This window comes from Aegilops tauschii, chromosome 4, assembly GCF_002575655.3.
Source record: "Aegilops tauschii subsp. strangulata cultivar AL8/78 chromosome 4, Aet v6.0, whole genome shotgun sequence".
Taxonomy (NCBI): Eukaryota; Viridiplantae; Streptophyta; class Magnoliopsida; order Poales; family Poaceae; genus Aegilops; species Aegilops tauschii.
Genome location: NC_053038.3, coordinates 469948294 through 470020382, shown reverse-complemented (window position 1 = coordinate 470020382; position 72089 = coordinate 469948294). Strand labels below are relative to the sequence as shown.

The window sequence follows — 72089 nt, the reverse complement described above, 5'->3', positions numbered from 1 at the left end:
ATCACGACCCGGTAGTATAGCATGGCAGACGGACAAGAATGTAGGGCCACTGATGGAATACTAGCATCCTATACTAAGCATTTAGGATTGCAGGTATGGGTAACAACTGTAGCAACAATGACAGGCTATGCAGCAGAATAGGATTAACCGAAAGCAGTAACATGCTACACCACTCTAATGCAAGCAGTAGAGAGAAGGAATAGGCGATATCTGGTGATCAAGGGGGGGGCTTGCCTGGTTGCTCTGGCAAGAAGGAGGGGTCGTCGACACCGTAGTCGACCGGGCAACAGCGACGTCAGTCTCGTAGTCTATCAGAGAAGAAGAGGGGGAAGAAAACAGTAAATACAGAGCAAACACAGTATCACAAAACATAACAAGGCAATATGCGTTGCTAGGGGTGACCTAACGCAGTACTAGGTGCTACCGGTGAAGGGGGGAAACATCCGGGAAAGTGTTCCCGATGTTTGGCATTTTCGGACAGATGAAATGGAGGGGGAAGGTTGCATGTTCGCTATGCTAGGGACGTGTGGCGGACGAACGGGCTACTTATCCGGATTTGTCTCGTCGTTCTAAGCAACTTTCATGTACAAAGTTTTTTCATCCGAGTTACGGTTTATTTTATATTAATTTTAAAAGATTTAATCAATTTTCTAGATTTATCCATCTAATTAATTCTAACATTATCTAGAATAGTGTCTGCTGATGTCAACATGATGCAATGCTGAGGTCATCAGTCAACAGTGCGGTTGACTTGGTCAACAAACATGTGGGTCCCGGTTGTCATAGACTGTTAGCTAATTAACCTAGTTAATTAGTTTAATATAAATAGATTAATTAGGTTAATTAAACATAATAATTAAGTTAATTAATTTAGTTAATTAATTATTTACTTATTTAATATTTTTATTTATTATTATTATTATTTTAAAACTCTTTTTTTAAACGTTCTGGGGCTGGGCCCCATGTGTCATAAGCAGGGGGCTCAACGGGCACTGGGTTTCGGGCGTAGGGGCACGGCCACGAGCGCCCGGTGGAACGAGCATGGCCGCTGGCCTCGGGCGAGACCAGCGGCGCGACGGGGGCCGGTCCGGCCGGCGGCGGCGAGGCAGGCTGGGCGAGGCGGGGCGCCGGACCGGGCGGTGGCGGTGAGGCAGGTGAGGGGCGGAGCCCCAAGGCGGCAAGCAGCGGGGGGGAGGGGGCGGCGAGGCGGAACGCGGCGGCTTGGCGATGGAGGCGGGTGGAGGCGGGAGCGAGGTAGGGACGAGCGGACGGGCGTAGGAGAGGAGCAGCGGCGCCGGGGGGAATGGGGCGCGAGCGGGCGGCAGTGAGGCCACGCACGGGCGCGCGTGCATAGGCTGCAGCGGCGAGCGGTGTCGGCAGAAGCAGAGGCAGCAGCGGAGCAAAGGCAACGAGTAGGGGCAGTGCGGGGGGGGGGGAGGGGGCGGTGAGAGCGGCGCCTGGCGACAGGAACAGGCGCGTGTGTGTGCGCGACGCGAGGGAGGAGCGGGGCCGCGGTGTGGTCGGCGAGTGCGGGGGGGACGCGGTGATGTGGGGATGTGCGCGCGTGGGCGGAGCAGTGCAGCAGCAGCAGCGGTTTGCGGGAGCGGGGCGAGGCACGGAGGCGGAGGGAGGAGCCGCACGGCAGGGAGCGGGCCAGGCGCGGCCGGTGCGGCGGCATGCTCGTGTGGGACGGCGTGAGGAGCAGAGAGGAAGAGAAGCGGGTCTCACTGGGGCCGTATGGAATGGGCAGCGGGGCTTGGGGAGGACGACGGGGACGACGGCGTCGAAGACGGGGAGGCAGTCCGACGAGGTGGCGTGCTCGAGGCGGCGAGGGGCATCGGGTTTGTTCCCCCTCCCGATCCAGATCGGGATCGAGAGGTGGGGGAAGCAGACGAGGGGGAGAGTGGGAGAACAGAGTGGGGTGGGTGGTTAGGGTTTTCCCCCTGGTGGGGTTATGGAGGTGGGGTTGGGCCGGTTGGTGGCCTGGCTGGCTGGGCCGTCTGGCCCAGTTGGCCAGGGGGGTCCTTTCTTCTTTCTTTTGCTCTTTTGTATTTTCCTTTCCTTTTATTTATTTTCTTTATTCTAGAGCATTTTAGTATTTTCTAAAACAAGTGTTTGCTTCACAATAATTATCTATGTAATATTTGGCACTAACCGAACATTTTTGTTTTAAGTTTGTAAACTTTGGTTGTTTGACAAAAATTCAAATTTGAATTCGAATCGTTTTGAACTAACGTGAGATTAGAGACACTGACAGAGGTGACGTGGCATCTTTAGCAGAGGTTTACTGTAGCTTAATTATCCGGGCGTCACAACATCACAACATGCCCTGCAAAAACAAGTTAGACGTCCTCTACTTTGTTGTTGCAAATTTTACGTGACTGCTACGGGCTGAGCAAGAACCGTTCTCACCTACGCATCAAAACCACAACGATTTTTCGTCAAGTGTGTTGTTTTAACCTTCAACAAGGACTGGGCGTAGTCACACTCGATTCAACTAAAGTTGGAGAAACTGACACCCGCCAGCCACCTGTGTGCAAAGCACGTCGGTAGAACCAGCCTCGCGTAAGTGTACGCGTAATGTTGGTCGGGGCCGCTTCATCCAACAATACCGCCGAATCAAACTATGACATGTTGGTAAGCAGTATGACTATTATCGCCCACAACTCTTTGTGTTCTACTCGTGCATATAACATCTACGCATAGACCTGGCTCGGATGCCACTATTTGGGAACGCAGTAATTTCAACAAAAATTCCTACGCACACGCAAGATCCATCTAGGTGATGCATAGCAACGAGAGGGGAGAGTGTCGTCCACGTACCCTCATAGACCGAAAGCGGAAGTGTTATGACAACGCGGTTGATGTAGTCGTACGTCTTCACGATCCGACCGATCCAACTACCGGAAGTACGGCACCTCCGCGATCTGCACACGTTCAGCTCGGTGACGTCCCACGAACTCTAGATCCAGCTGTGTGTCGAGGGAGAGTTTCGTCAGCACGACGGCGTGATGATGGTGATGATGAAGTTACCGATGTAGGGCTTCGCCTAAGCACTACAAAGATATGACCGAGGTGGAAATCTGTGGAGGGGGCACCGCACACGGCTAAACAATCAACTTGTGTGTCTATGGGGTGCCCCCTCCCCCGTATATAAAGGAGTGGAGGAGGGGAGGGCTGGCCCTCTCTATGGCGCGCCCAAGGGGGAGTCCTACTCCCACCGGGAGTAGGATTCCCCCCTTCCCTAGTTGGAGTAGGAGAGGAAGGAAGGAGAAGAGAGGGAGAAGGAAAGGGGGGCGCCACCCCCCTTCCCTAGTCCAATTCGGACCCAAGGGGGAGGGGGCGCGCGGCCTGCCCTGGCCGTCCCTCTCTCTCTCTCCACTAAGGCCCATATGGCCCATTAGACTCCCCGGGGGGTTCCGGTAACCCCCCGGTACTCCGGTAAATGCCCGAACTTACCCGAAACCATTCCGAAGTCCAAACATAGTCGCCCAATATATCAATCTTTATGTCTCGACCATTTCGAGACTCCTCGTCATGTCTGTGATCACATCCGGGACTCCGAACAACCTTCGGTACATCAAAACACATAAACTCATAATACCGATCGTCACCGAACGTTAAGCGTGCGGACCCTACGGGTTCGAGAACTATGTAGACATGACCGAGACTCGTCTCCGGTCAATAACCAAAAGCGGAACCTGGATGCCCAATCTAATCAATTCATGTACAAAACCTCCATCCAAAAGCGAGAAATTCCCAAGAGCATGCAAGCCGCCCGGCAATGCAAGCGAGCCGCCGCCACCGGGATGCGCGAGGAGCCCGTTGTTGAGGAACCCAAAGCAACGCATGAGGGAGGGAGAACAGGGCACGCAGAGGAGAAGACGCGCCCAAGGTGGCTCCCGGCAACACGCACGCGGGCCGACCTTGTCCGGCGCCAGCGGAGCATGTCCCCAAGGATCGAGGGGCGAACGCTCCCATGAATTTAGGTTGACTGACCGTGATTTACCGCAGAGGAAAATAACAAACTGTACGCCAATGTCCTCAACCCCTACAATCACGTTGCGGTGATGGATTTCTCCATCAGGGCCGACGGGGGCGGGGATGGAGCGTTGGAGATGTACCTCAGCGCACACCGACGGTTGCTCTTGGCCCACAACGGCGTGGCCCGTGCCGAGCGGCGGGCGGCGACGATGGCAGGCGACAGCGGCGAGCTCCGGGCGGCAAGATGTGGGGGCCGGGGCCTAGGCGTGCCTCGCGCGACGCGGCTGGCAGCGGGCGGGACGAGGCCGTGGCTCTATGCATCACCCGCGCAGGTGCATGGCGGCTGTGCCCGACCAGAGATCAGCGCCGGCGTACGCGTTGGGTGGGGTTTGCACAGCAGGGCCAACGCGAGCTAGCGCATCGCGGCGACAGGCTCGGCCCGCATGGCTGGTGTACGGGGCACGAGGCACCCTGGTGAGCGGCGGCCTAACTCGACCAAGCTGGTGACTTTGCTAATGACGCCGACGATCACGCGAGGATATCTCTCAGCTTGGCTTCTTGCCCGAGTGGTGCCACAGGCTCTCGCTGACCCACCATGTTTTTGCCACTCTCAGCTGCTCCTCTCCATCTGGTACCGACAGCGGTGCATCCGTGGAGCGGCGGCTCCGTGCACATGCTCTGAATGATGCCTCTGGGCCGCATGTGTGTCTTGTGTGGTGTTGTTGCTCCGCGTGTACACACGCATGTTACGTGTGCTCTGTTTGTGTGATGGGTGAGGGGCGGCATGTGCTTTCTTGTGCCTGGCGAGTGCCGACTGCACCTGCTGCTACTGATCAGTGCGGTGAAGCAGTTCACTAAAAAGTACAGTATTACGAATTTTATGGCCACTGCTAACGATACTATGATTCTTTTAGTACCAGTTTTTACCTGATACAACTAAAGTCTAATTGTTGCAGGAAATTATATTTGTAGATGCTCCCAAAAATTTGAACATCTGGGTGTTCAGGTGTTGGGGAACGCAGTAATTTAAAAAAAAAATCCTACGCACACGCAAGATCCATCTAGGTGATGCATAGCAACGAGAGGGGAGAGTGTCGTCCACGTACCCTCGTAGACCGAAAGCGGAAGTGTTATGACAACGCGGTTGATGTAGTCGTACGTCTTCACGATCCGATCGATCCTAGTACTGGAAGTACGGCACCTCCGCGATCTGCACACGTTCAGCTCGGTGACGTCCCACGAACTCTAGATCCAGCTGAGTGTCGAGGGAGAGTTTCGTCAGCACGACGGCGTGATGATGGTGATGATGAAGTTACCGATGCAGGGCTTCGCCTAAGCACTACAAAGCTATGACCGAGGTGGAAATCTATGGAGGGGGCACCGCACACGGCTAAACAATCAACTTATGTGTCTATGGGGTGCCCCCCTCCCCCGTATATAAAGGAGTGGAGGAGGGGAGGGTCGGCCCTCTCTATGGCGCGCCCAAGGGGAAGTCCTACTCTCACCGGGAGTAGGATCCCCCCCTTCCCTAGTTGGAGTAGGAGAGGAAGGAAGGAGAAGAGAGGGAGAAGGAGAGGGGGGCGCCCCCCCTTCCCTAGTCCTATTCGGACCCAAGGGGGAGGGGCGCGTGGCCTGCCCTGGCTGCCCCTCTCTCTCTCTCTCCACTAAGGCCCATATGGCCCATTAGAATCCCCGGGGGGTTCCGGTAACCCCCCGGTACTCCGGTAAATGCCCGAACTTACCCGAAACCATTCCGAAGTCCAAACATAGTCGTCCAATATATCAATCTTTATGTCTCGACCATTTTGAGACTCCTCGTCATGTCCGTGATCACATCCGGGACTCCGAACAACCTTCGGTACATCAAAACACATAAACTCATAATACTGATCGTCACCGAACGTTAAGCGTGCGGACCCTACGGGTTCGAGAACTATGTAGACATGACCGAGACTCATCTCCGGTCAATAACCAATAGCGGAACCTGGATGCTCATATTGGTTCCTATACATATTCTACGAAGATCTTTATTGGTCAAACCGCATGACAACATATGTTGTTCCCTTTGTCATCGGTATGTTACTTGCCCGAGATTTGATCATCGGTATCTCAATACCTAGTTCAATCTCGTTACCGGCAAGTCCCTTTACTCGTTCTATAATGCATCATCCCGTAACTAACTCATTAGTCACATTACTTGCAAGGCTTATAGTGATGTGCATTACCGAGAGGGCCCAGAGATACCTCTCCGATACTCGGAGTGACAAATCCTAATCTCGATCTATGCCAACTCAACAAACAACATCGAAGACACCTTTAGAGCATCTTTATAATCACCCAGTTACGTTGTGACGTTTGATAGCACACTAAGTGTTCCTCCGGTATTCGGGAGTTGCATAATCTCATAGTCATAGGAACATGTATAAGTCATGAAGAAAGCAATAGCAACAAACTAAACGATCAAGTGCTAAGCTAACGGAATGGGTCAAGTCAATCACATCATTCTCTAATGATGTGATCCCGTTAATCAAATGACAACTCATGTCTATGGCTAGGAAACTTAACCATCTTTGATTCAACGAGCTAGTCAAGTAGAGGCATACTAGTGACACTCTGTTTGTCTATGTATTCACACATGTACTGAGTTTCCGGTTAATACAATTCTAGCATGAATAATAAACATTTATCATGATATAAGGAAATATAAATAACAACTTTATTATGGCCTCTAGGGCATATTTCCTTCAGTCTCCCACTTGCACTAGAGTCAATAATCTAGATTACACAGTAATGATTCTAACACCCATGGAGTCTTGGTGATAATCATTTTGCTCGTGAAAGAGGCTTAGTGAACGGGTCTGCAACATTCAGATATGTATGTATCTTGCAAATCCCTATGTCTCCCTCCTTGACTTGATCGCGGATGGAATTGAAGCGTCTCTTGATGTGCTTGGTTCTCTTGTGAAATCTGGATTCCTTTGCCAAGGCAATTGCACCAGTATTGTCATAAAAGAGTTTCATTGGACCCGATGCACTAGGTATGACACCAAGATCGGATATGAACTCCTCCATCCAGACTCCTTCATTTGCTGCTTCCGAAGCAGCTATGTACTCCGCTTCACACGTAGATCCCGCCATGACGCTTTGCTTAGAACTGCACCAACTTACAGCTCCACCGTTCAATATAAATACGTATCCAGTTTGTGACTTAGAGTCATCCGGATCAGTGTCAAAGCTTGCATCAAGGTAACCATTTACGACGAGCTCTTTGTCACCTCCATAAACGAGAAACATATCCTTAGTCCTATTCAGGTATTTCAGGATGTTCTTGACCGTTGTCCACTGATCCACTCCTGGATTACTTTGGTACCTCCCTGCTAAACTAATAGAAGGCACACATCAGGTCTGGTACACAGCATTGCATACATGATAGAACCTATGGGTGAAGCATAGGGAATGACTTTCATTTTCTCTCTATCTTCTCCAGTGGTCGGGCATTGTGTCTGACTCAACTTCACACCTTGTAACGCAGGCAAGAACCCTTTCTTTGCTTGATCCATTTTGAACTTCTTCAAAACTTTATCAAGGAATGTGCTTTGTGAAAGTCCAATTAAGCGTCTTGATCTATCTCTATAGATCTTGATGTCCAATATATAAGCTGCTTCACCGAGGTCTTTCATTGAAAAATTCTTATTCAAGTATCCTTTTATGCTATCCAGAAATTCTATATCATTTCCAATCAACAATATGTCATCCACATATAATATTAGAAATGCTACAGAGCTCCCACTCACTTTCTTGTAAATACAGGCTTCTCCAAAAGTCTATATAAAACCATATGCTTTGATCACACTATCAAAACATTTATTCCAACTCCGAGATGCTTGCACCAGTCCATAAATGGATCGCTGGAGCTTGCACACTTTGTTAGCATCCTTTGGATTGATAAAACCTTCAGGTTGCATCATATACAACTCTTCTTCTAGAAATCCATTCAAGAATGCAGCCTTTACATCCATTTGCCAAATTTCATAATCATAAAATGCAGCAATAGCTAACATGATTCGGACGGACTTAAGCATCGCCACGGGTGAGAAGGTCTTATCGTAGTCAACTCCTTGAACTTGTCGAAAACCTTTCGCAACAAGTCGAGCTTTGTAGACAGTAACATTACCGTCAGCGTCAGTCTTCTTCTTGAAGATCGACTTATTCTCGATGGCTTGCCGATCATCGGGCAAGTCAACCAAAGTCCACACTTTGTTCCCATACATGGATCCCATCTCAGATTTCATGGCCTCAAGCCATTTTGCGGAATCTGGGCTCATCATCACTTCCTCATAGTTCGTAGGTTCGTCATGGTCAAGTAACATGACCTCCAGAACAGGATTACCGTACCACTCTGGTGCGGATCTTACTATGGTTGACCTATGAGGTTCGGTAGTAACTTGATCAGAAGTTTCATGATCATCATCATTAGCTTCCTCACTAGTTGGTGTAGGAATCACTGGAACTGACTTCTGTGATGTATGATAACCCACAATTATAGGGAATCAATTGTAGCCTCTTTCTATAAGTAAGAGTGTCGAACCCAACGAGGAGCTAAAGGTAGAACAAATATTCCCTCAAGTTCTATCGACCACCGATACAACTTTACGCACGCTTGACGTTCGCTTTACCTAGAACAAGTATGAAACTAGAAGTACTTTGTAGGTGTTTTTGGATAGGTTTGCAAGATAATAATGAGCACATAAATAAAAAGTAGGGGCTGTTTAGATGAAGACACAACTAAATTAGTTTTACTAGAGAGCTTTTTGTCACGAGAAAGTTATTTGTCCCTAGGCAATCGATAACTAGACCGGTAATCATTATTGCAATTTTATTTGAGGGAGAGGCATAAGCTAACAGACTTTCTCTACTTGGATCATATGCACTTATGATTGGAACTCTAGCAAGCATCCGCAACTACTAAAGATCATTAAGGTAAAACCCAACCATAGCATTAAAGCATCAAGTCCTCTTTATCCCATACGCAAACAACCTACTTACTCGGGTCTGTGCTTCTATCACTCACGCCACCCACCATAAGCAAATCATGAACATATTGCAAAGCCTACAGCGGGAATCCCTCACGCTTGCGCGACACGGAGAGCACCATAGGACAGCACCAATAATAAAACGTGCAACTCAAACCAATCTTGATCATCAAATAACCCATAGGACAAAACGGATCTACTCAAACATCATAGGATAGCCATACATCATTGGGAAATAATATATAGCGTTGAGAACCATGTTTAAGTAGAGATTACAGCGGGTAAGAGAGAGGTTACACCGCTGCATAGAGGGGGGAAGAGTTGGTGATGATGGTGGTGAAGTTGTTGGTGAAGATTGCGGTGATGATGATGGCCACGGAAGCGTTCCGACGCCACCGGAAGAGAAGGGGAGAGGGGGCCCCTTCGTCTTCTTCTTCCTTGACCTCCTCCCTAGATGGGAGAAGGGTTTCCCCTCTGGTCCTTGGCCTCCATGGCGTGGGAGGGGCGAGAGCCCCTCCGAGATTAGATCTGTCTCTCTGTTTCTCTCTATTTCTGCGTTCTCATATTCTGCCCTGGCACCGTTTCTTTTATATCCGAAGATCCGTAACTCCGATTGGGTTGAATCTTTCGCCCAGATTTTTCTCATAAAATTAGCTTTCTTGCGGCAAAAGAAGAGCGTCAACCGCCTTACGGGGTGCCCAGAGGGTCCAGGGCGCGCCTGCCCCCCTGGGGTGCGCCCCCTGCCTCGTGGCCCCCTCAGGCACCGTCTCGCGTTGATTTTACTTCCCAAAAATCATAAATATTCCAAAATAATTCTCCGTCCGTTTTTATCCCGTTTGGACTCCGTTTGATATTGGGTTTCTGCGAAACATAAAACATGCAACAAACAGGAACTGGCACTGGGCACTGGATCAATATGTTAGTCCCAAAAATAATATAAAAAGTTGCCAAAAGTATATGAAAGTTGAATAATATTGGCATGGAACAATCAAAAATTATAGATACGACGGAGACGTATCAGCATCCCCAAGCTTAATTCCTGCTCGTCCTCGAGTAGGTAAATGATAAAAAGATAATTTTTGATGTGGAATGCTACCTAGCATAATCTTGATCATGTATCTAATCATGGCATGAATATTAAGATACGAGTGATTCAAAGCAATAGTCTATCATTGGACATAAAAACAATAATACTTCAAGCCTACTAATAAAGCAATCATGTCTTTTCAAAATAACATGGCCAAAGAAAGTTATCCCTACAAAATCATATAGTCTGGCTATGCTCCATCTTCACCACACAAAATATTCAAATCATGCACAACCCCGATGACAAGCCAAGCAATTGTTTCATACTTTTGATGTTCTCAAACCTTTTGAACTTTCACGCAATACATGAGCGTGAGCCATGGACATAGCACTATAGGTGGAATAGAATATGATGGTGGGGGTTATGTGGAGAAGACAAAAAAGGAGAAAGTCTCACATCAACTAGGCGTATCAATGGGCTATGGAGATGCCCATTAATAGATATCAATGTGAGTGAGTAGGGATTGCCATGCAACGGATGCACTAAGAGCTATAAGTGTATGAAAGCTCAAACTGGAAACTAAGTGGGTGTGCATCCAACTTGCTTGCTCATGAAGACCTCGGGCATTTGAGGAAGCCCATCATCGGAATATACAAGCCAAGTTCTATAATGAAAATTCCCACTAGTATATGGAAGTGAAAGCATAGGATACTCTCTCTATGAAGAACATGGTGCTACTCTGAAGCACAAGTGTGGTAAAAGGATAGTAACATTGCCCCTTCTCTCTTTTTCTCTCATTTTTTTATTTTTATTTTTTTTATTTTTTTGGTGGGCTTCTTTGGCCTCTTTTTTTATTTGGGCTTCTTTGGCCTCTTTTATTTTTTTGTAAAGTCCGGAGTCTCATCCCGACTTGTGGGGGAATCATAGTCTCCATCATCCTTTCCTTACTGGGGCAATGCTCTAATAATGATGATCATCACACTTTTATTTACTTACAACTCAATATTACAACTTGATATCTGGAACAAAGATATGACTCTATATGAATGCCTCCGGTGGTGTGCCGGGATGTGCAATGATCTAGCGTAGCAAAGATATAAAAAACAAACAAGCCATGAAAATATCATGCTAGCTATCTTACGATCATGCAAAGCAATATGACAATGAATGCTCGAGTCATGTATATGATGATGATGGAAGTTGCATGACAATATATCTCGGAATGGCTATGGAAATGCCATGATAGGTAGGTATGGTGGCTGTTTTGAGGAAGATACAATGAGGCTTATGTGTGATAGAGCGTATCGTATCACGGGGTTTGGATGCACCAGCGAAGTTTGCACCAACTCTCGAGGTGAGAAAGGGCAATGCACGGTACCGAAGAGGCTAGCAATGATGGAAGGGTGAGAGTGCGTATAATCCATGGACTCAACATTAGTCATAAAGAACTCACATACTTATTGCAAAAATCTATTAGTCATCGAAACAAAGCACTACGCGCATGCTCCTAGGGGGATAGATTGGTAGGAAAAGATCATCGCTCGTCCCCGACCGCCACTCATAAGGAAGACAATCAATAAATAAATCATGCTCCGACTTCATCACATAACGGTTCACCATACGTGCATGCTACGGGAATCACAAACTTCAACACAAGTATTTCTACAATCCACAACTACCCACTAGCATGACTCTAATATCACCATCTTTATATCGCAAAACTATTGCAAGGAATCAAACATATCATATTCAGTGATCTACAAGTTTTATGTAGGATTTTATGACTAACCATGTGAATGACCAATTCCTGTCAACTCTCTAAATAGATATAAGTGAAGCAAGAGAGTTTCATTCTTTCTACAAAAGATATGCCCACGCTCTAACAAATATAAGTGAAGCAAAAGAGCATTTTACAAATGACGGTTTTCTATGTGAAGAGAAACAGGCAATCCAAACTTCAAATGATATAAGTGAAGCACATGAAGCATTCTATAAAGCCATACTCAAAAGATATAAGTGAAGTGCATAGAGCATTCTATAAATAAACCAAGGACTATCTCATACCAGCATGGTGCATAAAAGAAAAGTGAAAACTAAATGCAAAAGACGCTCCAAGATTTGCACATATCGCATGAACGAAACGAATCCGAAAACATACCGATACTTGTTGAAGAAAGAGGGGATGCCTTCCGGGGCATCCCCAAGCTTAGACGCTTGAGTCTCCTTGAATATTTACTTGGGGTGCCTTGGGCATCCCCAAGCTTGAGCTCTTGCCTCTCTTCCTTCTTCTCACATCGAGACCTTCTCGATCATCGAACACTTCATCCACACAAAACTTCAACAAAAAACTCGGTAAGATCCGTTAGTATAATAAAGCAAATCACTACTCTAAGTACTGTTGCAAACCAATTCATATTTTGTTTTTGCATTATAGATTCTGTAATATAACTTTTCCATGGCTTAATCCACTGATAGAAATTGATAGTTTCATCAAAACAAGCAAACTATGCATCAAAAACAGAATCTGTCTAAAACAGAACAGTCTGTAATAATCTGAACATTCACCATACTTCTAGTACTTGAAAAATTATGCCAAAATTAGGAAAAATAAACAATTTGTATTTAAAGACAGTGCAAAAAGTTTCAGAACCATTCGACGTTCCAGTAAAGAATGAAATATCGCGCACTACAGCCAAAGTTTCTGTCCTGCACCGTACAAACCAACAAGCATTGTAAACATCCTAAAGACAAACCTTAGCACATTATTTTTATAATACAATGGAATTGTACAAGGGGATAATTATTTATGTTGAAAATTTTCTGTAATCAAGATTCACAAAGTTTCCGTGAGCATGAACAAAGTTCAAGGCTAGCTCCCACTTCAACAATGCTCGTCTTTCTTACTTTCGCTTTTCTTTTTGAAAAATTTTTGGGTTCCCCTCTTTATTTTTTTTGTTTTTAAACTATATGAAAGCACTCAACAGAAATAAATGACTCTCTAAAACTTCTGGGTTGTCTCCCTGGCAGCGCTTTCTTTAAAGCCATTAAGCTAGGCATATAGTGCCCAAGTAGTGAATCCACCCGGATCCCAAGGTATATCGAAGCCAATTTTAATTAGCAATGATTTGTAATTTAGTAGTGAGCACAAAGCAACATATATCATGTAATGAAGAAGTCTAACTCTCTTCCTATGCATCGGCATGTCATAAAAGAACAATTCATGCACACATAGTAAAGGCCAATGCATAGTATAAACAGTTTCTTGCAATTTTATCGTGTGGGAAACATAGAGAGGTGGAGATATAGTTCCTCTCTCGTAATAATTGCAAGTAGGAGCAGCAAGCACATGCATATTATACTCATCAAAATCATCATGTGTAGTAGTAGAAGGCAACCCATCAATATAATCCTTAACAAGCACAAACTTCTCCGATATAGTGTAGTTTGGAGAATTCAAAAATATAATAGGACTATCATGTGTGGGTCTTCAGGGGCATATCTCGCGTTCAGTTGGTGGATGGTGCGACCACTTTGTTTTGGAAAGATCTGTGGGCGCGTGATGTGCTTCATGACTCTCACCCACGTGCCTTCTCATTCACTTTGCATGAAGACATCTCAGTTGCTGACTTCTGGGCCTCCAACGATCTGCATGAAACCTTCCACCTCCCCGTGTCACCGCTCGCATTGGAAGAAATACGTGACGTGCAGCTAACCTTGACCAAGATCTGCCCTTCCACATCGATTACTAATGTTTGGCACTACATTTGGGGCGCGGCCACTTTCAGACCTAAGGACTACTATTCCTATTTCTTTAGAGATGCCCAAACCGACCCCATGTTCAAGCACCTGTGGAAATCAAAATGTACAATGAAGTTGAAGGTGTTTGGTTGGCTGCTTTTTCATGACAGACTCAACACACGTAATATGTTGAAGCGAAGGCACTTTAACATCGGAGATGATTTTGACTGTCTCCTCTACGGGCTTCCAATCGAAGAAACAGTGGACCATATGATCTTCACCTGTGATTTTAGCAGGACATGCTGGACCAAACTTGGTATTCAATGGACCCCCTTTGTTAACCGTCTCACTGCCCTCAAGTTGAAGAGAGAATCCTGGCGTGACCCATTTTTCATGGAAAATTTTCTCACTGCCGGATGGAGCCTATGGAAGGAAAGGAATAACAAACACTTTCGTGGAGTTGACCCTACTGTTGGGTCCTGGTTTTCACGCTTCAAAAATGACCTAGGTCAACTCCAGCATAGAGTCAAAGAGGCCCATAGAGGCTCATTTGTTAATCTTTGTACTGCTCTAGGTTGATAGTTTCTATCTCTTTTCTTACCTGACTCCTCCTGTGGAGAGCTGGTATTTCACCCCCTCCCTGGTCTGTGGGGAGGGGGAGTAGATGGTTAGCAGAGTCATGCAACTTATATGTCTATGTAAACACCCCATTTATATAGATATATAAAAACACAGTGGGAGTTCTCTCCTACTGTCAATTCCCTCAAAAAAACAATTTCATGTTTAACATAAGGAACTATAGCAAGTTCATCTCCATGAGCATAATTCATATTGGCATCTTGGCCACAAGCATAGCAAGCATCATCAAAAAGGGATATTTCAAAAGAATCAACGTGATCATAGCAATTATCATAGCATTCATCCTTCGGTAAGCATGAAGGGAAATTAAACAATGTATGAGTTGAAGAGTTACTCTCATTAGAAGGTGGGAACGGGTGATCAATCCGCTCTTCCTCCTTTTGTTCTTCGCTCTCCTCCTCATCTTTTTCATCCAATGAGCTCACAGTTTCAGCAATTTCTTTTTCCATAGATTCCTGCAAAATATTAGTCTCTTCTGGGACAGCGGAGACTTTCTCAATAAACGCATCAATATCGGAATTGTATTAATAATTCTCATAACAATATTTAAGGATAGCTATTTTCAGGTCTGTAAATAGCATCATAAAGATTTTCATATTCTTTGAACATAGATTCAATTTCATAAGCACCCATAAAAGCAACAAATTATTTTATTTGTTCCACATCATAGTAGTCATATATACCTCTAGCATCAGAAGCCAAAGTTTCATTATCATTAAATTTGCATAAAAAGGGAAGGTGTGGAGCCTTCATCCTAGAGCAACAAGTATAATCATATCTCAACCATAGTTGCCTAGCATACCATTTCAACATATAGATTTGATCCCATAATAGTTTCCGTTTTTGAGTCAAGCGATAATCCTTAAAGTATTCACGTTGATCCAACGTGTCTCCCATCACCAAATTGAATGGGGTTTTCTCTGGATTATCAAAGTAGTACATAATATCTGTCACATAACGAGCATCGAGGGTTTTAGGAGGTTCCCCATCCCCATGAGCAGCAAGTACACCTATTTTTTTGGTATTTCGTGTTCCATATCCATAACTAAAGATAGAGAACAACTAAGAACAGTAAATAAAAATTACTTAGTGATAAAGCAAACAAGCACACACGAGAATATTCACCCCACGCTATGACTCCCCGGCAACGGCGCCAGAAAAAGGTCTTGATAACCCACAAGTATAGGGGATCAATTGTAGCCTCTTTCGATAAGTAAGAGTGTCAAACCCAACGAGGAGCTAAAGGTAGAACAAATATTCCCTCAAGTTCTATCGACCACCGATACAACTTTACGCACGCTTGACGTTCGCTTTACCTAGAACAAGTATGAAACTAGAAGTACTTTGTAGGTGTTTTTGGATAGGTTTGCAAGATAATAAAGAGCACGTAAATAAAAAGTAGGGGCTGTTTATATGAAGACACAACTAAATTAGTTTTAGTAGAGAGCTTTTTGTCATGAGAAAGTTATTTGTCCCTAGGCAATCGATAACTAGACCGGTAATCATTATTGCAATTTTATTTGACGGAGAGGCATAAGATAACATACTTTCTCTACTTGGATCATATGCACTTATGATTGGAACTCTAGCAAGCATCCGCAACTACTAAAGATCATTAAGGTAAAACCTAACCATAGCATTAAAGCATCAAGTCCTCTTTATCCCATACGCAAACAACCTACTTACTCGGGTTTGTGCAAATCATGAACATATTGCAAAGCCTACAGCGGGAATCCCTCACGCTTGCGTGACACGGAGAGCACCATAGGACAGCACCAATAATAAAACATGCAACTCAAACCAATCTTGATCATCAAATATCCCATAGGACAAAACGGATCTACTCAAACATCATAGGATAGCCATACATCATTGGGAAATAATATATAGCGTTGAGCACCATGTTCAAGTAGAGAGTACAGCGGGTAAGAGAGAGGTTACACCGCTGCATAGAGGGGGGAAGAGTTGGTGATGATGGTGGTGAAGTTGTTGGTGAAGATTGCGGTGATGATGATGGCCACGGCAGCGTTCTGACGCCACCGGAAGAGAAGGGGAGAGGGGGGCCCTTCGTCTTCTTCTTCCTTGACCTCCTCCCTAGATGGGAGAAGGGTTTCCCCTCTGGTCCTTGGCCCCCATGGCGTGGGAGGGGCGAGAGCCCCTCCGAGATTGGACCTGTCTCTCTGTTTCTCTCTGTTTCTGCGTTCTCATATTCTGCCTTGGCACCGTTTCTTTTATATCCGGAGATCCGTAACTCCGATTGGGTTGAATCTTTCGCCCAGATTTTTCTCATAAAATTAGCTTTCTTGCGGCAAAAGAAGAGCGTCAACCGCCTTACGAGGTGCCCACGAGGGTCCAGGGCGCGCCTGCCCCGTGGGGCGCGCCCCCTGCCTCGTGGCCCCCTCGGGCACCGTCTCGCGTTGATTTTTTACTTCCCAAAAATCATAAATATTCCAAAATAATTCTCCGTCCGTTTTATCCCGTTTGGACTCCGTTTGATATTGGGTTTCTGCGAAACATAAAACATGCAACAAACAGGAACTGGCACTGGGCACTGGATCAATATGTTAGTCCCAAAAATAATATAAAAAGTTGCCAAAAGTATATGAAAGTTGAATAATATTGGCATGGAACAATCAAAAATTATAGATACGACGGAGACGTATCAATGTACTACTTTCCAACTCGGGAGAAGGTACAATTGCCTCATCAAGTTCTACTTTCCTCCCACTCACTTCTTTCGAGAGAAACTCCTTCTCTAGAAAGGATCCATTCTTAGCAACGAATGTCTTGCCTTCGGATCTGTGATAGAAGGTGTACCCAACAGTCTCCTTTGGGTATCCTATGAAGACACATTTCTCCGATTTGGGTTCGAGCTTATCAGGTTGAAGCTTTTTCACATAAGCATCGCAGCCCCAAACTTTAAGAAACGACAACTTGGGTTTCTTGCCAAACCACAGTTCATAAGGTGTCGTCTCAACGGATTTAGATGGTGCCCTATTTAACGTGAATGCAGCTGTCTCTAAAGCATAACCCCAAAACGATAGCGGTAAATCAGTAAGAGACATCATAGATCGCACCATATCTAATAAAGTGCGGTTACGACGTTCGGACACACCATTACACTATGGTGTTCCGGGTGGCGTGAGTTGCGAAACTATTCCGCATTGTTTCAAATGAAGACCAAACTCGTAACTCAAATATTCTCCTCCACGATCAGATCGTAGAAACTTTATTTTCTTGTTACGATAATTTTCCACTTCACTCTGAAATTCTTTGAACCTTTCAAATGTTTCAGACTTATGCTTCATTAAGTAGATATACCCATATCTACTCAAATTATCTGTGAAGTTCAGAAAATAACAATACCCGCCGCAAGCCTCAACATTCATCGGACCACATACATCAGTATGTATGATTTCCAATAAATCTGTTGCTCGCTCCATTGTTCCGGAGAACGGAGTTTTAGTCATCTTGCCCATGAGGCATGGTTCGCAAGTACCAAGTGATTCATAATCAAGTGATTCCAAAAGTCCATCAGAATGGAGTTTCTTCATGTGCTTTACACCAATATGACCCAAATGGCAGTGCCACAAATAAGTTGCACTATCATTATCAACTTTGCATCTTTTGGCTTCAATATTATGAATATGTGTGTCACTACTATCGAGATTCAACAAAAATAGACCACTCTTCAAGGGTGCATGACCATAAAAGATATTACTCATATAAATAGAACAACCATTATTCTTGGATTTAAATGAATAATCGTCTCGCATCAAACAAGATCCAGATATAATGTTCATGCTTAATGCTGGCACCAAATAACAATTATTCATGTCTAAAACTAATCCGAAGGTAGATGTAGAGGTAGCGTGCCGACGGCGATCACATCGACTTTGGAACCATTTCCCACATGCATCGTCACCTCGTCCTTAGCCAATCTTCGCTTAATCCGTAGTCCCTGTTTCGAGTTGCAAATATTAGCAATAGAACCAGTATCAACACTCAGGTACTACTGCTAACATGTATATCACATATACCTTTGTTCACCTTGCCATCCTTCTTATCCGCCAAATACTTGGGGCAGTTCCGCTTCCAGTGACCAGTCCCTTGGCAGAAGAAGTACTCAGTCTCAGGCTTAGGTCCAGACTTGGGCTTCTTCACTTGAGCAGCAACTTGCTTGCTGTTCTTTTTGAAGTTCCCCTTCTTCCCTTTACCCTTTTTCTTGAAACTGGTGGTCTTGTTGACCATCAACACTTGATGCCCCTTCTTGATTTCTACCTCCGTAGCCTTTAGCATTGCGAAGAGCTCGGGAATCGTCTTATCCATCCCTTGCATGTTATAGTGCATCACGAAGCTTTTGTAGCTTGGTGGCAGTGATTGAAGAACTCTGTCAATGACACTATCAACTGGAAGATTAACTCACAGCTGAGTCAAGTGATTATGATACCCAAACATTTTGAGTATATGTTCACTCACAGAACTATTCTCCTCCATTTTGCAGCTATAGAACTTATTGGAGACTTCATATCCTCTCAATCCGGGCATTTGCTTGAAATATTAACTTCAATTCCTGGAACATCTCATATGCTCCATGAAGTTCAAAACATCAAGAAGTCCCGGTTCTAAGCCGTAAAGCATGGCACACTGAACTATCGAGTAGTCATCAGCTTTGCTCTGCCAGGCGTTCACAACGTCTGGTGTTGCTCCTATAGCAGGTCTTGCACCTAGCGGTGCTTCCAGGACGTAATTCCTCTGTGCAGCAATGAGGATAATCCTCAAGTTATGAACCCAGTCCGTGTAGTTGCTGCCATCATCTTTCAACTTAGCTTTCTCTAGGAACGCATTAAAATTCAAAGGAACAGTAGCACGGGGCATTGATCTACAACAACATAGACATGCAAAATACTATCAGGTACTAAGTTCATGACAAATTAAAGTTCAATTAATCATATTACTTAAGAACTCCCACTTAGATAGACATCCCTCTAATCATCTAAGTGATCACGTGATCCAAATCAACTAAACCATGTCCGATCATCACGTGAGATGGAGTAGTTTTCAATGGTGAACATCACTATGTTGATCATATCTACTATATGATTCACGCTCGACCTTTCGGTCTCAGTGTTCCGAGGCCATATCTGCATATGCTAGGCTCGTCAAGTTTAACCCGAGTATTCTGCGTGTGCAAAACTGGCTTGCACCCGTTGTATGTGAACGTAGAGCTTATCACACCCGATCATCACATGGTGTCTCGGCACGATGAACTTTCGCAACGGTGCATACTCAGGGAGAACACTTGTACCTTGAAATTTAGTGAGAGATCATCTTATAATGCTACCGCCAAACTAAGCAAAATAAGATGCATAAAGGATAAACATCACATGCAATCAATATAAGTGAAATGATATGGCCATCATCATCTTGTGGCTTTGATCTCCATCTCCAAAGCACCGTCATGATCACCATCGTCACCAGCGTGACACCTTGATCTCCATCGTAGCATCGTTGTTGTCTCGCCAACTATTGCTTCTACGACTATCACTACCGCTTAGTGATAAAGTAAAAACAATTACATGGCAATTGCATTGCATACAATAAAGCGACAACCATATGGCTCCTGCCAGTTGTTGATAACTCTGTTACAAAACATGATCATCTCATACAATAAAATTTAGCATCATGTCTTGACCATATCACATCTCCGACGCCCCCGATTCAATCATACACTAATCATACACGCAAACGTGTACGATCAAGCCAGGGGCCTCGAGGGCTCGAATACAAGTGCTCGATCATAGACGAGTCAGCGGAAGCAACAATATCTGAGTACAGACATAAGTTAAACAAGGTGCCAAAAGATGGCTAGCACAAACTAGGATACAGATCGAAAGAGGCGTAGGCCTCCTGCCTGGGATCCTCCTAAACTACTCCTAGTCGTCAGCGGCCTGCACGTAGTAGTAGGCACCCTCGGTGTAGTAGGGGTCATCGTCAACGGTGGCGTCTGGCTCCTGGGCTCCAACATCTGGTTGCGACGTCCGAGAAGAAGAGGAAAAGAGGGAGCAAAGCAACCGTGAGTACTCACCCAAAGTACTCGCAAGCAAGGATGTACACTACATATGCATGGGAATCTGTGTAAAGGGGCAATGTTGGTAGACTGAACTGCAGAATGCCAGAATAAGAGGGGGATAGCTAGTCATGTCGAAGACTACGCTTCTGGTAGCCTCCATCTTGCAGCATGTCGAAGAGGGTAGATGATAAGTTCACCAAGTATCATCGCATAGCATAATCCTACCCGGCGATCCTCCCCTCGTCGCCCTGTGTGAGAGCGATCACCGGGTTATATCTGGCACTTGGAAGGGTGTGTTTTATTAAGTATCCGGTTCTAGTTGTCATAAGGTCAAGGTACAACTCCGGGTCGTCCTGTTACCGAGGATCACGGCTATTCGAATAGATAAACTTCCCTGCAGGGGTACACCATATTTCCCAACACGCTCGATCCCCTTTGCCGGACAAACTTTCCTGGGTCATGCCCGGCCTCGGAAGATCAACACGTCGTAGCCCCACCTAGGCACAACAGAGAGGTCAGCACGCCGGTCTAAATCCTATGCACGCAGGGGTCTAGGCCCATCGCCCATTGCACACCGGATCCACCAAGCAAAGGTCGGACTTTGGATACACAACGGATCCACCAAGAACAACTTATAGAATAAGTCTTACAAATTCCTCCTAGAAGAATGGCTAACCTTGCCAAAAAGGAAACGATAACAATAGGTCCTCCAGCCAGGGGTGCTGGGCATGACATCACCTTACCAGGTCATATAAACGCCAACGTTATAACTCTTGGAAAAATGTTCCAACCATCATATCTGACCGAGATTCAGATCTGATTGGTGCCAGGATACATCAAACTCAGGATGCCTAAGAAGAAAAAGGCGCAACACAAATTGATGGGATGACATTGCAATATTCTCGAGAAATGAACTAAGGAAGCGAGTTCTGAAACAAGAATTCATCATTAAACCAAGGAGAGGATGAGGAGGTGGCCGAGGGACTCAGCGACAATTCATCAAGAATTCCAAAAGATGGATTTCCACCATTATGTGAACAAGGAGATAACATTTGTCAGATCAAATGATATAAGAAGCTATGCTCGAGGAAAACATACTCAGTTAAACATTGGTTGAAAGGTGTACCCGAAACATGGGCTTAGGTAGGATGATCAATGTTAGAATGGTGATTCGATAACCAGTGGTCTAAGAATGAAATGTCGACCATTAACTCCAAAGCAATAAGGTTGCTAGAAGATTTGAATTCGCACGTCATAGTCCAATTGTCGGTATCCCGGCTAGAAACAACACAAGAAAGAATGGTAATGGTGAGGAGTATCACTATACCAAGAATTCTTAAGAGGTGGAGCAATTCTCACTACATCCTTGACATAAAAGACGGTAACACTTCCAGGTTGAACATAACATAAGTTGGGTAGCAAGGAACTCGAGGTACAACATAGAACAATATCAAGTTTGTGTAGGCAAGGAATCAAAGAAGTTTTTGATGATAACACAATTCATCGAGGAGAAAGGATGGTATTTCTCATCACGAATTCGATTAATATCCTGGAAGAGCTCAGAATGTTGATGATGATCACAACACATTTGTCAAGAGATTTCATGAAGATGTAATCAATCAGCGATGACATCCAGTCACAGGAATGATGAAGCGAAAGATTATGGGAACCAAGGGTGCGACACAAACTCGAAATCAAGCTTGTTGTTCAAGGCGAAATGATATGACAAGGAAGATCGACGTAAGGTTAGCTCATCATCGAAAGTTGTGCTCCGGGATTAAGGACCAAGTAGCACAGTTAAAATTTAGTAATATAATGATATAGCCGATTAGGCTAGGAATGACTCGAAGGTTTATTAAACTCCTCAACAACAAAGTACTGGGAGTACTGAATCTCAGTGTTGATTTGATTCACAAATCGATGTCCTTGGTTGATGACAACCCAGAACCCGTGGAGTGACTATGATGGGGCAAGGAACTACTTCATCAGAAATTCATAAGATGAAGTGCAATGGGTTGATATCCTCGAGATACCGGGGGTAATACTCGAAGGTAGAACAAAATAGAGGTTGGGCAGGTGTACTGATCTGCAGAAGGCAAGTACTTTAACTTGTCAGACAATTAGAATCAAAGGAGAACAATCATGGTCGGAACCATGGCTGCAAAGGATCAATTCACAGATACCAGATGATATTTATCAAGGAAATAGTTATTATTACAAGAAGCTTCCATAATAGGCTCAACATCGTGTCCATGGGCATGAACACATAGTTCAAGGTCGACTCCCACTTCTCTAATGCATAACCTTTCATTCACTCCTCGCCTTCGACGAAGTTGTAGTGTTGAAATTTTATCTGACATAACAACATTAGAGTATGACCCGTAGTAGTTTTCCGGGTTCACACAGATTAGAAAAGGCGTAGGTTCAACCCATTAGGGCCTCTTAGGAACATATACCACAAACTTAAAGAGTAAATAACACAAGCTCGAAGGTAGAGCATGGTTGACAAAAGGAGAGGATGCAATTTACCAAAGGCATTATGTATCAGGGAAGAACTCACAAGGTGGTTAAATATGAGGGCACTGTCGGATAATAATCCAACCAAGGATCTGGTGGTCCACAAGGGATCTGACGTGAGTATCAATGTTCAACCAGAAGAAGTAATGCAAGGGCATCAGATTGTAGAAATATATGGATAACTTCAATGCTTAGATACAAAGGAAATATTATTTCCAAATCGGGGAATCAGAAGCAGAGGCTCTGATCAAAAGATAAACAAGTTGAATAGTCATAGATCGACATTCAAGCAGTAGGCACAAGATATTCTCGGATCAATAGAGAGAATTTCGGGGTATCTTGTAATAACAAGATCAGCTGGGAATAAAAGTAGGAATGACAAGTGCATGTATTTATCCACAGGGATATTTCGATGGTAGGGAATTGAAAAAGCAACGGGCACAAAGTCTCGAGAGAACATCAGAGGGTATCTTCGGAATCTCCTGGTGCAGCAGGCGATCATCTGTGATAAGGGCTCTCCGGGAGAAAGTATTTACGAGAACCTAGAGTTAGAGTTAGCAAGATCATTTAACCCGAATAGGAGAGAGATCAGAGTCCCAGAGTATAGACGAGGAGTAAAAGATCCTAATACCACCCAATGGCGACGTGGGACCGTAAGGCACACAGCCATGTTAGTAAAAGTTTTGCAATGACTAGACTCAACTTCGGCCAAGGAGTTTGGAAGGGGGATTCCTACAGGAAGTTGGCTCTAATACCAACTTGTGACGCCCCCGATTCAATCATACACTAATCATACGCGCAAACGTGTACGATCAAGATCAGGGACTCACGGGAAGATATCACAACACAAATCTAAAATAAAATAAGTCATACAAGCATCATAATACAAGCCAGGGGCCTCAAGGGCTCGAATACAAGTGCTCGATCATAGACGAGTCAGCGGAAGCAACAATATCTGAGTACAGACATAAGTTAAACAAGGTGCCATAAGATGGCTAGCACAAACGGGGATACAAATCGAAAGAGGCGTAGGCCTCCTGCCTTGGATCCTCCTAAACTACTCCTGGTCGTCGACGGCCTACACGTAGTAGTAGGCACCCTCGGTGTAGTAGGGGTCGTCGTCAACGGTGGCGTCTGGCTCCTGGGCTCCAACATCTGGTTGCGACGTCCGAGAAGAAGAGGAAAAGTGGGAGCAAAGCAACCGTGAGTACTCATCCAAAGTACTCGCAAGCAAGGATCTACACTACATATGCATGGGATCTGTGTAAAGGGGCAATGTCTGTGGACTGAACTGCAGAATGCTAGAATAAGAGGGGGATAGCTAGTCCTGTCGAAGACTATGCTTCTGGCAGCCTCCATCTGCAGCATGTAGAAGAGAGTATATGGTAAGTTCACCAAGTATCATCGCATAGCATAATCCTACCCGGTGATCCCCCCCTCGTCGCCGTGTGTGAGAGTGATCACCGGGTCATATCTGGCACTTGGAAGGGTGTGTTTTATTAAGTATCCGGTTCTAGTTGTCATAAGGTCAAGGTACAACTCCGGGTCGTCCTGTTACCGAGGATCACGGCTATTCGAATAGATAAACTTCCGTGCAGGGGTGCACCACATTTCCCAACACGCTCGATCCCCTTTGGCCGGACAAACTTTCCTGGGTCATGTCTGGCCTCGGAAGATCAACACTTCGCAGCCACACCTAGGCACAACAGAGAGGTCAGCACGCCGGTCTAAATCCTATGCGCGCAAGGGTCTGGGCCCATTGCACACCTGCACGTTGCATGGGCGGCCGGTGAGCAGACCTAGAGAACCCCCATTACAAAGGAAGTTGCGTTATGCGGTCCAACCTGGCGCGCGCCGCTCAGTCACTGACGTCAAGAAGACTTCGGCTGATACCACGACGTCGAGTGCCCATAACTATCCTCGCGTAGTTGGTTATTGCGTATAGTCCAGTGGCCAGACTCAGATCAAGTACCAAGATCTCATTAAGCGTGTTATTTTGAAGCAACCGCGGACGCCGATCAGCGCCAGGCCCACCTCTCACATAGGTGGTCTCAACCTACCTTGTCGCTCCGCCACAAAGTAACAGGCGGGGGCCGTCGGGAACCCAGGCCCACCTCTACCGGGATGGAACCACCTGTCCTTTCAGCCCCCTCATCGGAATCACTTGCGGGTACTCTACGAGCCGACCCGACTTTAGTCACCACATGTATCATATAATATCTATGTAAGTATATACCCGTGATCACCTCCCCTGTGATCACGACCCGGTAGTATAGCATGGCAGACGGACAAGAATGTAGGGCCACTGATGGAATACTAGCATCCTATACTAAGCATTTAGGATTGCAGGTAAGGGTAACAACTGTAGCAACACTGACAGGCTATGCAGCAGAATAGGATTAACCGAAAGCAGTAACATGCTACACTACTCTAATGCAAGCAGTAGAGAGAAGGAATAGGCGATATCTGGTGATCAAGGGGGGGCTTGCCTGGTTGCTCTGGCAAGAAGGAGGGGTCGTCGACACCGTAGTCGACCGGGCAACAGCGACGTCAGTCTCGTAGTCTATCGGAGAAGAAGAGGGGGAAGAAAACAGTAAATACAGAGCAAACACAGCATCACAAAACATAACAAGGCAATATGCGTTGCTAGGGTGACCTAACGCAGTACTAGGTGCTACCGGTGAAGGGGGGAAACATCCGGGAAAGTGTTCCCGATGTTTGGCATTTTCGGACAGATGAAATGGAGGGGGAAGGTTGCATGTTCGCTATGCTAGGGACGTGTGGCGTACGAACGAGCTACGTATCCGGATTTGTCTCGTCGTTCTAAGCAACTTTCATGTACAAAGTTTTTCCATCCGAGTTACGGTTTATTTTATATTAATTTTAAAAGATTTAATCAATTTTCTAGATTTATCCATCTAATTATTTCTAACATTATCTAGAATAGTGTCTGCTGATGTCAACATGATGCAATGCTGAGGTCATCAGTCAACAGTGCGGTTGACTTGGTCAACAAACATGTGGGTCCCGGTTGTCATAGACTGTTAGCTAATTAACCTAGTTAATTAGTTTAATCTAAATAGATTAATTAGGTTAATTAAACATAATAATTAAGTTAATTAATTATTTACTTATTTAATATTTTTATTTATTTTTATTATTATTTTAAAACTCTTTTTTTAAACGTTCTGGGGCTGGGCCCCATGTGTCATAGGCAAGGGGCTCAACGGGCACTGGGTTTCGGGCGCAGGGGCACGGCCACGAGCGCCCGGTGGAACGAGCATGGCCGCTGGCCTCGGGCGAGACCAGCGGCGCGACGGGGGCCGGTCCGGCCGGCGGCGGCGAGGCAGGCTGGGCGGTGGCGGCGAGGCTGGTGAGGGGCGGAGCCCCAAGGCGGCAAGCAGCGGGGGGAGGGGCGGCGAGGCGGAACGCGGCGGCTTGGCGATGGAGGCGGGTGGAGGCGGGAGCGAGGTAGGGACGAGCGGACGGGCGTAGGAGAGGAGCAGCGGCGCCGGGGGGAATGGGGCGCGAGCGGGCGGAACCGGGCGAGCGGGCTGCAGGCGAAGGCGGGCGGCAGTGAGGCCACGCACGGGCGCGCGTGCACAGGCTGCAGCGGCGAGCGGTGTCGGCAAAAGCAGAGGCAGCAGCGGAGCAAAGGCAACGAGTAGGGGCGGTGCGGGGGGAGGGGGCGGTGAGAGCGGCGCCTGGCGACAGGAACAGGCGCGTGTGTGTGCGCGACGCGAGGGAGGAGCGGGGCCGCGGTGTGGTCGGCGAGTGCGGGGGGGGGGGGGGGCGCGGTGATGTGGGGATGTGCGCGCGTGGGCGGAGCAGTGCAGCAGCAGCAGCGGTTTGCGGGAGCGGGGCGAGGCAGGGAGGCGGAGGGAGGAGCCGCACGGCAGGGAGCGGGCCAGGCGCGGCCGGTGCGGCGGCATGCTCGTGTGGGACGGCGTGAGGAGCAGAGAGGAAGAGAAGCGGGTCTCACTGGGGCCGTATGGAATGGGCAGCGGGGCTTGGGGAGGACGACGGGGACGACGGCGTCGAAGACGGGGAGGCAGTCCGACGAGGTGGCGTGCTCAAGGCGGCGAGGGGCGTCGGGTTTGTTCCCCCTCCCGATCCAGATCGGGATCGAGAGGTGGGGGAAGCAGACGAGGGGGAGAGTAGGAGAACAGAGTGGGGTGGGTGGTTAGGGTTTTCCCCCTGGTGGGGTTATGGAGGCGGGGTTGGGCCGGTTGGTGGCCTGGCTGGCTGGGCCGTCTGGCCCAGTTGGCCAGGGGGGTCCTTTCTTCTTTCTTTTGCTCTTTTGTATTTTCCTTTCCTTTTATTTATTTTCTTTATTCTAGAGCATTTTAGTATTTTCTAAAACAAGTGTTTGCTTCACAATAATTATCTATGTAATATTTGGCACTAACCGAACATTTTTGTTTTAAGTTTGTAAACTTTGGTTGTTTGACAAAAATTCAAATTTGAATTCGAATCGTTTTGAACTAACGTGAGATTAGAGACACTGACAGAGGTGACGTGGCATCTTTAGCAGAGGTTTACTGTAGCTTAATTATCCGGGCGTCACAACATCACAACATGCCCTGCAAAAACAAGTTAGACGTCCTCTACTTTGTTGTTGCAAATTTTACGTGACTGCTACGGGCTGAGCAAGAACCGTTCTCACCTACGCATCAAAACCACAACGATTTTTCGTCAAGTGTGTTGTTTTAACCTTCAACAAGGATTGGGCGTAGTCACACTCGATTCAACTAAAGTTGGAGAAACTGACACCCGCCAGCCACCTGTGTGCAAAGCACGTCGGTAGAACCAGCCTCGCGTAAGTGTACGCGTAATGTTGGTCGGGGCCGCTTCATCCAACAATACCGCCGAATCAAAGTATGACATGTTGGTAAGCAGTATGACTATTATCGCCCACAACTCTTTGTGTTCTACTCGTGCATATAACATCTACGCATAGACCTGGCTCGGATGCCACTGTTTGGGAACGCAGTAATTTCAACAAAAATTCCTACGCACACGCAAGATCCATCTAGGTGATGCATAGCAACGAGAGGGGAGAGTGTCGTCCACGTACCCTCGTAGACCGAAAGCGGAAGTGTTATGACAACGCGGTTGATGTAGTCGTACGTCTTCACGATCCGACCGATCCTACTACCGGAAGTACGGCACCTCCGCGATCTGCACACGTTCAGCTCGGTGACGTCCCACGAACTCTAGATCCAGCTGAGTGTCGAGGGAGAGTTTCGTCAGCACGACGGCGTGATGATGATGATGATGAAGTTACCGATGCAGGGCTTCGCCTAAGCACTACAAAGATATGACCGAGGTGGAAATCTGTGGAGGGGGCACCGCACACGGCTAAACAATCAACTTGTGTGTCTATGGGGTGCCCCCTCCCCCGTATATAAAGGAGTGGAGGAGGGGAGGGCTGGCCCTCTCTATGGCGCGCCCAAGGGGGAGTCCTACTCCCACCGGGAGTAGGATTCCCCCCTTCCCTAGTTGGAGTAGGAGAGGAAGGAAGGAGAAGAGAGGGAGAAGGAAAGGGGGGCGCCACCCCCCTTCCCTAGTCCAATTCGGACCCAAGGGGGAGGGGGCGCGCGGCCTGCCCTGGCCGTCCCTCTCTCTCTCTCCACTAAGGCCCATATGGCCCATTAGACTCCCCGGGGGGTTCCGGTAACCCCCCGGTACTCCGGTAAATGCCCGAACTTACCCGAAACCATTCCGAAGTCCAAACATAGTTGCCCAATATATCAATCTTTATGTCTCGACCATTTCGAGACTCCTCGTCATGTCTGTGATCACATCCGGGATTCCGAACAACCTTCGGTACATCAAAACACATAAACTCATAATACCGATCGACACCGAATGTTAAGCGTGCGGACCCTACGGGTTCGAGAACTATGTAGACATGACCGAGACTCGTCTCCGGTCAATAACCAATAGCGGAACCTGGATGCCCAATCTAATCAATTCCCGTACAAAACCTTCATCCAAAAGCGAGAAATTCCCAAGAGCATGCAAGCCGCCCGGCAATGCAAGCGAGCCGCCGCCACCGGGACGCGCGAGGAGCCCGTTGTTGAGGAACCCAAAGCAACGCATGAGGGAGGGAGAACAGGGCACGCAGAGGACAAGACGCGCCCAAGGTGGCTCCCGGCAACACGCACGCGGGCCGACCCTGTCCGGCGCCAGCGGAGCATGCCCCCAAGGATCGAGGGGCGAACGCTCCCATGAATTTAGGTTGACTGACCGTGATTTACCGCAGAGGAAAATAACAAACTCTACGCCAATGTCCTCAACCCCTACAATCACGTTGCGGTGATGGATTTCTCCATCGGGGCCGGCGGGGGCGGGGATGGAGCGTTGGAGATGTACCTCAGCGCGCACCGGCTGTTGCTCTTGGCCCACAACGGCGTGGCCCGTGCCGAGCGGCAGGCGGCGATGATGGCAGGCGACAGCGGCGAGCTCCGGGCGGCAGGATGTGGGGGCCGGGGCCAAGGCGTGCCTCGCGCGACGCGGCTGGCAGCGGGCGGGACGAGGTTGTGGCTCTATGCATCACCCGCGCAGGTGCATGGCGGCTGTGCCCGACCAGAGATCAGCGCCGGCGTACGCGGTGGGTGGGGTTTGCACAGCAGGGCCTACGCGAGCTAGTGCATCGCGGCGACAGGCTCGGCCAGCGTGGCTGGTGTACGGGGCAGGAGGCGCACTGGTGAGCGGCGGCCTAACTCGACCAAGCTGGTGACTTCGCTAATGACGCCGACGATCACGCGAGGATATCTCTCAGCTTGGCTTCTTGCCCGAGTGGTGCCACAGGCTCTCGCTGACCCACCATGTTTTGCCACTCTCAGCTGCTCCTCTCCATGTGGTACCGGCAGCGGTGCATCCATGGAGTGGTGGCTCCGTGCACATGCTCTGAATGATGCCTCTGGGCCGCGTGTGTGTCTTGTGTGGTTCTGTTGCTCTGCGTGTACACACGCATGTTGCGTGTGCTCTATTTATGTGATGGGTGAGGGGCGGCCTGTGCTTTCTTGTGCCTGGCGAGTGCCGACTGCACCTGCTGCTACTGATCAGTGCGGTGAAGCAGTTCACTACAAAGTATAGTATTACGAATTTTATGGCCACTGCTAACGATACTATGATTCTTTTAGTACCAGTTTTTACCTGATACAACTAAAGTCTAATTGTTGCAGGAAATTATATTTGTAGATGCTCCCAAAAATTTGAACATCTGGGTGTTCAGGTGTTAGGGAACGCAGTAATTTCAAAAAAAATCCTACGCACACGCAAGATCCATCTAGGTGATGCATAGCAATGAGAGGGGAGAGTGTCATCCACGTACCCTCGTAGACCGAAAGCGAAAGCGTTATGACAACGCGGTTGATGTAGTCGTACGTCTTCACGACCCGACCGATCCTAGTACCGAAAGTACGACACCTCCGTGATCTGCACACGTTCAGCTCGGTGACGTCCCACGAACTCTAGATCCAGCTGAGTGTCGAGGGAGAGTTTCGTCAGCACGACGGCGTGATGACGGTGATGATGAAGTTACCGATACAGGGCTTCGCCTAAGCACTACAAAGATATGACCGAGGTGGAAATCTGTGGAGGGGGCACCGCACACGGCTAAACAATCAACTTGTGTGTCTATGGGGTGCCCCCTCCCCCTTATATAAAGGAGTGGAGGAGGGGAGGGTCGGCCCTCTCTATGGCGCACCCAAGGGGAAGTCCTACTCTCACCGGGAGTAGGATTCCCCCCCTTCCCTAGTTGGAGTAGGAGAGGAAGGAAGGAGAAGAGAGGGAGAAGGAAAGGGGGGCGCCGCCCCCCTTCCCTAGTCCAATTCGGACCCAAGGGGGAGGGGGCGCGCGGCCTGCCCTGGCCGTCCCTCTCTCTCTCTCCACTAAGGCCCATATGGCCCATTAGACTCCCCGGGGGGTTCCGGTAACCCCCCTGGTACTCCCGTAAATGCCCGAACTTACCCGGAACCATTCCGAAGTCCAAACATAGTCGTCCAATATATCAATCTTTGTGTCTCGACCATTTCGAGACTCCTCGTCATGTCCGTGATCACATCCGGGACTCCGAACAACCTTCGGTACATCAAAACACATAAACTCATAATATTGATCGTCACCGAATGTTAAGCGTGCGGACCCTATGGGTTCGAGAACTATGTAGACATGACCGAGACTCATCTCCGGTCAATAACCAATAGCGGAACCTGGATGCTCATATTGGTTCCTACATATTCTACGAAGATCTTTATCGGTCAAACAGCATAACAACATATGTTGTTCCCTTTGTCATCGGTATGTTACTTGCCCGAGATTTGATCGTCGGTATCTCAATACCTAGTTCAATCTCGTTACCGGCAAGTCTCTTTACTCGTTCTGTAATGCATCATCCTGTAACTAACTCATTAGTCACATTGCTTGCAAGGCTTATAGTGATGTGCATTATCGAGAGGGCCCAGAGATACCTCTCCGATACTCGGAGTGACAAATCCTAATCTCGATCTATGCCAACTCAACAAACAATATCGGAGACACCTGTAGAGCATCTTTATAATCACCCAGTTACGTTGTGACGTTTGATAGCACACTAAGTGTTCCTCCGGTATTCGGGAGTTGCATAATCTCATAGTCATAGGAACATGTATAAGTCATGAAGAAAGCAATAGCAACAAACTAAACGATCAAGTGCTAAGCTAACGGAATGGGTCAAGTCAATCACATCATTCTCTAATGATGTGATCCCGTTAATCAAATGACAACTCATGTCTATGGCTAGGAAACTTAACCATCTTTGATTCAACGAGCTAGTCAAGTAGAGGCATACTAGTGACACTCTGTTTGTCTATGTATTCACACATGTACTAAGTTCCCGGTTAATACAATTCTAGCATGATAATAAACATTTATCATGATATAAGGAAATATAAATAACAACTTTATTATTGCCTCTAGGGCATATTTTCTTCATCAAGGGCATGACCTATGTGACAAGCTATACCCCATCATCCACTCCGACCTAAAGCCAGAGCAAGAAGAGGAAATGGAGCGACTTGGTCTTCTCCGTTCTCTTGTTGCATTCTCTAGGAATCATAAATACTTGCATATCTGTCTATTTTACTATTTTAATCTTGGTAAGCTGCCATAAATATATTTTTGATGATAATGAAATCCTAATGAAGGTCGGGTGATTCTGCCTCATGAGGTTGTCCAAGATCGCCTCCGAAAAGGTGAAACGGTGAACCACAAGGCCCTTGTCGACAGTTAGTAAGCCCACTTTTACTAACATCAAAATAAGAAATATACAGATAATAATCCTTGGCTGACAAACTTAAATATATTCTTCTGTAATTTAGGTTACTACACTGCACCTGAGCTGTATAGAAACGAAATGTTCGACACGAGTACGCATGCACATTCGGCTTCATCCTTTACAAGGTCAGTCTAACTTTCTGTTCCACACGTAGTTATTGTGCAATGTGCACAAATCAACACGGACCTATTGCAGTTAACATTCTTTTTATTTATAACCAAGTATAATCAACATTACAGGCCGGCCTCATGTTGGCATGTAAGTTAACCACAAACAATCTTTTCATATCCCATTACGACCATGGAGCAAGAATACTTCACAATGATCTTTTTCCTTTAAAAAAAAGGTGGTATCATGCAAAAAAATAAGGTAGTATCATGCAACTATTTTTCTTTTGTCTGCATTATCAATCAGCTTCCATGGTTAAGGATTTTTTCCCCCTGATTGCAGGATGTTGTCATGAATTTTATCCCACCCATTGCTTTGGAGATCATCTCTGGCTGCAGCAAAAGTGTGTCAATCTAGCTCACGTGAGTTGAGTTGCACCATTTCCCATTATTACTTTGCTACTAAAATAGATGGTATGCCAAAAATAGCAACAAGAGAGAAGATTTTTAGTGAGTTATTGCACGTATTTTATTCTTATCTTCTAGAACAATATTTATGCAACCCATATTATAGTTCTTTTATACCAGTTAAGTTTATTATTCAACAAAATTCCTTTTCACTGAAATAAGAACCACGTAATGATTACAATTTAATCTGATCATCTAGAAAACTAAATGAGTTAATGTTATGCATAGTATCTTTTGATTATGATGAATGATGCACTCGACTCGGAAAATGTTTCCAGTATTATTAGTCAATTTCCCGTGTGTGTAATTACTAAAAAATTGGTTCGTAGCATTACCTATTTGATGGGGAAAAACTTGAATACCAGGGATCTCCAATATGTTCACTAGAGTTTTAGTCCGAGTAAACTTTTTGTGTAACAACATTGTTAAACATCTTTATTGCCTCCCTTATGTTGGTGCGTCTTTATATTTTGTTCATACTCATGCTAGATACATCCATTTGAAGGACAAGCTTTTTCGGACGGAGGGAGTATTATTGATATATTTTTTCCTAGGATGAATGTTGATTGTGTTCACATGATAATACGTGTGTTGCACGTGCACCCTTACTAGTCCACCTTCTAAACGCATAAATGTACTTGTGTAAAAGAAGTACCCATTTTAGAAGAGGCATCCCAGACAGACATGGTAGATCAAATGATAAATAGTCGGATTACGATACTAGTCATGTGAAAATAGGGTGGAGCCGTGTACTTGTGTTGCCACGAAATCACTCGACTAGCTAGGTGTGCATCACACTTGTTATTTTGGTTTTTGCAGGTCTCGATTTCTGTCAACAAACTAGTTTGTACACCCGCAAAAAGAAAACCAGTTTGTAGAGGGTTGTTACTGAATAATCAACATAACTTTCTTCTTCACTGCATAAAACATCAAAAGCCACTAAGATATATTTAGGGAGCTTGAATGAGTTAGGTGGATAATTATGGACAGGGCGAAGGGAGATAAACACTGACGGAGCTTCAAAGTAAATATTGGGCGGGCCAGACAAAGTGTGCACAGTTTTTTTTTTTGAGTTTCCGAGTCATAGGTATTAGTATATAATACATGATTACAAGATGGAGTGAGCATATATGTATATAACTATATATCAATTCAATTTTTAAGTGATCTTAAGAAAACAAATCATTTTTTCTCTAAGTGTGAGTGAGCTTGCTTATCATTGCTTATGCTACAAAATATATGTTGTGATATGTAAAATGTACAGAACAATTGGTGAACACTCAGGCTATCTATCTAATGAAGCAATTGTTGTGTTTTGATCCATAGGTGAAATTAAAAGTGCCAAAAACCTAGGCGGGCCATGGCCCAGTTTGGCCCCAACAAAGCTTCGCCCCTGAAGATAAGAGTGCTTCTTTGTGACGATATCTATGCATTATTTTTGAACATCGAAGTGACCAATACATGACATAATGATATAAGAGGCAAGGAGCATCACGCTAATGCCATCATGTCTATCCCGTCTTTCTAGTATGGCCTTCGTTAAGCCTTTGTTGTTAGGCTCTCGTGACCTCACTATCTGCTGTTCTTCCTCGCATGAGGCACACCATATTCGTTTTGCAACCATTTTGTTAGCGACGAAGCTAGTACTTCAAATACCATACATATTAAAAGGCCAAGTACTAAACTATAGTCTGTCAAGAATTACAAGCACATAACATCTCGAAACGAATCTTTTAAATATAAACACTAAGATCAGAAAAACATAAAAAAGACACGACAATAAAAAAACAGATATGATGCATCACCTACATAACCTCAAAATTCATGTTAATTAATTAACAAGGCATAATGTCGCTCATACAGCTGCAGATCCACAGTAAATAATTAACCCGATACAATGAATCACACATGTAAATGTCCATAAAGTGTAAATAAAAACATGAGATAGAATAACAAATGAACAGGAAACTCGTTAGCATGTGAAATTGTAGCCGTTGAAGGACATCAATGATTGCTATGTCAAATGCTGTTGCACTCGCCGCGGACCTGGGAGTAGTTCAACCTGAATTTGAAACAGACTCACAGCTATTGGCCGAGGCACTGGATCTCCGGAGGGTTGACTCATCGCCGTATGCAGCCATCATTGAGGACACCAAGTTTCAACTGAAGATGTGGTTCTCTAGATTTGTCGTTGCGGTGTGTCGCCGGAGTGCAAACTCAGTTGCACATGAACTGGCCATTGTTGGCCGTATGTACCCAGCGAACCACTATGTGGAGTTTGAGTCTGATGTTCCAGCCCATGTGGCTGTATGTGCCTCGGGTGATTTACCCCGGCATCGTTAAGTAATAAAGCTATGCTTTGCCCTCAAAAAAAAAATTCCCTTTGCTCTTCTATAAAATAACCAAATGTGTAAGAAAAATATCAGATGCCCAAGATTGGCTTACGGTAAAGTCTCTCTTTGGTCGACAGCCAAAGAGCCAAAGAGGATCCGATTCCCTTGTGAAAAAACAAGAGGATCCAATTCCCCATCATTTTCTATCCCTCAAAAACAAAACAAAAATCCCCACCGTTTATTACACGTGCCAACGGGATACTTAAACGGAAAGCAGCGCCCCTCCCCACTGACCGCCGCATCCTAAAACCCTCGCCCCATGTCGCTCTCCACTCTCAACCACCCCGCCGCCGCCGCCGCCGCCGGGCGGGGGAGGTCCTTCTCCCCGGCCGCCCCGGCGCCGTCGACGGTGCGCCTGCCCAGGAGACGGGCCCCCGCCCCCACCGCCGCGTCCGCGCTCGCGGTGGAGGCGGACGCCGCCGCCGACAGGGTCTCGGCGCTGAGCCAGGTCTCCGGCGTGCTGGGGTCGCAGTGGGGCGACGAGGGGAAGGGGAAGCTCGTCGACGTGCTCGCCCCCCGCTTCGACATCGTCGCGCGTTGCCAGGTGAGGAGATGCGGCTCGGTCTTTGTCGTGTGCTCTGGTTTGACCCCCTGTGCCAATAATTGTCGATTGAAGCTGCTTGGCAGCACCACTGCGGATTCCAGTGGAGTTTTTTTGATATGGTACGCTCGTAGGATGGGATAGTAATAGTTGCTTTGGTGGATCGATGTCTGATCCGGATGTCAGAGTAATCTGGTGTGGAATTCGCCTCCCCAGGGCCTGTTTGGAAGAGGTGTGTTTCTTAGTAGAGTTTGGTACCGAAGCCCATCCAAGTAAATGCCCCCATCCCCAAAGATGTTAGTTATGGGATTTCTTGGGTTAAAGAATATGTATAGTGGAGCTCATGTACAAAGGGGATAAAATTGTAAATCTTTTAGCCCGATTTTGTTGAATGGGTTGCATAGATTATCTTTTAAAAAACATTTCTGGTTGCTGGCTGGAACATTGGGCTGGCGATTACAAAAATTCTGGATGTTTGATCCTGGTAGCTATAATGACTGTTAAATTTGTGACTTTCTGAATCTGGCAGCATGAAAGATGGGTGATGGGTGCTAATTCCATGTCTAGTACTCCCCTCTGTTCCGTAATACTTGTCGTGGTTTTAGTTGAGTAGATGCTAAATGAAATGAATTGCTTCAAGATTTGGTTGTAAACGTTAGTGTGGCGAAGCAATAAATCATGATTACCACTTTGTTGCATGTACCGTGGACTGTGGTGATATTACTTGCAGTACGTTTTGCTTGGCAAACTATCTGATTTGCCGAGGTTTTACCATAATCTGCATCCAGGCCTCTGGTGTATTTTGGTAGTTTTCGTTACTCATCGATTTTCAAACTAGTGGCCTATTGCTTATAGCATTCTTTCAACTGGCAGTTTGTTGATAACATTATTACTGCTGCCCTGCATTTGTTATGCTTAGCTCTGCTGCTCCTGGAATGTCATGTCTGCATTTTTGTGAATTTGTTATGCTTAGCTATTGGCATTCCTTTGGTTAGTTAGATTCCCGTTTCCTTGATTTTCTTTGATGAATTGTCCTGAATTGTCAAGGTTAACATCTGTTTCTGCAATTATTATCAAGTTGGTATTTGTGAATAAAAATCTTGGAATGTGGCATCGGTACTTAATCAGCCATTACCAGTTGGCCACTTCTCTTAAGTTTAGTAGCCTGTTTATCTGAGTTCCTACTTTGTTAACAGGGTGGAGCAAATGCTGGACACACCATCTACAACTCTGAAGGCAAGAAATTTGCCCTTCATCTTGTTCCATCTGGCATTCTCCATGAAGGAACACTGTGTGTTGTTGGCAACGGAGCGGTGATCCATGTTCCAGGGTTCTTTGGCGAAATTGATGGTCTTCAATCCAATGGAGTCAGTTGTGATGGAAGAATACTGGTGTCTGACCGGGCTCATTTGCTCTTTGATCTGCATCAGACTGTAGATGGACTTAGGGAAGCCGAGCTTGCAAATTCCTTCATAGGAACGACTAAGAGAGGAATTGGACCTTGTTATTCCAGCAAGGTCACTCGAAATGGGCTGCGAGTTTGTGATCTAAGGCACATGGACACTTTTGGGGATAAGCTTGATGTTTTATTTGAAGATGCTGCTGCGAGGTTTGAAGGCTTCAAGTACAGCAAAGGCATGCTCAAGGAAGAGGTTGAGAGGTACAAGAGGTTTGCAGAGCGTTTGGAGCCCTTTATCGCTGACACTGTTCATGTGTTGAATGAATCCATCCGACAGAAGAAGAAAATTCTGGTTGAAGGTGGTCAGGCAACTATGCTGGATATCGATTTTGGAACTTATCCATTTGTGACTTCTTCTAGCCCTTCCGCTGGTGGAATTTGCACCGGCCTTGGGATTGCCCCTAGGGTTATTGGTGACCTGATTGGAGTTGTAAGTCAAAAGTAGTGTAATCCAGCCCTCATCTATGATATATTGCTTGTCTAACTCACTATTATACATGCAGGTAAAAGCTTACACAACAAGGGTTGGCTCTGGCCCTTTCCCAACTGAACTACTTGGAGAGGAAGGTGATGTTCTTAGGAAGGCTGGAATGGAATTTGGAACGACTACAGGTCGCCCAAGACGTTGTGGCTGGCTTGACATCGTTGCACTGAAATACTGCTGTGACATCAATGGGTTTTCCTCTCTAAATCTAACAAAACTTGATGTTCTGTCCGGGTTACCAGAAATTAAGCTGGGTGTTTCTTATAATCAAATGGATGGAGAGAAACTACAATCCTTCCCAGGGGATCTTGACACCCTGGAGCAAGTACAGGTAAGTGTCATAGTTTGTTCATTGTGTTTACATGTCTGAGTAGTACCTTTGCATAATTTATAATTATGTTGTATGTCAAAACTGTTGTTCTTTCTCTGGTTGTAAGATGCGATTTAGTTGCTAATGTACTGGCTTTAGTTCTGTGGTATTGTAAACTGATGTCATTACCAGTTTGGTGATAACAACTTACACTTAAATGTAAGGATACACACAATTCATCTCTCATATGCTTCGTCTTGTGTTTCAGGTAAACTATGAGGTGCTTCCTGGGTGGGACAGCGACATCTCTTCTGTCCGAAGTTACAGCGAACTCCCCCAAGCTGCCCGCCGTTACGTGGAGAGGATAGAAGAGCTCGTCGGTGTTCCAGTCCACTACATTGGTGTCGGGCCTGGGAGGGATGCTCTGATATACAAGTGAAGGGCAAACCCGATTTGGTACTATTGTATCGGACGAAATAATTCAGTCTTAACTAGGCCGATGCGAGCATTGCTGTGTCAGCACACCCTTGATTGCCAATTGTAGCGGGTAATACAATTGACAAGCTACTGGCGGGCGGGGTGATGTAATACCTGCAATAATGATTTCCGGGAAATGTCCCGATATATCACCATAAGGATGCAGTGTTAGAGTTTGGTGGTAACATTTTGTCTTTCGACTCCACCAATGGTTTGGTGGTATTTGTCACAATTCACCGTCATATTTTGCGCTGATTATGAATGATGAATGCTTTCTTGTGGGCAAGTCTGATGTAAGTTTTCACCACGTTTATTTAGCTCGTTGGGGGCGTCTTTAGCTCCTAATGAGTCGTGATTGCATCGATCTTCTTGCTTTTGATAAATCCTTTGACAGTGAGTGATTTCGCAATGACCGAAAAGCATGAGCCAGATTTGCGTTGATGCTATCTGGAAGTTCTTTTGAGAAGTCCAATGTATTTTGGTCTATTTTCCTGGTTGTGGCAATAGCTCATGCGCGCCAAGTTTATTGTGCTTATGCTATTACATGATTCTTCAGATGAAACAGATCTAAAACTTCATGCCAAACTACATGAAGAACCTGGAAGCTAAACCTCGTAGACAATCCATCAGAGATCGAAGGTAGTAAATCAGCTAAGCAAAGCTTATGCATGGGCTAATTAAGAGCCTAAGAATATAAGATCTCAGATGTCCCATACGGGGATGGGCACGCAGCCGAACTGGTCGAGATCGTCCATGTGGAACGCTCCGTTCACGCCCAGCGCGCCGCCGCCGCCGTGGCCTCCCGACGCGATGTCGCTCATGTCGGCCGCCAGCGCGTCCCAGTCGAACTCTGCGGCATTGCTGTTGCCGCCCCCGAACCCAAACGCGTCCGCCACCTCGCCATCGTCCTCGCCGACGCCCTGAGGCCCATGATGCTTGCCGGCCGCGCTGCCGTCGTCCTCCCCGAGCACGCCGATCTGCTGCAGGAACTCCTTGAGATCGAGCTGGGGCCTGCCGCCACCGAAGCCGTCGCTCGGCGGCGCGCTCTCGGCCGCGGCGGTCATCGCCATGGCGTGCTCCAGCTGGGACTGGAAGCACGACGAGGAGGGCGGCATGGCGCCGGTGGTCACCGTGGAGGAAGGGGACGAGGCCGCCGGAGGAGGCGGGGGCGGGGGAGGGGTCCTCCTGGACTGCTGCTGCGGCTTGGCCGGCGAGGAGGAGGAGCTCTTGAGCTCCTGCAGCCTCTGGTGGATGACGTGCACGTTGTGCTGCGCGTTGAGGTTGAGGAGGCCGTAGGCGGGCACGGCGGCATGGCCCCTGGCGCCGCCGGAGGCGACCCCGGTGGCCGCGGCCGGGAGCCACCTGATCATGCGCTGCTGCGCGGTGGCGCCGGCGGCGGCGCGGAGGTGGGGCAGGTTGAGGAAGGCGTCGGGCCCGTAGAGCCTGCGCGCGGCCTCGTCGTAGGCGAGCGCGGCCTCCTCGGCGGTGGCGAAGGAGCCGAGCCAGATGCGCGCGCGCTTGTTGGGCTCGCGGATCTCCGCCACCCACTTGCCCCACGTCCGCTGGCGCACGCCCCGGTACTCGCACGCCGCGTTCTGCGGCCCGCCCTTCCCCCTCGTCGGCCCCTTCTTCCACGACCGCTTCCGCACGTAGCTCTCCATGAACGACCTCGGCTCCTGCATGCACCACGACGGACGACGGCGGTGGATCAGAATGAGAGCAATATATCCAGGCAGCGCGCGCGGCTGGATGGATGGAAGAAATGCGCGAAACTTACGTGCGTGGGAGCGGGGGAATTCGAAGTTTGAAGTTTGAGTGAGGTTTTGGTTTTGGAGTGTGGGGGGCGTAGTAGTGAAGTGGGTGAGGAGAGTGTGACGATGGAGCTGAGCTGATGGAGGGCGCGGGGGGTAAGTAGGGGTGTGTGTGAGCAGTGTGATGCATGGCATGAGGTTTAAATGGTGTCACGGCCGGGAGATCGATGCATGTTGGCACGGCCGTGTCTCGCTTTTGCTAGACCTGTGAGCGTGAGTGAGCTCCCGGCGCATGTGACCGTTAGGGCATCTCTTGGATGCACGATGTAGGAAGCAAAACAAAAAGGAAATGGTATTCTAATTAGATTTTCTTCTTCTTCTTACATATCTGGGCATGATTAAGTTTAGGTTTTAAATGAGCAAAATACTAGGGTACTACTTCCTCCGTTCTGAATTACTCCCTCCGCGAAGTAATATAAAATCGTTTAGATCACTAACGGAGGGAGTGTATAAGATCTTTGTGATAGTTCAGTATGGACTACATACGGGCTGAAATGAATGAACAAACACACTAAAACGCTTGGCCTCCTCCGTCGCTGCCATCTTTTTTTGTCCGTATATACATCTGATTCAGAAATAAAGTTAGAACATATTGGGAATGACTTAGAAGGTTCGCAAAAGTTACAACATGAATTCGAAATATGTCATTGTCGTTGCCATCATCGTCGTCGTCATGCCAGTCACAGAAGCAGACCTTGTTTACACGACATCTGTCTCTCATAACGGCATCACGCTCGCGACACAAACGCTTGGCCCAGGCGGTGGACGTCTGACTCCCCTACAACCGCCCCTCAATTTGAGGCTGGACTGGGCGATATTGGACATCTGGATGCGTCTGGCCCAAAACAGAGGTCCATGTTGGACGTCTAAATGTGTTAGGAACGTCTGGTCGATTTTTTAAACAACTTCCATTTGTTTGTATTCTAGTTTGAGAACCTTGTGTGTCTCAAAAGGCGGATTTAGCTCAGGATTGTCCTTTTTTAATTGCAAGGTTTCTCTAAAATTTCAAATTACCACTTAGCGGGTTTTCATACCAAGACCAGCCATTTGAGGGCAAAGTAGAGGTCCGCAATGAAGATGCCCTTACGTTGGACAGCTTACTGTTATATGCGTTTAGTCGGTGCATGTATGGTGCTATGATCAGAAATGACAGAGGTCATTCTGATGGCGTTGCATTGATAGTTGAATCTATCTATCAATTAAGATACTAAGCTCTCCATATTTGGAGCTTCCTGGTGCATTGGCCTGTAAGGGTGTGCCTCGTAACACACACCTATATTGTTCTAATGGGCTGGTCGGTTTTCTCGGTTTTGAAAAGGTATTCCCTGTTCCTTTTGCAAATGTTTTTCCTGTCGGTTTTAATAGTTTTTATTTTGGGGTTTCCCTTTTCTTGTTTTTTATTTCCCTATTTTTTGCAAGTGTTTTTCCTGTTGGTTTTAATAGTTTTTCTTTTGGGGTTCCCCTTTTCTTGTTTTCATATTCAAATTTAATTTAACTCATGAATATTTATTAAAAATCATGAACAGTTTTTTAAATTCATGAACATTTTTTAAAAATTGGTGGATATTTTTATGTTCACAAGCATGGATAGTAGAACAGGGTTGCACATAGCGTAGCTTAATTACACGTGTTGGTTGCATAGTGATCTTCTGATCGTAATCCTTCAATTGCTAAATAAATTCTATCACTACCAGGCGGCAAGTTTGGCCAGCTACCTGAAATCAATAGTAAGGACAAACCCAATGCTAGAAACTCCCACACAAAGTGAAGTCTGGGGAAGGAATGTAGGAGGTAAACCTTTCCTGTGCACAGTGCAATGCAGAGAGACCGTGTCGAACCCAGGACCTTTTGGTACAAGTGAGGAGTAGTTGCTTAAACCAACAATATAAAATAGAAAAATGAACTGTCACTATCAATTAGGGTATTTCTAATTCAAGTTATTTTTTACCTAGTGCTGGTTGTTTCACTATCGATATGCATCGGCAAAATGAAAAAAGGACCGCAAAGCACCAAGCATTCATCCATGGAACGTACTTCCTCCGTTTCAAAATAGATGATCCAATTTTACATACGTACGGCTAGGGCTTGCAGGACATGTATGTCGATGCAGCATTATCATCCATGGTGATAAGGGAATGGTATGAATGCGAGATGGTATAAATAAAGATCCACCTCACAGCATTTGGGGCTCTCACGAGCGCGCTCTTCACATGCTTCTCGTCCACGTCGGACGGACGGGTGCATGTGTCCATGTTTTTGCACACGCCGCGTGATTCCTGAGCCCTCCCTCCTATAGCTAGTTTGACCAGCTCTAGTAGCTTCCAGCGCAGGGACAAAAAGATACGGACAGCGGTACAAAAAACAAAAACAAAAACACATTTGCTTCGCATTTATTTGGTGAATGTATATCAGTTTTGGCTCAACAGACAAGGTTGCTGCAATCTACAGTATCATTTTCTTTCAGAGAATGGTCTCGGTTATATTCTGTCAAAACAGCAAGAATCTGTCAAAGAAAACCAAGAATGAGAAGGCGAGTCTCATTTCCATTATCAGATCATCCCTTTGGAGGACCATATGTACCGATTCTTTTCACATGGGATTAAAAGAGTAACTACGCCTATCCTAAGCCTATCGCCACAGCCGCAACTTCTGCTGAGCACTTCAGGAAGCCTTTGAGCAGATGCTCGGCAAACCGGTTTCCTTTTCTTGGAGGAGACCTTGCCGCCACGGGTCATTGTATAACTTATAATGCAATACCTGTAAAAACATTCTTCCTCGGGTTAACAGAAATGACGACCGGTTCTAATATGATTCGGCAAGGCAAGCACACAATGCGTAATGCTTTGCTACGTAATGGAAACAAAATTTGCAAAAAATGTTTCAACCCGATACCACAAAGTAGATGATGATGATGATGGATGAAGGCTAGATGCCGTCAATGATCATTATCATGCGGTTTCAAACCATAAAGGTAAATGGAGAAGCTTCGCTCGGATTTTTCAGAAGTTACCTGTATGAAAGTTGCAAAGACATCATCACCTTCTTCTAGTTTCGAAACCTCAACTGACCAGGCCGCCTCCTCTTCAGTAAACAATTTTTTCTGCCTCTCTGCCTCTAGCAACATAGTGTCGCGATAAAAGAACCTCTGCCAGATCTGGCGAACATTTCCTAACATGAAATCTATTTGTGTTTCGTTCATTCCCTGGTGAGATGAAAATAGTAAGTATACTGCACAAGTTATGCGCAAAAGAAAAGGAAAGTAAAATAAACACATACTTGAAGGACTCCGATGAGGTTGGGGATGTCATCTTCTTGTATGCGGACAGCAAAACTGTTGTAGTTAAGCACATTCTCGTACGGAAGAAATATTCCATCCTACAATTTAAGCAATGGAAGCAGATAGGTATGATCACACAATTAGTTGCTCTGTTGTTAAGTCTTGTCAGATACACATCATAGGACTATAGGACGACGTTGTAGCACCTGTATTATGACAGGAATGCATCCTTGAAGCATGCTATCTTCCATGCGCCCACTCCAGCCATCCCCTGGCAAGACACCACAGAAAATGGAGCTTGCTAGTTCCTCATAATACATCTCAGATTTTAAGTACGTAACTGTTACGTTGGCTGTATGCTGCCTTCCAAGCTTCCCCTGCTTGTTTGGTGTTGAACCGAATTCAGCTGCCAGCTTTTGCCTAATCCCCATGCTATACCTGTGTTATACAGAGGAAGCAGATTAATATACAATTTGGTCACATATATTGACAGACACATATATAGATACATACGTGTCTTCACGGCGACCCTCTTCATAGGCTGGTCCTAGATTACCATTGAAATAAAAAAGTGTTGTACGATTGATCCTTGGCCTGCAAAAAGTTGTACAGTGAGGGTCTAAACATTCAAGTAATTAAAAGGCACATCTCTTAGTTCAGGCATTGAGGCATACCTTGCCCATAGTTTTAACCAGATGGCCCCTGGGTTAGGCTCCTTCCATGCTGGAAGCACGAGGTCCTTTCTCGGATCGAAACATGGATGGTTGCCTCTTCTATCCAAAGGAATATCATCCCAGTTGTCAGCCCAATAAGCAGTCGTTGATTTTTCATGTTTTGTGTTGGTATTTCCCCAGTGGACAAGCATCATGCTGTTCCAGATCTCCTTTGGAGCATAGCAGGCACCTTCATCCCATGAAAAGAACTGTTTTTTTTTGTAAGTTGAAAGTACAGGTTATTGGTTATGCAAGGATCATTGTACTATCAATTTCATGTAAACACCCACCCAAATATGGTCTCTTCCAGAAGTGCGGTTCCAGTAAGGATACCTCTGAGCTATGTGATCATAAGCCTTTCTGTAGTACTCAAGAGTATGGTAACTCCTTAGGCGCAGGTCCTCCTAAAATTAGAAGTCAATTACTGAAGGAGAATCATTGCCAACTATAGTACAACATCTGGATGATAATGGTTACCGGCATCTGCAGGTGTGGGGCATCATCGGATCTAGTTATTAGACATGAATCAAGAACCGGCACATAGAAATAATCAGCTTCATCCCCATTCAGTGTGCGGTGAGGGCTAGCAAGAATGCTCTCATAGAGTGCCATCTATATGAAAAATATAAAACACGTCTCAGATCTTCTTGTGCCCTTGTAAACGGGATTGTTGTTACTATGAACATGGAGCTACCAACATTCCATATCTGCTAGTTGACAAGTTTAGCAAACCTGAGCACCATACAGTTGCCGCGTCCATATAGTTCTGTTCTTTTCATCATATATTCTGTTCACACACTCTAACTTGTAATGTCGTCCCTGCAATAGAACATATCCTGTGATGTCAGAGCTGCAGCAAAACTTCATGAAGAGCAAAACTTATGGTCTAGACTTACTTCAAGAAGATGACTGTCAAACTCAGCTGGCAAATCGTACACATATATTAGTGGTCTTTTTTTCTCAACAACAGCATTGACATTGATGGGGATATTGCTTAAATTTTTTAGGTCTGGTAGGTTCACTGGTGCTTGGAGCCATGAGGGCCATTCATATGCAACTGAATAAGCCGATGGGATGCTGCAATCAATCCCAAAATATCCACTGTCGCACTGAAAGAAATCCTCAATTAGATCATAACACAGGTTACGAATACAGAACAGCATGTCACGGTATTTTAATGATAAATACCACAAAAAACTTTGCCCAAGACATACCTGACAGAAACCACCACGACAATGTCCATGTCCGGAACACTGGTTAATACAAATGCATTCAACATGTGTCTCACAAAACTGCCCCCAGAGTCCATCATATTTGCAATGACATTCTTCTTTAAACTTCACTTTGGAAGAATATGCATCCTCGGGGTCCACATTGCACCATCCTAGCTTACTGCTGTTTGTTGTGAATACATCTGGATCAGGTGTTGTCCAGTCGGTAAGCTTCGGGTCATCAGGTTTTGCAGGCACGCTAGAAGGATGAACTAAAGATGTTCAATACTACTACAGTATCAATGGTACACATTCTGAAACATAAAAAAAAGAATCAAAATCAGTGCATATGATACTCTTACATTGTTTTAAAGCCGCAAGCTTCTGCCACAGGGCGATCCGGGTATTTTGTTCCTGGTCCACAAAAGCACATTGTCCTGGTTGTGTCACACTGGGCTGGACATATGGAAACTATCCATGGTCCTACAGGCCATTCTGGGGAACTTGGGAGGTTGCACTCCAACTTCAGAACCCTCTCACATCCTTTTCCTGTATTAACAAAGCCATATGGTCACTTGATAAACAAAATTGTTATAATTAAAACGTTTAAAAGGGAAAGGTTGACAAAAAACAAATCAATACGACCAAGGGAACAGTAGACAACCCCACCTTGCCATAGCACATAATGCATATGCTCCTTCCTTTAGAAACAAAAGAGTTGCCTTTTTTTGTTAACTATTACTAAAAAAACGAACATGCCATTAACTGCTTATATTCCACAAAAAGGTAGACAAGTAAGATAATAGCCTTCTAACTAAAGTGTAACAGCTTATTAATGCACAAGTTCATTCCCGATTCAAGCATACCTGATAATGGTCACAGAACAGATTAAATATTTGAGACTTAATGCAACATTCCTACAATCCTACGTCGATAACCGCAAAAACTGAATATTATGTATCCTTTTGCAGAAGCACAGGATGCCCTCAACCGCTTAACTACAGACCAGGGATGTACACTCTTTTGTTACATATAAGCCCACTCGTAGATGTATATGGCTAGTGAGATATGTAAGTGTTATTATTATGTCCAATATAAACACCCAGAGCAAGTCTCTCGTGCTTTCGGCCCTTGAAGTAACCTCTTTTTATAATTTTCTCACTCGTCTTTGTTTCCTTAGCAAGTTTGTCCAGGCCCAAAGAACTATCAGATCTACAGAAATCCCCTATCAAAATGAGATGCGATCGACAACAAGTGACCAGTGAGCAAGACTACCGGCATTAGTTGGGCCTGACAAAGTAAGACTAACCAGCATATCCATGGAAGCATCTGCATTCCCCCAGGTCATAGTTGCACACACCATTTCCACTGCAGTCTTTCTGGCACCTCTTTGTGCCAATAGCCTGTCCAGAAATAGCAACAAGATTAACCCAAGGCAAAGCTAAATTGGAGTACACTGATCAGTGACAAAGCCTAGTGCACACTTCAGTAATGTTGACAGCCGACGATTCGGCATGGCACCCAGCGAGCCACCTCCCAATCTCGGCCTTCCACGGCGCGGCACGGAATGTCACGGCTTCGTATGAATCGGCAGGAAACCGACCCCTGAGGCGTGAGTCCACAACCCCTGCGCCCGGCAGCACGTTCCTCGGCCGGTGGTCGACCGTGCGGCGAGCGCCCGAGAAATCCAGGGACGAGGGGAGGATAGGCACCATGAAGACATGGACCGCGGTGACGAGCATCACGAGGGCGCCGGCCGCGCCGACGGACGCCCAGGGGCATTTCGCCGAACGGATTTTGAGCATGGCCAGACTACCGGACGAACACCGTTTCTTTCGCCATGACAGCCGCGGGTATCAATAAATCGATGCGAACAGAGCCAGAGGTCCTCGGCGGCGCTGCGAGGAGCCGGCGCGCGTCCCCTCCGCGCGGCGCTGCCGGCTAGCGCGCGTCCCCGGTGGCGCGCGCCAAGGCGGACGAGGAGAGCCGCAAAGGCGCCGCCTTGCTCCTAATTCCGATCCAGGATCTGGGGATTTATGGTTTTTCAAGGAGTTGGGGGAATGGAAATGGAAGAATCGATGGATTCGGGCGTTGTTAGGTTCAATCCAGCGTTGCAGGAATGGAATGGAGACCGAAGGAAGGGAAGAATCTATCGTGCTCGGAAATGGAGTTCAGGGGGCATTTCTGTCTTCTCTCCGGTGTAAGTGGATTGTGGTGTCGCTTTCATTAACTCGTTAATTCTGTTGCAGTGACGGCCGGGCCAGACATAGTAGTGGCACCCACATCTAAACATAATTTAACTTTGGCACACATAAAGAGAGAAGTAGTACTATACTCCGTTCCAAAATATACTACAGTCTGACAACCAACCCCATATTCACAGGGTTGATTGCCTCCACAAAACTTGCATCTACATTAATCTTATAGCACTCCTCATTGGAAGGTTGCCAACCAACAGAACTCCTCTCCATATTATTCAAAGCCCGAATATCATCCTCGGTTCCTTGCCTTGATTACTTATCACTCCCCGCGGTTTTGTGTGGCAAGCAGAAAAGGAAGCCCAGTAATTTTGTACAAAATTCACAGAAACTGAAATGGGTTCTTTACCTTTACCAAAAATTAGATCATTTCTTAAATGTCAAGCTCTCCACAATATGAATATAGTTTGCTCACGCGCCAACGGATTTAATTGATCCAGTAAAAATAAGGAGCCAATCCGGCCCCGTATTTTTGAGAAGCCCTTCAGCTGGTAAATTCCACACCTTTCTCAAAGCCATCCAAAATGCACAAGCCTTTGGACAACTCACCAAGGTATGAAAAGTGCATTCATCCTCCACACCATAGATTGTACACGTACTCAGGATGGTTTGATGATGCTTAACTCTGTTAACTTGAACTGCCAAACTGTTTGAAGCAACTCGGCAGGCAAAAATTCTAATCTTCTGAGGAACATTAGCTCTCCAGATAATATTCCAGATCCTCCTCTCTCCATTAACTTCTCCACTAGAATTCCCCAGACTATCTGTTGAGTCCCTGATATTCAGTGCGACCCTATACACACTCTTCATAGAAAATATGCCACTTTTCTCATGATGCCAAGCAATAAGGCCCCCCTCACCCAAATCCAGAGTACGTAGCTTTAATATTTCATCTGCATCGTGAGGATAAAATAAGTGCCTGATCAAATTCTCATCCCACCTCCTAGAATTTGTGATGAATAACTCAGACACCCATTTAATCCTTGTTCTATTTTTCTTGGCGGTAATCTTTAGGCCAGACTCCCTAGGGATCCAATTATCTCTCCATATGTTTATGCTAGCCCCATCGACAACTCTCCAAATTACACCTTGTTTCAATAAGTCGAGGCCATCACTGTGGAGAAGTTGTCATCTCCTCTTGGGATTATATTGGAGCTTGCTATATTGCCGAGGAAGCGGAACTTAGAGCGGCACTCTCCGGATTGTATATCGGTATTACCTTGCATAAACCCATCATTTTTTTTCGAGAAAACGCAAAAGAGTTGCGTTTCATTGCATTGAACAGGAAGACATCGGGGGTACAACTTCCAGAAAGGAGGGACACACACACACACGCGCACACACACACACGACCGTCCTCACCAAGTGACTACAGCTAGGTGAGGAGGTGCCCTCAACTACAGACACACAACGACATTAGGCCTCGCCCACCTTGCCTCCAGCCAAAATGGCAAAGCACCGAGACTCGGAGCAACAGGGCAGCATCACTGCCATTGCCAGGCACTTCCAGGGACGAATGCAGCTTCAGGACTGCCCAAGCCGACGTACCTCGCACCCATGTGCCTAGAGAGTCGGCGGGTGAAAAGTAGGGCCTGATTGGAACTGGTGTAGCATTCATTGGGGAGCGCCGACGTAGGCAAACGTTGCGACCTGCTCCTTGTGTAGCAGTCTACGCCAGAGCGATGCATCGCCAACCACCATCTGCCGCATCAAGTACTCCACTTGCAGCCAAAGCAACGCCATCAAGAGGGGAACGACGTTGAGACGCCGCCACTGCCCGGTCCGGGAGGCCGGACCTAGGATTTCTCCCGGTGTTCGAGGAGGAGGTCCGGTCAGGGTCATGCCAACGCCTCCAAGGAGGTGACGGCACCCTCGGACGTCGCCGTTGACAGCGCAGGCCGTTGCCGCGCGGGGATTTCGCCCCGACCCAAGAACGAAGACCACAGATGCAATGGCAGACCGGGCATGGCGAAGAATCGTCGGAGAAGACCAACACACATGGGGGAGCCTAGAAACGTTGTCGTCGCAGGAGTGGGCACCGACCAGCGTAGCTCCAGCAGGCCGGCCACCGCCGGGAGCGCGTCCAGCAGGCGGCAGCAGCCACCTGCACCGCGCCGCCGCCGCGCTGGCCCACAGCCTCCGCCGCCAGGATCCGCCGGGGCACAGCGGAGCAGCAACCGTCAGGGTCGCCGCGCACGTGCTTACTAACCCAGCGGCAAACGCCGGCGGCGGCCGGGAGGGGTGGGAGGAGGGAGAGGGGTGGGTGGGGGCAGAGTGATTGTCGCTGGCCTAGGCGGGCTCGTGCGGCCCAGATCTGGGCGCCCTCAATTCTGCCGCACGCATCAGCGGCCGGCGGCCGCCATGGCAGCGCCACCGCGCACGCAGTCCACGCCATCTCAACCTCCCCGCGAGCAGACGCCCGCCCGCCGCGCTACCGCGCGCTCCCGCCGCTCCAGCGCGCCCAACAGCAGCGCGCGAGCACACGAACGAGGGCCCCGCCGCCGCCGTCCACCAGTGAGGGCTTTGCCCGCGGGCATCCTCCGGTGACGACGAGGGGAGGGAGGGGAAGGAGGGGAGCCTGGGCGGCGGCTAGGGTTTCGCCTCCCGAGTCGCCCCTGGGAGCGACGCGGGGGCTAGGGGGGGGGGTAAACCCATCATTTTAGAAACTGATTGTTCTTTTGTGGTCGGTGCTCTTGGAAATGACAGTTGTGACAGATCTCCCCTTGTTGACCTAAAGAAACAAGCTTTGAGTATTACTAAGATGCTGGCGAATGTTAAGATTTCCAAAATTAGCAGAAAAGCTAATATGGTGGCGCACGAGTTAGCTAAGTTTAGTTTTATTAATAGATGTGATCGTGCTCTTATTAATAGTGTTCCGTCTTGTGTGGTTGATGCTTTAACGAATGATTGTATGAACATTCTATTTTAATTAATATATGGGCTGGGTTTTTCAAAAAAAAAATACCACAGTCATCTTACGAAAACCAAATAATCCCAAAACACTTAGGCGCGATACATTAACTCCTACCTCATTTCTTGTTTCTTGACATAAATAAAGGAATCGACCAATAAGAGATGTGGGGCGTGTATATTTTCAATGACTTGAGACTATCAAACACAACATGCAGTGGTCAGTTCATGGCATGCAATTCTATTAATTAGCAAATAAACATTAAGTTCTCTTGTTTTCCTCTCCGCCTTGGTCGCGGTGCATAACCTAAGAGCATGGTTAATAGTATAGCCAACTGTTGGCTATAAGAAAGTGCTATATCATCTATAGCCAACTATGTAGTCAACATGTATAACAATTAGCTATAAATAGGTGCTACTTTATTAATACATGGTCCACCTTCCACCCTCATAGTACCTAAGAGCACGTGCTGCAGCTAGCTCTTGCATGAGAACCCGCTTACATTCTCTCTCCTATCCTCTCTCCTCCAACTAAGCACAAAAATATTATTTTACTCCTTACAGCCTGCTGACTGTACCTTATTGTACTTGCTCTAAGATGACTTATGCACCTGGACAGAGGGAGTACGTTTTGGTAGGCTAGTTAAAACGGAGATAGTACTACTGAATAAGTATTTATCCTGTCCTGATGTAAAAAAATTATCCTATCATATGAATGGTTAAGGGCTCCTTTAATTCACATGGTTGGGGAAGCGTAGAAATAGGATATGTACATGAATGGAATGATCCACTGAAATCCTACATCGAGTAGACAAGTAGCAAAATAGAGAAATTTTCCATGAAGTCTAACCTCGTGCTTGTTTTCATGTGAAGATGATAAGGATATCCCAACCAACGGTCCAATCACAAGAAGCCATGCAAGCAAATACGTGATCAGGTGAACGCTAACTTAAGTTTATCATTTGACTTTGAAAACATGGTTGTGCCTTCACCTCCTTCGTTGCTGGTTGAACTCAGGTGCAACATCAAAGAAGACCAACACCATTTTTAGTCTGAGCCGAAACAATGTTTTATGATGAAGAAACATAGTTGCGAAGAAATAGGCTGTTTGCTGAAGAAACAATGTTTTGGCGCTGGTGAAACAATGTTTTGCACGAGTTTGGACATCTCAACTTGCGAAAGGTTTCCATAACTCGAGTTTGCTGCTGAAGGAAACATTGTTTGACTCCAGTAAACAATGTTTGACCGGGAACCACCAACCACCTCCAAGAAGAGTTTTCCATAAGTTGCCTCATTAAGTCTCAAAGCCATTTAGTCAAACCAAAGTTGGTTCTCTTTCAGACCTAAGCAGGTTCCCGAAGCTAGTTCAATTTCACACCTTTCCAGGGAGGTGTCCCTATTATAAATAGGCTAGCTCTTCCCTTCGTTGGGGACTTTTGTCATTTCTATCAAAGACCAAAGACATAGACTCCTCTTGATATTGGAGAGCTCTTGTTATCCTTATTCTCGTGATTCCTTGGGAAATTGCTCCTAATTCGTGCTCCACGACTAGATCGTGTTGTGTGGGTTAGAGTTCGTGGTTTCCCTTGCGAATTGCACCTATCCCGTGCTCCACGACCCGAGTGTGGTTGTGTGGGGTAATATTGCGGGTTGTGGATTAGCGAATATTCGGATTGCAAGCTTCGGTGAGCATCCTCCTCGTCGGGTCATAATCTCTTATTTTCCATTTTTGGCTGCTTGCAGCTAGTTACCCCCATCCGTTATCGATCCTACGCCGTGAAGATCGGACCTCCCCTTGTACACCCTCTTCTCCGAAGACGGTGTCGCAACATCTAGTATTCAAAGCAAGGTTTACACGGTAGGATCTATATCCTTGTAGCTATATCTATCCTTTTTAGTTTGCTTTCCCCATCCTAGAGTCCAAAGCCAAAAAATCTAAGCCTTTGTTTGCTTTCCTCTTTGTGACTGCACCAAGTTCTATCCAAACTTGCTGCTATTTTTCTTTGAGTCTTGTTGTTGGATCTTTTGTGTTGCACAAAAAAGAGGGGGAAAAAGAAGCAAAAAAAGAGAAGATAAAGTGTTGAGAAAGTGTGCAATCATATTCAGTTGGGTGAGAAATTTCAGAAGTTGTAGTGGCAAGTGTTGCAGCTCAAACGTGGTGCAAGGATCTACAGATTTTTTTCTTGTTCATTTGGTTTGCATCAATTGGATCTTAGCACTAGCCCTCCTCATTTTACCCCCACCTAGATCCACCTACAAACTGTTAGCTTCTTTCCTTTCATTCGCCTGTCCACTCCTGAATTTCTGCCACCGCACAACCACCAAGGAATCATTAGAATTTGGATAAGCAAGAAGGTGAGCTGAGTGTTTTCCACATATATATTTTTTCTTTTGTCCACTTCTTTCCGAGATAACATGTCAGGTTCCAACTCGAGTGTACATGGACATCAAAATGTGAAATATGACCTCCCAAAGACTCGTGCGGCGCTTGGTGCTGAGATTGAAGACAGGGTGATTGCGGCGATGCAAAGGTTGTTCGGAGATCGGCTTCCTGTGGCGGGCAATGGGGATCTACCTCAGCACAGCCCCGCTACCTCGCTAGCTTCTGACAACTGACAATGTCGCGAAAACGAGGACCGCCACGATGGTTGTGGAAGAGTTGCAGGGGTTGCTGCCCATGGCGGCCCTGTTGTTGGTGCTAAAAGGAGGCGTGTCGACTTTGCTGCCCCTGTGAGGGTGGGCTGCATGGAGGAGAATCTCGTGGGCCAGGCTGTGACCCCCGCGGGTTTGCTGCTGATCACCGGCGATGAGCTGCACATGATGGTGATGACATCTCCCATGAAGATCTCTCCGAGCATGATGACGAAGATGAAGGCATGGGGGACTATGAACCCTACTCCCCACCTCGCTGTGGTGCTGTTTTTTGTCGCAATGGTCATCATTATGACCGTCGTGATCAAGATGACCGTGACAACCAAGCGAGAGTGAAGCTACATGTGCCATCATTCACGGGAAAAGAGGATCCGAATGCATATATTGAGTGGGACGAGAAGTGTGATCAAATCTTTCGCATCCATGGCTTTTCTAAAGCCAAGAGGGTTGATCTTGCTGTTATGGAGTTCTCTGGTTATGCTCTTACATGGTGGAATCAGCTGCAAGACAATCGATTGATGTCGGGCAACAATTACATCCGCCGCTGGACTTTGATGAAGCAAGTCATGAGGCGCCGTTTTGTTCCAACATACTATGAGAGGCAACAATACAAGCGATTGCAAGAGCTCACTCAAGGTTCCCGCGCTGTTGAGGAGTACTATAAAGAGATGGAGCTGCTGCTAATTTTAACAAGAACCCGTGAGAGTGATGAGGAAAAGATGGAGAGATTTTACATGGGCTGAATGATGAAATATCAGATTTTGTGGAGATGATTCCTTATGATACACTACAAGATGTGGTACATCAAGCTATAAGAGTTGAGAAGAAGAATATGCATAATGGTCGTACTCGTGCCTTCCAAGGCCGCGCCACCACATCCTCATGGCCGCGAACACAACAACCATATGGTTCTCGGTTTGAGGGTGCACTACCTAGGCACCCACATGCATCGACGACTTCCTCACCTGCTGTTCGCAATCAAGATAAGAGGTCATCATCTGCAGCACCTGCAGAAAAGAGTTCTACACACATCAATGACATTCAATGCCACAAGTGCAAAGGAAGAGGTCACATTTCTTTGGAATGTCTAAGCAAAAGAACTATGATCATCAATGAACGAGGTGAATGGGAGTCTGAAAGTGACCCTAAAGGTGGCAACGATGAAGTGGAAGAGGAGCAAGGTTGGGAATTAGGAGGCACTATTTTATCTCATGAAGAACTTGATGGTGAAGCTTTGGTTGTATGTTGTTCACTCAATGCCCAGGTTGTGGAGGAGGAAAAGGGGCAGCAACATAATCTTTTCCACACCCGTTGCCTTATCAACTCAAATATATGTCGAGTGATTGTTAATAGTGGCAGCTGCAATAATATTGCAAGCACAGAGTTGGTCGAGAAGCTTCATTTGCAAACAAAACGTCACCCACATCCATACCGCATGCAATGGCTGAATGATTGTGGCGCAATTAAGGTGATTAGCAGTGTGTGAATACCAATTTCAGTAAGGAGATATCAAGATGATGTTGAGTGCGATGTGGTGCCGATGCATGCTTGTCACTTGCTTCTTGGACGAGCGTGGTTGCATGACCGTGATGTGCAAATAAGCGGGCGTGTGAATCTCTTATGTTTTGTCCATAGAGGAGAAAAGTTCACTTGGCTGCCCATGACACCCGGAGAAGTCTGTTTTGATGAGATGAAAAGAAAAGGGAAGAAAAAGGGAGAGAGTGGTCATACACAAAGAGTGAGCCACTAACTAGTGAGGGAGTGTTTCCATAGCCAAAAGCTCCACAACCAAATATGACCAAGCCCTGGGAAAAACTGGGATTAGTTATGATTGCTAGGCAAAGGGATATGCGGGAATTGAGAGAACCTAATACTCTATTCTTTGCACTCATGTACAAGGAAACTTTACTAGCTGCTAACGACTTACCCTCAACTCTTCCTAGTGTTGTTTTCGATCTTTTGCAGGAGTATGAGGATGTGTTTCCCAAGGACGTGCCACCTGGTTTTCCACCAAAGCGGGGCATTGAACAACAAATCGACTTGGTTCCAGGTGCCCCATTACCAAACCGACCACCGTACTGAGCAAACCCAGAGGAGACGAAGGAAATTCAGAGGCAAGTAGAAGATCTTCTTAACAAAGGGTATGTAAGGCAAAGTCTTTCTCCTTGTGCCGTTCCCATTCTTTTAGTTCCAAAGAAAGATGGTACTATGTGCATGTGCACTGATTGTAGATCCATTAACAACATCACTGTGAGATATCGGCACCCTATACCTAGGCTTGATGACATGCTTGATGAACTTTGTGGTTCCACCATATTTTCGAAAATTGATTTGCGAAGTGGTACCACCAAATAAGAATGAAAGAGGGTGACAAATGGAAAACTGCATTCAAGACAAAATTTGGCTTGTATGAATGGTTGGTTATGCCTTTTGGATTAACGAATGCACCTAGTACTTTCATGAGATTGATGAATCATGTGCTTAGGTCCTTCATTGGCAAGTTTGTAGTGGTTTACTTTGATGACATATTGATTTATAGTAAAACTTTGGAGGATCATGTTGGACATATAAAATGTGTGCTTGCTGTCCTACGGGAGGAAAAGTTGTATGCTAACGTGGAAAAGTGCACATTTTGCACAAACAAGGTTGTGTTTCTTGGCTTTGTTGTTTCAGAAAAAGGTGTGGAGGTTGATGAAGAGAAGATCAAGGCTATTCGTGAATGGATGCCTCCACAAAATGTGAGCCAAGTACGTAGCTTCCTCAGACTTGTGGGTTTCTACCACCGGTTCATAAGGATTTCAGCACCATTGCTGCACCAATGAATGAGTTAACGAAGAAGGACATTCCATTCCAATGGGGTGATGCCCAAGACAAGTCCTTCCAAGAACTGAAGATGAGGTTGACATAGCCCCATTGCTTTCACTTCCCGATTTTGGTGACATTTGAGGTTGAATGTGATGCAAGTGGTGTTGGCATTGGCGGAGTTCTAATGCAAGAAGGTAAACCCATCGCCTATTTTAGTGAGAAGCTTAATGGTCCAACTCTTAATTATTCCGTCTATGATAAAGAATTGTATGCACTTGTTTGATCTTTGGAAAGATGGCATCATTACTTGTGGCCAAAAGAGTTCGTAATACATTCTGACCATGAATCTGTTGAGGATTGTAGCAAAAATTTAAAATTTTCTATGCATCACCAAGATCAATCTATGGTGAGTCATCTAGCAATGAGAGAGAGGAGTGCATCTACATACCCTTGTAGATCGCGAGCGGAAGCGTTCAAGAGAACGGGGTTGATGGAGTCGTACTCGTCGTGATCCAAATCACCAATGACCGAGCGCCGAACGGACGGCACCTCCGCGTTCAACACACGTACGGTTGGGGAAGACGTCTCCTCCTTCTTGATCCAGCAATGGGGAAGGAGAGGTTGATGGAGATCCAGCAGCACGACGGCGTGGTGGTGGAAGTAGCGGGGATCTCGGCAGGGCTTCGCCAAGCTCAGCGAGAGGGAGAGGTGTCACGGGAGGGAGAGGGAGGTGCCAGGGGCTGTGGTGTGGATGCCCTCCCTCCCCTCCACTATATATAGGGGCCCTGGGGGGGCGCCGGCCCTAGGAGATCTGATCTCCAAGGGGGGCGGCGGCCAAGGGGTGGCTTCCCCCCCAAGCCAAGTGGGAGGCGCCCCCACCCCTAGGGTTTCCAACCCTAGGCGCAGGGGAGGCCCAAGGGGGGGGCGCACCAGCCCACCAGGGGCTGGTTCCCCTCCCACTTCAGCCCATGGGGCCCTCCGGGATAGGTGGCCCCACCCGGTGGACCCCCGGGACCCTTCCGGTGGTCCCGGTACAATACCGGTGACCCCCGAAACTTTCCCGGTGGCCGAAACTGGACTTCCTATATATAATTCTTCACCTCCGGACCATTCCGGAACTCCTCGTGACGTCCGGGATCTCATCCGGGACTCCGAACAACTTTCGGATTTCCGCATACTAATATCTCTAATACCCTAGCGTCACCGAACCTTAAGTGTGTAGACCCTACGGGTTCGGGAGACATGCAGACATGACCAAGACGACTCTCCGGTCAATAACCAACAGCGGGATCTGGATACCCATGTTGGCTCCCACTTGTTCCACGATGATCTCATCGGATGAACCACGATGTCGAGGATTCAATCAATCCCGTATACAATTCCCTTTGTCAATCGGTACGTTACTTGCCCGTGATTCGATCGTCGGTATCCCAATACCTCGTTCAATCTCGTTACCGGCAAGTCACTTTACTCGTACCGTAATGCATGATCCCGTGACCAACCACTTGGTCACTTTGAGCTCATTATGATGATGCATTACCGAGTGGGCCCGGAGATACCTCTCCGTCATACGGAGTGACAAATCCCAGTCTCGATTCGTGCCAACCCAACAGACACTTTCGGAGATACCCGTAGTGCACCTTTATAGGCACCCAGTTACGTTGTGACGTTTGGCACACCCAAAGCACTCCTATGGTATCCGGGAGTTGCACAATCTCATGGTCTAAGGAAATGATACTTGACATTTGGAAAAGCTCTAGCAAACGAACTACACGATCTTGTGCTATGCTTAGGATTGGGTCTTGTCCATCACATCATTCTCCTAATGATGTGATCCCGTTATCAATGACATCCAATGTCCATAGTCAGGAAACCATGACTATCTGTTGATCAACGAGCTAGCCAACTAGAGGCTCACTAGGGACATGTTGTGGTCTATGTATTCACACATGTATTACAATTTCCGGATAACACAATTATAGCATGAATAATAGACAATTATCATGAACAAGGAAATATAATAATAACCATTTTATTATTGCCTCTAGGGCATATTTCCAACAGTCTCCCACTTGCACTAGAGTCAATAATCTAGTTACATTGTGATGAATCGAACACCCATAGAGTTCTGGTGTTGATCATGTTTTGCTCTAGGGAGAGGTTTAGTCAACGGATCTGCTACATTCAGGTCCGTATGTACTTTACAAATATCTATGTCTCCATTTTGAACACTTTCACGAATGGAGTTGAAGCGACGCTTGATATGCCTGGTCTTCCTGTGAAACCTGGGCTCCTTGGCAAGGGCAATAGCTCTAGTGTTGTCACAGAAGAGAGTCATCGGGCCCGACGCATTGGGAATAACTCCTAGGTCGGTAATGAACTCCTTCACCCAGATTGCTTCTTGTGCTGCCTCTGAGGCCGCCATGTATTCCGCTTCACATGTAGATCCCACCACAATGCTTTGCTTGCAACTGCACCAGCTTACTGCCCCACCATTCAAAATATACACGTATCCGGTTTGTGACTTAGAGTCATCCAGATCCGTGTCGAAGCTAGCATCGACGTAACCCTTTACGACGAGCTCTTCGTCACCTCCATAAACGAGAAACATATCCTTAGTCCTCTTCAGGTACTTCAGGATATTCTTGACCGCTGTCCAGTGTTCCATGCCGGGCTTACTTTGGTACCTTCCTACCAAACTTACGGCAAGGTTTACATCAGGTCTGGTACACAGCATGGCATACATAATAGACCCTATGGCCGAGGCATAGGGGATGATACTCATCTTTTCTCTATCTTCTGCCGTGGTCGGGCATTGAGCCGTGCTCAATTGCACACCTTGCAATACAAGCAAGAACCCCTTCTTGGACTGATCCATATTGAACTTCTTCAATATCTTGTCAAGGTACGTACTTTGTGAAAGACCAATGAGGCGTCTTGATCTATCTCTATAGATCTTGATGCCTAATATATAAGCAGCTTCTCCAAGGTCCTTCATTGAAAAACACTTGTTCAAGTAGGCCTTTATGCTTCCCAAGAATTCTATATCATTTCCCATCAACAGTATGTCATCCACATATAATATGAGAAATGCTACAGAGCTCCCACTCACTTTCTTGTAAACACAGGCTTCTCCATAAGTCTGCGTAAACCCAAACGCTTTGATCATCTCATCAAAGCGAATGTTCCAACTCCGAGATGCCTGCACCAGCCCATAGATTGAGCGCTGGAGCTTGCATACTTTGTTAGCGTTCTTAGGATCGACAAAACCTTCCGGCTGTATCATATACAATTCTTCCTTAAGGAAGCCGTTAAGGAATGCCGTTTTGACGTCCATTTGCCATATTTCATAATCGTAGAATGCGGCAATTGCTAACATGATTCGGACGGACTTCAGCTTCGCTACGGGAGAGAAAGTCTCATCGTAGTCAACCCCTTGAACTTGTCGATAACCCTTAGCGACAAGTCGAGCCTTATAGATGGTCACATTACCATCCGCGTCTGTCTTCTTCTTAAAGATCCATTTATTTTCTATGGCTCGCCGATCATCGGGCAAGTCAGTGAAAGTCCATACTTCGTTTTCATACATGGATCCTATCTCGGATTTCATGGCTTCTAGCCATTTGTCGGAATCTGGGCCCGCCATTGCTTCTTCATAGTTCGAAGGTTCACCGTTGTCTAACAACATGATTTCCAAGACAGGGTTGCCGTACCACTCTGGCGCGGAACGTGTCCTTGTGGACCTACGAAGTTCAGTAGGAGCTTGATCCGAAGTACCTTGATCATCATCATCATTAACTTCCTCTCTAGTCGGTGCATGCACCACAGGAACATTTTCCTGAGCTGCGCTACTTTCCGCTTCAAGAGGTAGTACTTCATCAAGTTCCACTTTCCTCCCACTTATTTCTTTCGAGAGAAACTCTTTCTCCAGAAAGGATCCGTTCTTAGCAACAAAGATCTTGCCTTCGGATCTGAGGTAGAAGGTATACCCAATGGTTTCCTTAGGGTATCCTATGAAGACGCATTTCTCCGACTTGGGTTCGAGCTTTTCAGGTTGAAGTTTCTTGACATAAGCATCGCATCCCCAAACTTTTAGAAACGACAGCTTAGGTTTCTTCCCAAACCATAATTCATATGGTGTCGTCTCAACGGATTTCGACGGAGCCCTATTTAAAGTGAATGCGGCAGTCTCTAAAGCATAGCCCCAAAATGAGAGCGGTAGATCGGTAAGAGACATCATAGATCGCACCGTATCCAATAGAGTGCGATTACGACGTTCGGACACACCATTTCGCTGAGGTGTTCCAGGCGGCGTGAGTTGTGAAACTATTCCACATTTCCTTAAGTGTGTGCCAAATTCGTGACTTAAATATTCTCCCCCACGATCTGATCGTAAGAATTTTATTTTCCTGTCACGTTGATTCTCAACCTCACTCTAAAATTCCTTGAACTTTTCAAAGGTCTCAGAGTTGTGTTTCAGTAGGTAGACATACCCATATCTACTCAAGTCATCAGTGAGAGTGAGAACATAACGATAGCCTCCGCGAGCCTCAACACTCATTGGACCGCACACATCAATATGTATGATTTCTAATAAGTTGGTTGCTCGCTCCATTGTTCCGGAGAACGGAGTCTTGGTCATTTTGCCCATGAGGCATGGTTCGCATGTGTCAAATGATTCATAATCGAGAGACTCTAAAAGTCCATCAGCATGGAGCTTCTTCATGCGCTTGACACCAATGTGACCAAGGCGGCAGTGCCACAAGTATGTGGGACTATCGTTATCAACTTTACATCTTTTGGTATTCACACTATGAATATGTGTAACATCATGTTCGAGATTCATTAAGAATAAACCATTGACCAGCGGGGCATGACCATAAAACATATCTCTCATATAAATAGAACAACCATTATTCTCGGATTTAAATGAGTAGCCATCTCGCATTAAACGAGATCCAGATACAATGTTCATGCTCAAAGCTGGCACTAAATAACAATTATTGAGGTTTAAAACTAATCCCGTAGGTAAATGTAGAGGTAGCGTGCCGACGGCGATCACATCGACCTTGGAACCATTCCCGACGCGCATCGTCACCTCGTCCTTTGCCAGTCTCCGTTTATTCCCCAGCTCCTGTTTTGAGTTACAAATATGAGCAACCGCACCGGTATCAAATACCCAGGAGCTACTACGAGTACTGGTAAGGTACACATCAATTACATGTATATCACATATACCTTTGGTGTTGCCGGCCTTCTTGTCCGCTAAGTATTTGGGGCAGTTCCACTTCCAGTGACCACCTCCCTTGCAATAAAAGCACTCAGTCTCAGGCTTGGGTCCATTCTTTGGCTTCTTCCCGGCAACTGGCTTACCGGGCGCGGCAACTCCCTTGCCGTCCTTCTTGAAGTTCTTCTTACCCTTGATTTCTTGAACTTAGTGGTTTTATTCACCATCAACACTTGATGTTCCTTTTTGATCTCCACCTCCGCTGATTTCAGCATTGAATATACCTCAGGAATGGTCTTTTCCATCCCCTGCATATTGAAGTTCATCACAAAGCTCTTGTAGCTCGGTGGAAGCGACTGAAGGATTCTGTCAATGACCGCGTCATCCGGGAGGTTAACTCCCAGCTGAGTCAAGCGGTTGTGCAACCCAGACATTTTGAGTATGTGCTCACTGACAGAACTGTTTTCCTCCATCTTACAACTTAAGAACTTGTCGAAGACTTCATATCTCTCGACCCGGGCATGAGCTTGGAAAACCATTTTCATCTCTTCGAACATCTCATATGCTCCGTGTTGCTCAAAACGCTTTTGGAGCCCCGGTTCTAAGATGTAAAGCATGCCGCACTGAATGAGGGAGTAATCATCAGCACGTGACTGCCAAGCGTTCATAACATCTTGGTTCTTTGGGATGGGTGCATCACCTAGCGGTGCTTCTAGGACATAATCTTTCTTGGCAGCTATGAGGATGATCCTCAGGTTCTGGACCCAGTCCGTATAGTTGCTGCCATCATCTTTCAGCTTGGTTTTCTCTAGGAACGCATTGAAGTTGAGGGCAACATTAGCGTGGGCCATTTGATCTACAAGACATATTGTAAAGATTTTTAGACTAAGTTCATGATAATTAAGTTCATCTAATCAAATTATTCAATGAACTCCCACTCAGATAGACATCCCTCTAGTCATCTAAGTGAAACATGATCCGAGTCAACTAGGCCGTGTCCGATCATCACGTGAGACGGACTAGTCAACATCGGTGAACATCTTCATGTTGATCGTATCTTCTATACGACTCATGCTCGACCTTTCGGTCTTCCGTGTTCCGAGGCCATGTCTGTACATGCTAGGCTCGTCAAGTCAACCTAAGTGTATTGCGTGTGTAAATCTGGCTTACACCCGTTGTATTCGAACGTTAGAATCTATCACACCCGATCATCACGTGGTGCTTCAAAACAACAAACCTTCGCAACGGTGCACAGTTAGGGGGAACACTTTCTTGAAATTATTGCGAGGGATCATCTTATTTAAGCTACCGTCGTTCTAAGCAAATAAGATGTAAAACATGATAAACATCACATGCAATCAAATAGTGACATGATATGGCCAATCTCATTTTGCTCCTTTTGATCTCCATCTTCGGGGTGCCATGATCATCTTCGTCACCGGCATGACACCATGATCTCCATCATCATGATCTCCATCATCGTGTCTTCATGAAGTTGTCACGCCAATGATTACTTCTACTTCTATGGCTAACGTGTTTAGCAATAAAGTAAAGTAATTTACATGGCGTTATTCAATGACACGCAGGTCATACAAAAAATAAAGACAACTCCTATGGCTCCTGCCGGTTGTCATACTCATCGACATGCAAGTCGTGATTCCTATTACAAGAACATGATCAATCTCATACATCACATATATTTCATTCATCACATCCTTTTGGCCATATCACATCACAAGGCATATGCTGCAAAAACAAGTTAGACGTCCTCTAATTGTTGTTGCATGTTTTTACGTGGCTTCTATAGGTTTCTAGCAAGAACGTTTCTTACCTACGTAAAACCACAACATGATATGCCAGTTTCTATTTACCCTTCATAAGGACCCTTTTCATCGAATCCGATCCGACTAAAGTGGGAGAGAGACACCCGCTAGCCACCTTATGCAACTAGTGCATGTCAGTCGGTGGAACCTGTCTCACGTAAGCGTACGTGTAAGGTCGGTCCGGGCCGCTTCATCCCACAATGCCGCCAAATCAAGATAAGACTAGTAACGGCAAGTAAATTGACAATATCGACGCCCACAACTGCTTTGTGTTCTACTCGTGCATAGAAACTACGGATAGACCTAGCTCATGATGCCACTGTTGAGGATTGTAGCAGAAATTTAAAATTTTCGACGCATCACCAAGATCAATCTATGGAGTCATCTAGCAACGAGAGAGAGGAGTGCATCTACATACCCTTGTAGATCGCGAGCCGAAGCGTTCAAGAGAACGGGGTTGATGGAGTCGTACTCGTCGTGATCCAAATCACCGATGACCGAGCGCCGAACGGACGACACCTCCGCGTTCCACACACGTATGGTTGGGGAATACGTCTCCTCCTTCTTGATCCAGCAAGGGGGAAGGAGAGGTTGATGGAGATCCAGCAGCACGACGGCGTGGTGGTGGAAGTAGCGGGGATCTCGGCAGGGCTTCGCCAAGCTCAGCGAGAGGGAGAGGTGTCACGGGAGGGAGAGGGAGGCGCCAGGGGCTGTGGTGTGGCTGCCCTCCCTCCCCTCCACTATATATAGGGGCCCTGGGGGGGCGCCGGCCCTAGGAGATCTGATCTCCAAGGGGGGCGGCGGCCAAGGGGTGGCTTCCCCCCCAAGCCAAGTGGGAGGCGCCCCCACCCTAGGGTTTTCAACCCTAGGCGCAGGGGAGGCCCAAGGGGGGGGGGGGCGCACCAGCCCACCAGGGGCTGGTTCCCCTCCCACTTCAGCCCATGGGGTCCTTCGGGATAGGTGGCCCCACCCAGTGGACCCCCGGGACCCTTCCGGTGGTCCCGGTACAATACCGGTGACCCCCGAAACTTTTCGGGTGGCCGAAACTGGACTTCCTATATATAATTCTTCACCTTCGGACCATTCCGAAACTCCTCGTGACGTCCGGGATCTCATCCGGGACTCCGAACAACTTTCGGATTTCCGCATACTAATATCTCTACAACCCTAGCGTCACCGAACCTTAAGTGTGTAGACCCTACGGGTTCGGGAGACATGCAGACATGACCGAGACGACTCTCCGGTCAATAACTAACAGCGGGATCTGGATACCCATGTTGGCTCCCACATGTTCCACGATGATCTCATTGGATGAACCACGATGTCGAGGATTCAATCAATCCCGTATACAATTCCCTTTGTCAATCAGTACGTTACTTGCCCGAGATTCGATCGTCGGTATCCCAATACCTCGTTCAATCTCGTTACCGGCAAGTCACTTTACTCGTACCGTAATGCATGATCCCATGACCAACCACTTGGTCACTCTGAGCTAATTATGATGATGTATTACCGAGTGGGCCCAGAGATACCTCTCCGTCATACGGAGTGACAAATCCTAGTCTCGATTCGTGCGAACCCAACAGACACTTTCGGAGATAGCCGTAGTGCACCTTTATAGGCACCCAGTTACGTTGTGACGTTTGGCACACCCAAAGCATTCCTATGGTATCCGGGAGTTGCACAATCTCATGGTCTAAGGAAATGATACTTGACATTTGGAAAAGCTCTAGCAAACGAACTACACGATCTTGTGCTATGCTTAGGATTGGGTCTTGTCCATCACATCATTCTCCTAATGATGTGATCCCGTTATCAATGACATCCAATGTCCATAGTCAGGAAACCATGACTATCTGTTGATCAACGAGCTAGTCAACTAGAGGCTCACTAGGGACGTGTTGTGGTCTATGTATTCACACATGTATTACGATTTCCGGATAACACAATTATAGCATGAATAATAGACAATTATCATGAACAAGGAAATATAATAATAACCATTTTATTATTGCCTCTAGGGCATATTTCCAACAGAATCTTCAAAACATCTAAAGGGTCAACTCAAACTGAATGGTAGACATGCAAAATGGAGTGAGTTCATAGAGTCTTTTCCCTGTATTGTCAAGTACAAGAAAGGGGAGGATAACGTTGTCGCCGATGCATTGTCGAGGCGCCATATTTTACTTTCTCAACTTGATGTTAAAATCCTTGGTTTAGAAAGCATCAAAGAATTGTATGCTAACGACTCATACTTTGCTGAACCATTTTTAAAGTGCAACAAGGGGAATGGATGGGAGAAGTTTCACTTGCATGATGGATTTCTATTTGGAGCTAACAAATTGTGCATCCTAGATTGTTTTGTTCGTTTGTTGCTTTTGCTGGAGGCTCACGCTGGTGGCCTCATGGGACATTTTGGATCCAAGAAAACTGAAAGCGTGCTCATTGATCACTTCTGAAAGGATCGATATAGTTGACTAGAGGGGGGGGGTGAATAGGCAACTAACAAATTTTAGCTTTTCTTTACCAATTTAAACTTTGCATCAAAGTAGGTTGTCTAGATATGCAACTAGGTGAGCAACCTATATGATGCAACAGCAACAAGTATACAAGCAAGCAAGGAATGCAACACAAAGTAAGCTTGCACGAGTAAAGGTACGAGATAACCAAGAGTGGAGCCGGTGAAGACGAGGATGTGTTGCCAAAGTTCCTTCCCTTGAGAGGAAGTACGTCTCCGTTGGAGCGGTGTGGAGACACAATGCTCTCCAAGAAGCCACTAGGGCCACCGTATTCTCCTCACGCCCTCACACAATGCGAGATGACGTGATTCCACTATTGGTGCCCTTGGAGGCGGCGACCGAACCTTTACAAACAAGGTTGGGGCAATCTCCACAACTTAATTGGAGGCTCCCAACGACACCACGAAGCTTCACCACAATGGAATATGGCTCCGCGGTGACCTCAACCGTCTAGGGTGCTTAAACACCCAAGAGTAACAAGATCTGTAAGGGATTAGTGGGGGGAATCAAATTTCTCTTGGTGGAAGTGTAGATCGAGGCCTTCTCAACCAATCCCTAGGAATTCAACAAGTTTGATTTGCTAGGGAGAGAGATCGGACGAAAATGGAGCTTAGAGCAACAATGGAGCTTGGGGATGGAAGAGGTAGTCAACTCGAAGAAGAAGACTCCCCTTATATAGTGATAGAACAAATCCAACCATTATCCACTAACTCAGCCTGCGATGAGCGGTACTACCGCACCAGACAAGCGGTACTGTAGGGCTCTGCGGTGCTACCGCTGGCGCGGCAGGCGCTAGACCAACCCTGTTGCGTTGAAGCAGAGAGCGGTAGAACCGTTGACGCGGTACTACCGCTCCCCCTTGCGGTACTACCGCAAGGCAGGGTTAGTCTAGGCAGGGAAGGCACTGACATATAAAAATACATTCGTGGCTACTTCCGCTGAGTTTCGATCTGTGCAACTGCAAGCCTGGGGCGGTACTACCGTGTAGGGCGCGGATGTAAAAAATTACATCCGCTCTTGCTGTTGTGCCTGTCCTGAGGCCACGGTACTATCGCGCCCATGGAGTGGTACTACCGTAACGACCTGCGGTACTACCGTGCCCCTGGCCGGTACTACCGCTCCTAAGAGCAGTACTACCGTATGCCCCAGCACAACAACACCAGGAGTCCTTCATTTTGCGGAGACACAGAAGAACGGAGGATGCTCCAAAGAGCCAAAGGAAAGGTGGTGCAAAGGAACAGACGTGTACGTGATGATTCCACCCAAACCTTTCCAACACGGACCCCCTCTTAATAGTACGGCTTTCCTACGACTCAAATCCACCGAAAAGAAACACAGAGAAACGCCTTCTTCAATAGGCTTCGAGGGTCACCAAATCGTCTTGTGCCTAGACATGATATATCTGAAATGCTCAATGCACACGATTAGTCCGCAAAAGCATTGTCATCAATCACCAAAACTATTTAGGGATAAATATGCCCTTACAATCTCCCCCTTTTTGGTGGATTGATGACAATACAGGATTTGCACATAGGGATATAAAATGAAACATAGGCAAACCCAACATCTATAAAATGTGGACGGGCTCCCCCTAGATGTGTGCTCTCTAGAGAAATGCTTTGGAATGCACAACACACATACTAGGATCAACACTCCCCCTATATTTTATAGACGAGGCATATCTTGCAATAAAATAACTAATACTAAGCAAGGTGGCAAGATAATAAATATGAGCATAAAGAAACTGACACAAGATAGCATAAGCTCAAGAGCTACTAAGCATGAAAGACAGTAAGATACGCTAGAGTGCATATGTCTTACACCATATGATAGGGAAATACGACTCACGAGCACAAGCCAAACCAAAGCAAGTGAGGTTCAATAGAATGAAAGCAAAGCAACAAAGATAAACAACACGACACGAGACTCGCAAATTATACACTCTCTCCCCCTTTGGCATCGAGACACCAAAAAGGCAGAGAGGACACCTACGACACAGGTGGTAGCCCAAGCTGAAGTGATCATTCGTCACGCTCCTCGTCGAACTCGGCAGCGGGGATGGTCTCCTCCTCAGATTCAGTCCACTGAAAGCCTTGCTTCGCCATCCATTCAGCCTCTGGGGTGATGTGCTTCTCGGACCCGCTTGATATTTCCTTGCCAAACGTCCTCAAGATCCTCTTGTCACGATGGCGACTCTCCTTCTGAGCAACATGAGACCTGTACTGTCCCTTGGACCGTAGACCCAAGAAAATGCAAGTTTCACAAAAAGAGAGGAAAACGGCCTTTGCAATGCAACCTTCAAGCGAACGGACACACCAAGGAGCTAACACACGAGGAAACTCAAACACAAGCTCGGCTTGAAGAAAGAAAGGCAAAAGACAACATGGACCAAACATGAGACACAACCTCTCCATAGAGAGGGCGGTGGCCGGAGCCACCTATGTTTGAGTTAATTGGTATGGCACCACGAAGAATTATCCTTGGGCCCATGACCAAACTCGTCTTTGACGCACAAGTACCATAAAAAATGGCTAATGTGAAAGAGTTGATCAATTTATGCATAATGGGTGGAGGGAGAGTTCATTGAGAGAACAACACTCCCCCTATATCCATGCCTACACCTAAACAAGACATCAAGTTGAGTATGGTAGGGTGTGCAAGGGTTCAAGCCACATTGCTCGAATCAATGATATTTAGCTCATGCCTTAACTCGCGAAATCTTGTTTCATACAAAGGCTTCATGAAGATATCTGCAAGGTTGTCATGAGTGTTGACATAGTTGAGCTCGATCTCCCCTCGCCTAATATGATCCCGGATGAAGTGATACCGAATCTCAGTATGCTTCGTCTTGAAGTGTTGCACCGGGTTGAGAGAAATCTTGATGGCACTTTCATTGTCACACCAAAGAGGCACTTTGTCACAAATGACACCGTAATCCTTTAAAGTCTGCCTCATCCAAAGAAGTTGTGCACAACAACTACCGGCAGCCACATACTCCGCTTCGGTGGACACGAGATACACACAACTTTGCTTCTTAGAAGACCAACTCACCAAAGAGCAACCAAGGAATTGGCACCCTCCGGAAGTTGACTTCCTATCCAGTTTGTCTCCTGCCCACTCAGAGTCCGAATAGCCTACAAGCTTGAAGTTTGCTCCTCTTGGGCACCATAAGCCAAAGTTTGGGGTATGAGCCAAATATCGAAAGATTTGCTTGACCGCCACAAAGTGGCTTTCCTTTGGTGCGGCTTGAAACCGTGCACAAATTCCCATACTCAACATGATATCCGGTCTAGATGCACAAAGGTAAAGCAAAGAGCCAATCATGGAGCGATATACCTTTTGATCCACCGCTTTACCATTGGGATCTATGTCAAGTTGGCATTTAACGGGCATTGGAGTGGAAGCCGGCTTGACATCACTTAGCTTGAATCTCTTGAGCATGTATTGAGTGTATTTGGCTTGGTTGATGAAGGTTCCTTCTCTTCGTTGCTTGACTTCGAACCCGAGAAAGAACTTCAACTCTCCCATCATGGACATCTTGAACTTTGAGGTCATGAGAGCGGCAAATTCCTCATTGAAAGCTTTGTTAGGAGAGCCAAAGATAATATCATCAACATATAGTTGGCACACAAACAACCCCCCTTTGACCTTCTTAGTAAAGAGAGTGGGGTCGATTTTCCCAATTTCAAACCCACAATCTTGCAACAACTCGGTAAGGTGGTCATACCACGCACGTGGGGCTTGTTTAAGGCCATAGAGTGCCTTATCGAGTTGGTACACATGATCGGGGAAATAGGGATCCTCGAACCTGAGGGGTTGTTTGACATACACCAACTCATTAATAGGACCATTAAGAAAAGCACTCTTCACATCCATTTGTTGCAACTTGAAATTATGATGAGAAGCATAAGCAATCAACAAACAAATAGATTCAAGGCGAGCAACGGGAGCAAAGCTTTCACCGTAGTCGATACCCTCGACTTGGGAGTAGCCTTGTGCTACCAAGCGAGCCTTGTTGCGAACAATAATTCCATGATCATCTTGCTTGTTCTTGAATATCCACTTGGTTCCAATGACATTATGGTTCCCCGTTGGCCTTGGTACCAATCTCCACACCTTGTTGTGCTCGAAGTTGTTGAGTTCTTCATGCATGGAATTAAGCCAATCCAGATCCTCGAGCGCCTCATAGACCTTTTGGGGTTCAAGACAAGAGACAAACGTGTGATGTTCATAATAGTTTGCCAATTGTCTACGAGTGCTTACCCCCTTCCGTATGCTTCCAAGCACATTCGTCATGAGATGACCCTTGGTAGTGAGCTTGGATGCAATCTTGGCGGCACGACGCTCCAATTCCTCCTTAGAAGTGAGTTGAGGAGCGGTCACTTGATCATCTTGAGCGTCATCTTGAGCTTTTTCTTGATCTTGAGCTTGCTCTCGATCTCGAACTTGCTCGGAGGAGAGAACTTGACCTTGGACATGACTTGGTGGTTCAACACCATCTTGAGGTTGATCTTGCCGTTGGTCTTGTTCAAGAGGTTGAGGGCCTTCACTTTGTTCTTCGGAAGCGTGTGGGCCTTGGGTTGGTGATGGTTCCACTTGAGTGGAACATTGTCCTCCTTCGGCCACAAGGGGTTCCTCAATGGGTAGGATAAAACCAACACCCATTCTTCTTATGGCTTGGGGAGGAATTTCATCACCTACATCACAAGTGCCACTTTGCTCCACTTGGGAGCCGTTATTCTCATCAAACTCCACATTACACGTCTCCTCAATAAGTCCCGTGGACTTATTGAGGACACGGTAAGCATGAGAGTTTGTAGCATAACCAACAAATTGTTGGGGAATGTAGTAATTTCAAAAAATTTCCTACGCACACGCAAGATCATGGTGATGCATAGCAACGAGAGGGGAGAGTGTTGTCCACGTACCCTCGTAGACCGACAGCGGAAGCGTTATCACAACGCGGTTGATGTAGTCGTACGTCTTCATGATCCGACCGATCAAGTACCGAACGCACGGCACCTCCGAGTTCTACACACGTTCAGCTCGATGACGTCCCTCGAACTCCGATCCAGCCGAGTGTTGAGGGAGAGTTTCGTCAGCACGACGGCGTGGTGACGATGATGATGTTCCACCGACGCAGGGCTTCGCCTAAGCTCCGCAACGGTATTATCGAGGTGTAATATGGTGGAGGGGGCACCGCACACGGCTAAGAGATCTCAAGGATCAATTGTTGTGTCTATGGGGTGCCCCCTGCCCCCGTATATAAAGGAGCAAGGGAGGAGGAGGCCGGCCCTAGGAGGGGGCGCACCAAGTGTGGAGTCCTACTAGGACTCCCTAGTCCTAGTAGGATTCCACCTCCCATATGGAATAGGAAAAGAGGAAGGGAAAAAGAGAAGGAAGGAAGGGGGCACCCCCTTCCCTAGTCCAATTCGGACCAGACCAAGGGGAGGGGTGCGGCCACCCTTGAGGCCCTTTTCCTTCTTTCCCGTATGGCCCAATAAGGCCCAATACGTATTCCCGTAACTCTCCGGTACTCCGAAAAATACCCGAATCACTCGGAACCTTTCCGAAGTCCGAATATAGTCGTCCAATATATCGATTTTTACGTCTCGACCATTTCGAGACTCCTCGTCATATCCCCGATCTCATCCGGGACTCCGAACTCCTTCGGTACATCAAAACTCAATAAAACTGTTATCGTAACGTTAAGCGTGCGGACCCTTCGGGTTCGAGAACTATGTAGACATGACCGAGACACCTCTCCGGTCAATAACCAATAGCGGGACCTGGATGCCCATATTGGCTCCCACATATTCTACGAAGATCTTTATCGGTCGGACCGCATAACAACATACGTTGTTCCCTTTGTCATCGGTATGTTACTTGCCCGAGATTCGATCGTCGGTATCTCGATACCTAGTTCAATCTCGTTACCGGCAAGTCTCTTTACTCGTTCCGTAATACATCATCCCGCAACTAACTCATTAGTCACAATGCTTGCAAGGCTTATAGTGATGTGCATTACCGAGTGGGCCCAGAGATACCTCTCCGACAATCGGAGTGACAAATCCTAATATCGAAATACGCCAACCCAACAAGTACCTTTGGAGACACCTGTAGAGCACCTTTATAATCACCCAGTTACGTTGTGACGTTTGGTAGCACACAAAGTGTTCCTCTGGTAAACGGGAGTTGCATAATCTCATAGTCATAGGAACATGTATAAGTCATGAAGAAAGCAATAGCAACATACTAAACGATCGGGTGCTAAGCTAACGGAATGGGTCAAGTCAATCACGTCATTC

General features: G+C 46.5%; 3 protein-coding genes and 1 pseudogene across 3 annotated transcripts; 1 reads left to right on the top strand and 3 right to left on the bottom strand.

Moving 5' to 3' along the window:
• The first annotated feature begins 35460 nt into the window (after window positions 1-35460).
• On the top strand, window positions 35461-38861 carry LOC109764712 (adenylosuccinate synthetase, chloroplastic). The gene is made up of 4 exons (XM_020323503.4): window positions 35461-35848; window positions 37042-37734; window positions 37808-38119; window positions 38367-38861. The coding sequence occupies exons 1-4, from the start codon at window positions 35564-35566 to the stop codon at window positions 38535-38537; spliced, it is 1461 nt and encodes a 486-aa protein (XP_020179092.1). The 5' UTR covers window positions 35461-35563; the 3' UTR covers window positions 38538-38861.
• Window positions 38862-39070: 209 nt separating this feature from the next.
• On the bottom strand, window positions 39071-40580 carry LOC109764718 (dehydration-responsive element-binding protein 2E). The gene is made up of 2 exons (XM_020323506.3): window positions 40353-40580; window positions 39071-40251 (listed from the first exon to the last, which is right to left on the bottom strand). The coding sequence occupies exon 2, from the start codon at window positions 40234-40236 to the stop codon at window positions 39277-39279; it is 960 nt and encodes a 319-aa protein (XP_020179095.1). The 5' UTR covers window positions 40237-40251; window positions 40353-40580; the 3' UTR covers window positions 39071-39276.
• A 2170-nt stretch (window positions 40581-42750) lies between these two features.
• On the bottom strand, window positions 42751-47823 carry LOC109764713 (uncharacterized). Its single transcript, XM_020323504.4, has 14 exons — window positions 47072-47823; window positions 46897-46990; window positions 45950-46136; window positions 45591-45846; window positions 45273-45485; window positions 45109-45195; window positions 44854-44988; window positions 44667-44780; window positions 44338-44585; window positions 44177-44257; window positions 43870-44101; window positions 43663-43761; window positions 43397-43588; window positions 42751-43143 (listed from the first exon to the last, which is right to left on the bottom strand). Exons 1-14 carry the CDS (start codon window positions 47390-47392, stop codon window positions 43048-43050), a joined length of 2355 nt encoding a protein of 784 aa, XP_020179093.1. The 5' UTR covers window positions 47393-47823; the 3' UTR covers window positions 42751-43047.
• A 1860-nt stretch (window positions 47824-49683) lies between these two features.
• LOC109764715 (uncharacterized) lies at window positions 49684-50382 on the bottom strand (annotated as a pseudogene).
• Between the last annotated feature and the right edge of the window lie 21707 nt (window positions 50383-72089).

Coding starts and splice junctions, on each gene's coding strand:
- LOC109764712 (XM_020323503.4), top strand. CDS start 35,564: ATGTCGCTCTCCACTCTCAACCACCCCGCCGCCGCCGCCGCCGCCGGG. Junction 35,849..37,041: donor ACATCGTCGCGCGTTGCCAG/GTGAGGAGATGC, acceptor CTTTGTTAACAG/GGTGGAGCAAATGCTGGACA. Junction 37,735..37,807: donor TTGGTGACCTGATTGGAGTT/GTAAGTCAAAAG, acceptor TTATACATGCAG/GTAAAAGCTTACACAACAAG.
- LOC109764718 (XM_020323506.3), bottom strand. CDS start 40,236: ATGGAGAGCTACGTGCGGAAGCGGTCGTGGAAGAAGGGGCCGACGAGG.
- LOC109764713 (XM_020323504.4), bottom strand. CDS start 47,392: ATGCTCAAAATCCGTTCGGCGAAATGCCCCTGGGCGTCCGTCGGCGCG. Junction 45,486..45,590: donor GTCGTGGTGGTTTCTGTCAG/GTATGTCTTGGG, acceptor GATTTCTTTCAG/TGCGACAGTGGATATTTTGG. Junction 43,762..43,869: donor GCATTCCTGTCATAATACAG/GTGCTACAACGT, acceptor CTTAAATTGTAG/GATGGAATATTTCTTCCGTA.